The 72,089-nt window shown below is 37.4% G+C and overlaps 3 long non-coding RNA genes across 3 annotated transcripts; 1 reads left to right on the forward strand and 2 right to left on the reverse strand.

The window, feature by feature from the left end:
* The first annotated feature begins 24,699 nt into the window (after positions 1-24,699).
* LOC149499537 (uncharacterized) lies at positions 24,700-26,191 on the forward strand. Its single transcript, XR_016325696.1, has 2 exons — positions 24,700-25,335; positions 25,572-26,191. It is a non-coding gene; the product is annotated as an uncharacterized LOC149499537 (long non-coding RNA).
* A 6,243-nt stretch (positions 26,192-32,434) lies between these two features.
* LOC149499538 (uncharacterized) lies at positions 32,435-32,949 on the reverse strand. Its single transcript, XR_016325687.1, has 2 exons — positions 32,900-32,949; positions 32,435-32,715 (listed from the first exon to the last, which is right to left on the reverse strand). It is a non-coding gene; the product is annotated as an uncharacterized LOC149499538 (long non-coding RNA).
* A 718-nt stretch (positions 32,950-33,667) lies between these two features.
* On the reverse strand, positions 33,668-35,012 carry LOC149499539 (uncharacterized). Its single transcript, XR_016325686.1, has 3 exons — positions 34,502-35,012; positions 34,222-34,431; positions 33,668-33,875 (listed from the first exon to the last, which is right to left on the reverse strand). It is a non-coding gene; the product is annotated as an uncharacterized LOC149499539 (long non-coding RNA).
* Between the last annotated feature and the right edge of the window lie 37,077 nt (positions 35,013-72,089).

Raw genomic sequence — 72,089 nt, forward strand, 5'->3', positions numbered from 1 at the left:
GTAGAGGTTCCAAACGATGGTCGGACCAAATAGTGGAGGAACTGGGGATACCTGTCAGCGACGCACTTCACCAAGCTACAAAACGGGATCGATGGAGACAGCTGGTTGACGGAATTGAACGGAGTCACGATCCTCAGCAGTGAGGGACCGACCGAAGAGAGAGAGAGAGAGAGAGAGAGAGAGAGAGAGAGAGAGAGAGAGAGAGACCTTCTGAGCCTATATACAGACTGTTTTGTACACTGTTTAAAATATTTTTTAATTTAAGTATTTTTGACAAGTTGCCAATTGTACTTACGAAAGAAGGTCGTGTTGCAATGCTAAGGCTCCCAGTTTCGGATCCGCTAAACAAAAATTGAGCGGCGCGTATAACACACTGCTCTGCTTCTAGAAAATTCGGAATTGATACGAATCGAATGCGCCGCATCAATTCTCTATGAGCATGTGTACTTTTCTCATTCAATTACGTTTTGGCTTCGGTTATTTGGCATGGGGCCCAACTATAAAACCTAGATATTACACTGCCTTGTACGATTTCTCTAGACAGATTTTCGGGAGGAATTCAATTTAGTATGATAACTTACTGCAGTACATGCATAACGTATATAAACTGATGTTCTTCTATATCGTTCCCTCACTGCTGCGGATCCCAACCACATGTAACCTTCCTCCAATGTTTAATCATGTGTGGCATGAACCGCATGGTACAGACTACCACCAAGTGCTTCCTTTACTACATCTGACCATCTGACTGATGTTCTGCCTACCGCGCGTTTGCCGTCTATGCGACCAAACTGATAGCTACGTTTAGTAATACAAGCTAAAATAAAAATCAGTAATTATTTAAAACAATTTAAAAATTTAAAACTAAAAATTACATTTTAAATTTTAAAATTTTAATTAAATTTTAAAATCATTATTCAAAATTATTTAAACCACTCACCATCAGGTGAGCCGTATGCTCGTCTGCCTACAAGGGCAACAAAAAAATGTATATGTAATCACTCTACAATTAAGTCATATAACTCAAATATTCTTGAAATGGTTGAGGGCATTTATATTGTGATACTGTGGGTTTCGGTAAGCACTTTACATCAGACGGGCCGAAGCTCGTTCACCCGACAAATGAATAAAAAAGGTGGTTGCTTACCAGGCAACCCTGTTGCAGCTAACACCACAGTAAAAATACTCTTATCTTTTATTATAAACTAGAGGTCCCGCAGTAGTCGAAATTCGACTATAATTAATTGGAATTGTAAGATTGTACACTATTATGATTGTATTTTATACTTCTATAATCACAAATTTCGCCAAGACTACACTATAAAAATATTAACAAAGACAAACAATATTTAATCTATTCTCAATTTGACAACAGACGTCAAGAACAAAAGTTTGACAGTCAAATACATGGTATGTAGTGTGTGTAATGTTTTCTTTATTGATTTAATGTATCTTTTATGCATTACTTTTAAAAAATATTAGCATTGTGCACTTCTTCTCTATATTATCTATAAGTGTGGAAATTTTCATACTTCTCCGTCCGCGCAATTTTCATAAAAAGGGATACAAAGTTTTTGCTTCACGTATTAATATATAGATAAATGCTCCCTGAATTCAGTGACTATTTCCAACACGACACTTCCTTATTGAAAGACTTATAAATGAGTTCTTTGATACGTTTCCGCGTTAGACCTGACGTGTCTTGTCAACGGAAATAAATGTGTATTTCTTGTAGACGTTACAGAACAATGCGAGATAGATGTGGCATCGGCTATTTCCGACACAACCGAATCTGGCGTAGCTGAATGCAAAAATTGGTGTTGGTTTTACACGACAGTAGATAAGAAAAATCTTAATTGTTAGATTTACAGCATAGGAAGATAATTTTAGATAATTTTTTACCTACGTGATGCTAAGCAGTTATTGTAGTTCCTAGATTCAACAGTGTCATTGTATACTTTAAAACTTGAAAATACATTCTCAATTGCATTAGTAAAAACCTATTGGAGCTATTTTAGCTTCGACTTATATTAATATGCATAGTATCAGTAGTTATAAATATTTTATGAACAGATATGAGTAGAAGAGTTATGTTGATAATATCCTGAAAAGCAGCCCACGCTTTTTTTTTCAATAAAATATTTTTTTACACTATTAGTTATTTTTCATTTTTTAGTTGAATTTTAATTTTTTCAATTTTGTTTTAAATATTGAATTGTCATCGGTCCTTAATAAGTATATCAAATTTCGAGTTAATCCGACGTTTTGAGGGGGGTCCAAATCATGTTCAAAGATTCCGTTACATACTAACATACATACGTTTGAAGCTAATAAAAGCGTATTAAAAAAGAGTGATAATCCTTCCGATATTATTTTATTACGTACTTTGAACCCTTTTTTCAGGCCGGTTTTCGATCTGTTAAATATTACAGTAATAATTTAATATTTATATATTGATCCCTTTAATACCCACTGCTGGGCATAGACCTTCCATTTTTGTTCTATAATGTTCGATCGCTCACCATTTTCATCCACGTCCTCCCCGCTGCCACTTTAAAACCATTCCACCTATGGTGCCCTATTGGGTCGTAAAATTGCTGGACCTATGTGTTCCAGCATCAACCCAATCTTGGCCACCATTCCATCACTGCCTTAATACCTAATAGTGATTAAATCAGTCGAACTTTGTCGAATTTTATTATAACAAAGATGTATTCTTACCAGATTAACAGGTTTATTCAGAGACATGCGCAGCTCTTGATTCTTTTCTTATCGCTACGTTAGATAGAAACGAACAAAATGTTTTTAATATCTCGACTTTTAGATACGTGATTCCGTGAAAAACCTTACGTGTCTTTTTTCACGTGTCAGTCACCTTTTACAAGTCAATTATAAGAAGGAACGCGTTGGTGTCTTCCCCTTTACCCCTGAATAAGGGCACTAAACCTAAACCTAACTAAATATGGGAATTCAGTTCTCTCTGTATTTGGTACTATATGTTCCATTGGGAGTGCTCTGAGGAATTGTTGGAGATGATCCCATTATCTGGTTTTTACCATTGCACTGACCGCCACCGAAGTAGAGTTCATTCGTACTACCTGGAGCCAGTGCGTTTCCAGAGGTATTTTTTGCCACGTACCACGTACCTTTTAGAAGTCGTCGTGGCCTAAAGGATAAGACGTCCGGTGCATTTGTATCTAGTGATGCACCGGTGTTCGAATCCCGCAGGCGGGTACCAATTTTTCTAATGAAATACGTACTTAACAAATGTTCTCGATTGACTTCCACGGTGAAGGAATAACATCGTGTAATAATAATCAAACCCGCAAAATTATATTATAATTTGCGTAATTTCTGGTGGTAGGACCTCTTGTAAGTCCGGACGGGTAAGTACCACCACCCTGCTTATTTCAGCCGTGAAGCAGTAATGCGTTTCGGTTTGAATGGTGGGGCAGGCGTTGTAACTATACTTGAGACCTTAGAACTTATATCTCAAGGTGGGTGGCGCACTTACGTTGTAGATGCCTATGGGCTCCAGTAACCACTTAACACCAGGTGGACTGTGAGCTCGTCCACCTATCTAAGCAATAAAAAAAAAAACTTATCTACTACTTACTTGCTCTTAAAATTTTCTCTGTGCCTACGTTTCGTCTTGATCCATTTCTGTGTAGTCATGTCGAATACGCACAACAGATTCACTCCCTGAGGAGCATTGATTGTTATTGATCGTTTTCCCGCGTGCCTCTGCTAACAACCTTCTCATTGTATCCGTACTGTACACGAGTTTCACAATTAATCCACAATGAAAGGAAGTTTTTTTTATTGGCTATCGATTATGTGTGAGCTTTTTTGACGTTCATTTTTCATTAGCACTTAAACTAAATAGTTTAACTTTAGTAGCTTAGCTAGTTTTTTTTTATTGCTTAGGTGCGCGGACGAGCTCACAGCCCACCTGGTGTTAAGTGGTTACTGGAGCCCATGGACATCTACATCGTAAATGCGCCACCCACCTTGAGATATAAGTTCTAAGATCTCAGTATAGTTACAACGGCTGCTCCACCCTTCAAACCGAAACGCATTACTGCTTCACGGCAAAAATAGGCAGGGAGGTGGTACCTACCCGCGGACACACTAGAGGTCCTACGACCGGTTTTAGAGTACTCAACTGTTTTAAGTTTCTGTTTATTACGCGGGTGTACTGAAGGGACAGTAACCCCTAGATAGGTCCAAGCAACACTGGTCTGACGCTATGGGAAGGGCTACCGAGCTATTAGTGTCGAACTGTTAAGCTGTTGCGCAACGCCGTGACAAATGGCCTTAATTTCGAAGTGCAAGATCCACTTTGGTGCCATAGTGTTATTGTATGTACATTTCCTTTATTATGAATATTTGAATAGACAGGAAAAATAATCTAAAAAGGAATAAAAATCCTTTTAAGATTTTTTTTAGGAATACCTTTGGCAGGCAACGGTTTGGCTCTGCCCCTGGCATTGCTGACATCAATGAGTGACGGTAACCGCTTACCATCAGGTGGGCCGTATGCTCGTCTGCCTGCAAAGGCAGTAAAAAAAGAATGTAAGAATATAAATCACGTAATTACTGGATGGCGTATTGTGTGTTGGATCGCGAAATTTGTGTTAGAAGAGTCCTACCATTATAATGTTATATTATAACTAGCGACCCGCCCTCGCTTCGCTTCGGAAACATTAAAACACACATGAAACAAACAAAAAAAAAATAAAAAAAAGTAGCCTATGTTCATCAGGGACAATGTCGGCTTCTAATGGAAAAATAATTTTTCAAATCGGTCCAGTAGTTTCGGAGCCTATTCGAAACAAACAAACAAACAAATCTTTCCTCTTTATAATATTAGTATAGATAAAATTCAAAACTAGAGACCACTCTTCAAAGCTGCAAGAGAAATTCTCGTTGTGAAATCTATGGGCTCCGTTAGTCACTTAACATCAGCTAGACCGTGATTTCATTAGCCTGTCAAAGAAAAAAAGTGCTCTGAAGAGCACATTGGCACGCGTAACCAACATTTCAAAACTGCACGATATTGTCTGTATGCAATAGCTATATATTAATACGTGAAGCAAAAACTTTGTATCCCTTTTTACGAAAATTGCGCGGACGGAGGAGTATGAAATTTTCCACACTTATAGAGAATATAGAGAAGAAGTGCACAATGCTAATATTTTTTTTAAATAATGCATAAAAGATACATTAAATCAAATAAGAAAACATTACATACCATGTATTTGACGCACACACGCATGCATACTATTTGTTGTCAAACTTTTGTTCTTGACGTCTGTTGTCACATTGAGAATAGATTAAATAATGTTTGTTTTTGTTAATATTTTTTATAGTGTAGCCTTGGCGAAATTTGTGATTATCGAAATATAAAATACAATCATAATAGTGTACAAACTTACAATTCCAATTAGTTATAGTCGGATTTTGACTACTGCGGGACCTCTAGTACAAGATTAATGTTAGATCATAATTAGTAAGGGCGCGTTGTATCGTAAAGATTATTAAGTGTAGTCTACCCTCGGTTCATAACGGCACTCGTCAAGAATTATTCAGTTTAATTATAATTCCAGTTAAGGACTTTAATTGGGTACGCTTCCATTTAACGAATTTTTAATACAACGAAATTCGAATTTACATTAAGATCATTCTCTGGTCGTCGAGGGTGGCTGGCTCCTGAATAATGTTCTGATTCGAAACGGTGGTTTTTTAGACAACATTTATTAATTAGATTCAAAGTCAGGCCATTCACAAGATGTTGATTAAAAACGTTGTCTGAGGTATTTTTTTCAGATGGTACTGTTATACCGGTGCGAATAACGCCATCTGTCGTCAAATAGGAAGAAGTGATATCGAAACCACCATCTTAACAACAGAAATATAAACCACTAGTACATCCGAGCTTGACATCCGAAAAAGGCTTTCTTCCATCTGCCAGGAACGTGTTATGAGCTTCTTCGGACACATCATACGGTCTCCCAGACATGAATTAGAGAAGCTCATAATTACGGGTCGCATAGAGGGTAGTAAGCGCGCCGTGAGCAGAAAACCAGCCAGATGGTCAGATCTAGCAAGACAAGCACTCGGTGGTAGTCTGTACCATGCAGTCCATGCCACCCATGATCGGGCACATTGGAAGTACGTCGCATGTGGTCGTGATCCTCAGTAGTGAGGGAACGATATAGAAGAAGAAGAACATTCGAGAATGTTCGAGAAAATTGTATACATGGCATACCGTTAAAACTATGTTGGCGACAAAAAGGCAATTCTATTCTTTTTTTATTTATTTTTTTATTTCTTAGATGGGCGGACGAGCTGTTCGGATTACGGTTCACCTGGCGTTAAGTGGTTACTGGAGCCCATAGACATCTACAAAGTAAATGCCGCCACCCACCTTGAGACTTCAGTTCTAAGGTCTCAGTTTTAACAGTACAACGGTTGCTCCACCCTTCAAACCGAAACGCATTACTGCTTCATGGCAGAAATAGGCAGAGTGGTGGTACCCGTGCGGACTCACAAGAGGTCCTACCATCAGTAATTACGCAAATTATAATTGTGCGGGTTTGCTTTTTATTACACGTTGTTGTTCCTTCACCGTGGAAGTCAATCGTAAAGAAGAAATCGTAAGGAATGGAGGAATATATTCATAAAAAAAGTGCTCCGTAAAGGTCACGACCCTCAGCACTGAGGAACACGACGCACAGAGAGAATAATTTCACTTTTAAGTAGTATTGAAGTGTAGAGTTTTATTTATTCTCGAGTCCTAACACTACAAAAACATAAGCCGCCTTCGTAGAATATCTGATCCCTACTACTTAAATTAGCATCGAGGTTTAAGGAGAGTCTTCAATCGTAAGCAGCAGTGCCATTTTGCAGCCATCAATACGAATATCAAGGTATTATACAATCGTAGTACAACATACATTTCACTGGTGGTAGGACCTCTTGGGAGTCCGCCCGGGTAGGTACCACCACCCCGCCTATTTCCGCCGTGAAGCAGTAATGCGTTTCGGTTCGAAGGGCGGGGTAGCCGTTGTAACTTTACTGAGACCTTAGAACTTATATCTCAAGGTGGGTGGCGCATTTACGTTGTAGATGTCTATGGGCTCCAGTAACCACTTAACACCAGGTGGGCTGTGAGCTCGTCCACCCATCAAAGCAATAAAAAAAAAAAAAAAAAATACATTACAAAAAAAAAACCGGTTCTCAAATTTGCTTCAAAGCAAAAACGGTTTTTTGATCCAAAGATTTTTGCAGCTGTTTTAGTGGTTCTGGAGTAACTAGGTCGACTACGCCATTAGTGGATTTCGCTTCTATTACGGACTCTTTTCCTTTTCTCCTTAACACGGTCCGTAGTTGAGCGCTCTTGAGATAATCAATTGGAGTACATAATGTTTAAGAACTGCTTTTTTCGATTTATCTTTTTGTCAATCAAATTACCGCATTATTTTGATGGTTTCCAGTGATCGCTATTCAATATTAGCAAACGAGGAAGCACGGCTACGATTATCGCTAAATGTCTGAAGTACACCTATTTGTTAAAACTCCTCTCTTCGCATTTATCCGATGTCAAAGGTACTTCGAGTTGGCCAATAACAAGTAACAAAGTTTCATTCATCCGATGTTATAGGAAGTCCGATAATAGTTCCAATAAGAACTATACAAAGTTTCAAGTCAATTGAATTAATCATTCCATTTGTAAAGTTGGATCGTAATAAGTTTTGCGGAGTGATTTTCAATCGAACGCAGTACAGAATTTTAAGAAAAAAAAATCGACTTGGTGAGAAAATAGACAATAAAATAACCACTATTAAAGATATCTCAAAAGCTACCGATCAGGTCTTTAAAAATGGAGCCACGTGAGAAGCACTAGCTTCCAATTAAAAAGATAATCATCAAATTTAGTTCACCTTACAAATTTTTTGAGGTACATACATAAATATACAGTCAAATTAATAAACTCCTCTTTTTCTTGGAATCGGTTAAAATACTAACGGCCTTGTCGGTTAGAATGGCTAAATCAGTGTTCTTTGATAAGTGTTTTACCAAGTTGACATTATAGTAAAGGTCATTGTCGTCATAGAGACGTGAGGTAGTATTCGTAAAACTAACTGAGACGAACAACTTACAAAAAAGACCTTCATATTTCTATAACCAACAAATGACAAGTACGCCGCTTATTAAAATCACGGTAAGTTAACATTGAAAACAAAATATTTATAGTTAAGCTTTTAAAAAAAATTTAGAGAATATAACTTTTTTTAGATATTAATTTGAGTTTGGATAATTATGTGTCAGATATTTTAAATAAAACCAACACATCCGTTACATACGTCTGTAATTGATACGAACGCCAAAATTTTGAAACCACTTTTACGGTTTTATATTTTCGATGCTTTAATTATGTTCGCTACACGCGAAAACCGAACATTGAAATTTGAGTTCACCGCTTATGTGGTATTCTTGCTAAGAATGCGTTGCAAGCGTGTCTCCTAAGACCAGTTTTGATGTGGCCTTCGTATGCTTGGAACCATTTTCCTGTTGTTATTAGTGTACATTTGTTTATATTCTTTAAGCGACAGAGCCCGAAGCGACATGGCGACAGCTGTGGCCGTACACGGTTCGTTTGTTAAACTTTTCTTGTATGTGGATTACGCTGCAGGTGTAGATTATAGCTACGCGGTAACGAAACACGAAGGAAAATGGTGTTTGCGAAGAAAAAGCAAAGTTAAAATCAGCGAAGAGATTAAATTTATGTCTATTTTGTTGCGTATTTATTGAATTACCACAACGCTAGGGGGTGTTACATGCAAATTGACCTATACAATTCAAAGATCAACAAACATTTTTAAAATTCAAATTATCACAATCCAAAAAAACTATTTTTTATATATGGCGTTTTCGGTTCAATGAATTCATGTTAAGTGGTAGAGCACGTGGACATCAGTTCGTAAAAGCCACCACTTACATTGAGGCATGAGTTCTAAGTTTCAATGTATCACTGCTTGAGAATATGAATACACAGGGTACTCGTATAGACTCAAAAGACATCCTAACCGAATTAATTAGTCAGAAATAATCAAAATTAATTAAGAAACCAGTAACAACAAACAAATAACTTGAGTTTATCTGAGACGTCTAATGAAGTCAGATATATGTACATTTCATTCAAAAATTATTAGAGAGAATTGTGAAATATTAATCTTAAAGGCGGGTTTTTTCTCTGCTCGTTTTGAAGAAGCATTAAAATATGAGCAAAGATAAATAGACTAGATCATTTATATCTGAACGCAGATTGTGGTGCTAAAGGATTTTAACCTTAAAGCCACTGTAGTGGAGGGCTCGTCACGACAGGGCTACCTAGAGCTTAAGGTGTCTGTTACAGAATAAACCTGAGGTTTGATAACACTTTTTGCGAGACCAAGCTTATTTAAATTTCGAGATATGTTCTATTTTATAATATGAAGGTATAAGGTATAGTATCACTCACAACTCATTTATTATGACAATGTCTGGTTTTTATTAACATTTAAAACTCAATCCCTCAAGTTTTGCCGATCACAAATGTCCCAGACTCATCTGCGTTATTACGTCATAAAAATCTATCGCAGTACTTGATTAGTTTGCGAAGGAACCTAAGAGTGAAAATTAAAAAAATCGGTGTAGATTTCTTGCACGTGATTTTTGTGTGAAATTAATTAAGTGTGACACACAATTATTGTGCTGGAACCAAAGTTACAAGGCAGGGAGAAAAATAAAATTACCTGATGCTACACGTACTGAAAGGATTTCGTAATACTCCTGACGTCCCACGCTGGGTTTGAACCTCCGTCACTTCCACATCATTTCGAATCACGAATATAATGGCTATATTTTTGGAAAATCTATGCTGGGAAAATCATTTGGAATTACTCGATTATGGTAATAGCGTTATACGCGACGTTGGGACCAAACAAACTCTCGAAGGTTATATGAAGCGGCACGTGCGGCATGTGTTCTCTATTTGCTTCCCTTCATGCATTTTGGTCGGTAATATCTCTTAACATTTCGAATTCTCTTATTGATTTTTCGAATAACCTCATGGATTTTATAGAGTGACATTAATCTACATCAATCTTTATAAGTTTGTCTCTGTGAAAATTATAACTGTGATTTAAGTGTTGCTGAAATTTAAAGGTTAAGTACACGTTATAGTTAAGAGCTCTTCGAATTAAACCAACTTATAAAGTATAATTTATTAGCTGAAGTGCTTGTCGGAGCTCATAGACATCAAAATAGACCATTTTAGGCGGGTACAGATGAGATAGTTGAGATAAGAGAACTAAGTCTCAAGTGTATTGTTTGACGGATGTTCCGTTCTTCAAACAAGAAGGCATGACTGTATCAGACTCCATTATCGAAATCTAATCATAAAAGCAGCCGTCCTTGTTATAAATGTACCCTAACTAGGCGCACATCTAAACAAATTAGTTTCACCAGAAAAAACTGATACATTTCTCATTTAACGGTAGGCAGCGGTTTGGCTTTGCCCCTGGCACTGCTGACGTCCATGGGTGACGGTAACCACTCACCATCAGGTGGGCCGTATGATCGTCTGCCTACAAGGGAAAAAAAAATGAGTTTAAAACTTTAGCGGTGTGAAAATACCGTCTAAAGTCTTAAAACGTGTTTTGTTATCTTTACGAGCTGTTTTACTTGAACACGTGATAGATTGTTTTGTGGCCACTGCGTTATGTGTTGTCACATCGCCCGGTTAAAATCGTGTAAGCTTAACTGCGCTCGCAGTAGCGACGGGGGGGGGGGGGGGGGAGGCTGGCACGAGGGTAGTGTGCGTGTGTGGACAAAGCGCGAAACTCACGAAGACCTCAGAAAAGACGATTTAACGTCCACATAGAAGTGCAAAGACCCCATAATTCACGAAGGCGACAGCTAATACCCCATAAAAAGAAAATAAACCTTCCACAAGAGAACTTATCGCGTGATATCCCCATGCATTTTACATGAATTATATGAGTGAAATATTAGATTCAGTTACAGGGTTCTATGAACTATAAGAAGGTGTTGTTTTTTTAAGGCAAACACATAATTATGACAAAGGATCGATAGTTGCAGGGTAAGAGCCGAAAATTGAAGCTTAGAAAGAACGAATGTTACGTTTCTATTAAGTTATTATGGGGAACGAGGAAAAACAAATCTAATACCCATTTGTAATGTAGGCTAGCTAATAGTTAAAAAAACTAGTGGCTGCAATATTTCATCTTCAGTCCTTCTCATTTAAATTCTTTAATTTTTGTTGGCGTCTTTTATTTTATTACCTTATATTGAAATTTAATTTAGAATATAATTTTAGTATGAATATCTACGAAATGTAGCCCTAATTTATGTTTCAGCTTAGGATATTAAATTTCTGATTTCAACAGTTTATTTTGTAAGTAATTGAAGATCGTTATTTATTGCTTAATCCCGAAAATTCCTTACTTTAGTTTCAAACTTGAACGAACATAACCGTCAGTTAATTTATTAAATTGCTTTTTATGTTGTTAAAATTCATGAAATAATTTTGTATTTTTAATTGCACCGGTTGGGCGATGCACTCACGCTTCACTTAGTCGATATATGAGTTACATCGATACAGTAGCTTCTAATTGGAATGGATGATGGCTTTTTGAATGGATACATATATTTTAAACTGATATCTAGAACAATTATCGGCTTTACTCACGGCCTGAATGATGTTGACCACTAAAATCATCCTGTGAGAAAACAGCTATCGACGTAATAAAATATAGCAGTTGTGTTATATTCGAGGTTAAGATTAACGAGAAATAGCCTCCGACTTTGAGAGTTTGCGACTCATTCGCAACTAAACGGAAGATCTTTAGTATGTTTATGAAGCGATTTTTGCCACACAGACATACAGAAACACGGGCTATTCGTATAGAAATGTGCGATTGTACTGAAATTCAAATTTAGTGTGCAAGTAACATTGTTTCTAAGCGAATACTAACGAACTACTTCCAAGATGATGGAATCATATGGACAAAATTAAAATCCACAAACTCACAAAAAACACAAAAAAATTACAATATCGTCATTGTGGTATTGCGAGTCCAAACGGGTTGATATCACTATTCTATCTATCGCAGAGTAGTCATGCGTTCCGGTTTGAATGGCGGGATGACCCGTGATCCGTTTACCACTAACATAACATGAGCCGTGTTCTTGTGGTCACCAAGTATGAGAAGAGGCACCAAAAATAAAAATAAAAACGAAATAATCTTAACAAATTATCTATATTCTATATCTATATATATATATATATATAGAATATAGAGATATATATAATACTATAAAGAGGAAAGATTTGTTTGTTTGTATGTATTGAATAGACTCCGAAACTACTGAATCGATTTAAAAAATTGTTTCACTGTTTGAAAGCTACACTATTCCCAAGTGACATAGGAAATAATTTTTTTTGAAAAAAAATTAGGGATCCTTACTAGAAATCCAATAATGTAACCCAAGGTGTAAAAAAATTACCTAAAATATTCTTTACATCGCGTGCCCTGCGAAAACTATTGATGATAGATTAAAATAATGTACTACGACTTTGTAGAACAAATTATTCTTTATAATACAATATACGAAGTCGTCGTGGCCTAATGGATAAGACGTCCGGTGCATTCGTGTTGAGCGATGCACCGGTGTTCGAATCCCGCAGGCGGGTACCAATTTTTTTAATGAAATGCGTACTCAACAAATGTTCACGATTGACTTCCACGGTGAAGGAATAACATGGTGTAATAAATTTGCGTAATTACTGGTGGTAGGACCTCTTGTGAGGCCGTGCGGGTAGGTACCACTACCCTGCTTATTTCTGCCGTGAAGCAGTAATGCGTTTCGATTTGAATGGTGGGGCAGCCGTTGTAACTATACTTGAGACCTTAGAACTTATATCTCAAGGTGGGTGGCGCATTTACGTTGTGGATGTCCAGTAACCACTTAACATCAGGTTGGCTGTGAGCTCGTCCACCCATCTAAGCAATAAAAAAAATACAAAAAGTGTTGCGACAGCATATGCATATATAACAATAAGTATTCTTTTATTTTAAAAAATAAAACAACGTCAAATATCGTTGAAATTTTTTCTAAAGACCCAAGCGAAGCCGGAGCTGGCAGCGAGTTTCTTTATAAATATAAACATGAACATTATAAGGCTGAAAAAGTGAACACCTAATAAAATAACCGATCCAGCTTAAAAAATCAACAGCTTAACTTAATTCCGGCAGATGACCGTTTAATCCATCAGGATCAAAACCCGAATAAATTTACCATTCAGTCTATGCAAAATCAAAACCCTTGTTGAAACCTACTAGATTTACTTAATGTACTCAAGATCCCATTATGGTGAGGTTACAGTGGTGAGGAGTAGCGATTAAGATTATATCTTCTGATTTAGGACGAAGGAGATAGGGCAGGTAGTAATGATTGCTCTTCAAGGGAAAGAAATGCGTAAAAGATAATGGATAATGAAGACAGAGTATTGGATATTTTCGGAGGGTATATTTTGGCGGTGATTCGGTATATTATCGGGAACAAAAATTTAAATGTAATACCTATCTGCTGGTAACATAGCAGGCTCCAGGCAGGATAATTACTCGTGTAATATTCTCAGTGATGTTTCATAGCGACTATAGCATATTATATCATGACACCAATTTAAAAAAAAACAAATTATAGAAAGTTAACTATACCTGTCTAGCACGGAAAGCACCGTCTTAATGAAAGGGTCATACACTGCGCCATTAATTCGCCAAATTCTCCAAATCTAATTGCAGAAAAATGTTCCGAGTTTCACATACATTTAATAATTACTTTTTTAGTTTGTATTTATTTTGGGTATTAGAAAGCTGAAATGAAAACTTGGGAAGTTTCAGTCAGCTTGTTCAATCGTTTGTAGAGATTTTAAAAAAAACCATGATTTGAAAACCAATGATGGGGCGATCAAAAATGCTCATCTATACATAATTGAAACAAAAATACCCATATCATTTTCATTTCAAAGAATAATTTTAAAATTCGTTTTACGCTCCGCTAACCGCCTTTCTCCCGACATAATTTCATTCTAATATTCAATACGCACATCCTTATACACTCGGGACGAGGCCGTGTAGGTTAAGCGAAGTAAGGTTTATAAGCTATATTAGGACTTTTAGTTCTGGATTACCGTTGAAAGGCCCAAACAAAGTACTAGACAATAATACCCTCAGAGATTATTCTCGAAGGCTCAGCGGATATTGCTCTAAGTATTTGCGTTAAGATCTTACAATTGAAATATTTTTGGAGTATACTCGAGGAATGGAGGTAATATCTCTTGTAAAGGCACGTTGCTAAGTCCTTTGAGGGATAACTCTACAGCTCTACATAACAATGTAGAGCTTGTTTTATAATTAGAGGTTCTTTGGCGTACAGGATTGTTATTCGAAGTATTTTTTTAGCGACTATTGGGTTACTTCGAATTTGAAATCCAAGTAAGGTATTTAGAAAGAAAATCAGGGATCAAGCGTTATATGATGATACTTTGTAAGCAAAAATAAAACCATTTTACTTAGTTCAACTTCCAATTTTGTATCACAAATAATAATTGTGCTTCAAATTACTTAGGGCGTCTCTCAAATTACGCGTACATAATTCAGGAAATCAACTCTGCACGATACTTTTGAAACAGCCAAAAATTATGGAAGAGAGTAAATGTTGAACTCGAAAAAAAATTGCCGAGTCTAACCAATTACCATTAGGTGGGCTCCCGTCTCGTTTCCTCCGGGGCAATAACAAAAAACGACGCAATATAACACGGCGAACACATGTTGGGCGCATTTTGCATAACTGAAATGAGAGACGTAAACCCTTTCGCAATCTGGAGATGATCTCAGCGATTTCGAACTGTTGAATTTCCTTTTATTCAAATGTCATATCTTTATCTTTTCCTTTTGTAAATAAGAGACAAAAGGGTTTTTATATTCACGGAGATGTTATGGGGACAATGGGGAGTTACGGCGGGCCGTGACGCCGGCTGAATTTGACCCGCGGAATTACATTTGCAGACTATTTTTAACGTTGATCGTCTGTTGATTTTGCGTGAAGGTGGAATTTTGATTTATACTAAAGACCCTTTTGGGTGTTTTCCCTTGGAATCGCACATTATTTAAATTATGAATAGATTTTTGTTTTTTAGACTTTCTTTGTTTTGGTGATATTATTTGTATCTTCAATAGATTTCTTAGTTACGATGATGATAGTTTAAAAACAATGAGATGTACGTTTGAAAAACTGGTATTTAACGGGTTCTAACCAGTGTTTTCACATTTAATCAGTTCCCGATATTTTGCCACTTTTACGAGTGTAACGACCACGGGCAGCTCGCAGCAGAGTCGATATACCGAGAACTCATTAGACGCGAAAACCCTGGTAAGAAACTGTTATACAATAGTGCTTATAACAAGGATACAAAGTTATATACCGAAGCTTAATGAAAGAGGTATATTTTTATTGTTGTTTATCTGCAGTGATTGTCCGATCTGAAGTTAAATAGATACTGGACGAATATATTTAGAACTCAAGCGATTGACTCCGATTATTCAAAGACGGATTCTCGTCTAATACCATTAAGAGACTTTTTACTGGGAGTAGGGTATCTTGTGAGCCCGTACGGGTATTACCACCACGCCTATTCCTGCCTATTTCTGCCGAAAGGTGGAGTACAACTTAGATTTAGAACTCATATCTCAAAGTGGGGGGTGGCATTTACGTTGCTGGTGTCTATGGGCTCCAGCAATCACTAAATCAGGCGGATAGTGAGTTCGCTTATCCGTTTAAAGCAATAAATAAAAAAAAAGGTAAGTAAGTCGAGTTTTAGAAGTCGTCGTGGCCTAAAGAATAAGACGTCCGTGCATTCGTATGCAGCGATGCACCGGTGTTCGAATCCCGCAGGCGGGTACCAATTTTTCGAATGAAATACGTACTTAACAAATGTTCACGATTGACTTCCACGGTGAAGGAATAACATCGTGTAATAAAAATCAAACCCGCAAAATTATAATTTGCGTAATTACTAGTGGTAGGACCTCTTGTGAGTCCGCACGGGTAGGTACCACCGCCCCACCTATTTCTGCCGTGAAGCAGTAATGCGTTTCGGTTGAAGGGTGGGGCAGCCGTTGTAACTATACTGAGACCTTAGAACTTATATCTCAAGGTGGGTGGCGCATTTACGTTGTAGATGTCTATGGGCTCCAGTAACCACATAATATCAGGTGGGCTGTGAGCTCGTCCACCCATCTAAGCAATAAAAAATAAAAAGTGTTGAGTTGATGGCTTTAGTCGTTGTAATGTTACGTTAGCCACTTAGTAGATTGTTTTCATATTGGCTTATTAAAGAACAGTCGCAGTAGACTGGTTTTTATAGTATAACAAATTATATCATGTTGTTTGTTCAATTTTCAAATGTCATTCCTACATGTTATGTTATTATAGGGCCTATTTTAGGTACGTACTAGTATATACCACTGCCCTGTCCATTTCTTCTGTGAAGTAAAGGTTCCGGTTTGTAGGGTGGGGAAGTTGCTTTGTGATGTCTGTAGGCTGCGGTAAGTGGTGGCACATTAGGCGGACCATGAGTTCGTTCACTTGGATATGCAATAAATAAATTGACAGCTAGTTACTAAAATGTTTTTTTATTGCTTAGATGAGTGAACGAGCTCACAGCCCACCAGGTGTTAAGTGGCTACTAGAGCCCATAGACATCTACAATGTAAATGCCGCTACCCACTTTGAGATATGAGTTCTAAGTTCTCAGTATAGTTACAACGGCTGCCCCGCCTTTCAAACCGAAACGCATCACTGTTTTACGGCAGAAATAGTGGCGGTCCTACCACCAGTAATTATGCAAATTATAATTTTGCGGGTTCGATTTACGGGTTGTTAATGCATGCAAATGTTGATGAGTCGTGTTAAATCCACTCTAGATACTTACCGTTAAGCGCTAAATATGTCCCTGAAGGAACTGTTAGGATGTTAAGTGATAAATTCAATTCTTACATTTCCGGAACAAGGAAGAACAGTTCGTCTCATCAGAATCTCATTAATGATAATTGCTTACGAAATTTCAAAGAGAAACGAATTCACAACAAATTAATCATTTTTTTAATTTCAGGAAGAGTATCGCAAATAAGGATCGTATAACAAAACCAACGTTCAATTAATATAATTTCGTTTTTTAATTACGTGTAACATTAATAAGGCTACAGAGTATCTGAGAGTTACACAAATAATTTCCTGTTCCCACATCGAAGGAAAAGTACAAATGTGATATTTGGATTCTTTATATTATATTTATACTACAGCTACTTGCACCTGTAGTGATTTTTTTTTATAAATCTCAGAAAAAATATCCTTTGGAGTTCCACCGAGTGATCGACGTCACTCAAGGATTTAAACCGAGGACAAGGTAAGGACTGCCTTCGACCTTTCATTCATGAAGGACATGTTATTGTTGTTTCTCCGATGCGCTGTTGACTACAATATTGCCTTTTTTTTTTGGTCAGGAGGAAATCGCCGGACTTCCGCCCTCGCAATAATGCTTTGTGAACGATGCAATATTAAGGGTGTCGGAGTGGCAATACCAAGCTCATGGTCATTTGTCGCAGGCTCAATGCGAATATTCTGAGATTTTTTTTCCTTACCTATTCGCTGGTAGCCTAAGATGCTATTACAGCTGCTCGTGAACGGGTGGGTGAGCTCATGGGCTCAGCCTGAGAGAATTTGTTAACATTAGCCCTAGCAAGAGAAGTGCTACGCAGAATTTAACACCGGATCGGAATCGCGACGCGCTGAGAAGATTTTATTTTTATTGCTTCGGTGGGTGGACGAGCTCGCAGCCCACCTGGTGTACGCACGGGTAGGTACCACCGCCTTGCCTATTTCTGTCGTGAAGCAGTAATGGGTTTCGGTTTGAAGGGCGGGACAGCCGTTGTAACTATACTGAGACCTTAGAACTTATATATCAAGGTGGGTGGCGCATTTACGTTGTAGGTGTCTATGGGCTCCAGTAACCACTTAATACCAGGTGGGATGTGAGCTCGTCCATTCATCTATGCAATAAAAAAAATCCTAGCTTCAGTGGTAAAGTTATCGACTTCTGATTGGAGACCTTCGATAAATCACGTGTTTCTTTAACGAATACAGTACACTGTTACAATGTTTCAGAAACTATTTTATGACCTTTTTATGCGGTAGTAAAGGGCACTCCGTAAAAATGAGCCCCCCATATGTTGTGAAGGTTGTATGAAGGTTAATGCTCGCGTCGCTCCTCACGGGTGCCATTAGTTAGGTTTTTTATAGGAGCTCTTGTTGATACATGTGGAATTGTTTATGAACAATATGAATTTGTATAAAATATGTAGTAGGGGTGTTTTGAATATTATCGATTCTTGTTTTTTCTAATTGCCGAGACCTGCATAGTTGCTGACGTCATTATCTTCATTATTATCATTGCCCTCCATAGTGACAGTAATTAAAACTTACTTCTTCAATAAATCCTTTTATTATTGACTTTTGGTGGTAGTGGTAGGACATCTTGTGAGTCCGCGCGGGTGGGTACCACTACCCTGCCTATTTCTGCCGTGAAGAAGTAATGTGTTTCGGTTTGAAGGGTGGGGAAGCCGTTGTTACTATACTTGAGACCTTAGAACTTGTATTTCAAGGTGGGTGGCGCATTTACGCAGTGGATGTCTATGAGCTCCAGTAACCACTTAACACCAGGTGGGCTGTGAGCTCGTCCAACAATCTAAGCAATAAAAAAAAAATTTCAAGGTTATAATAATAACAATAAAAAGCTTCATTCTGTTCGGTTGCTCAAAGCGGAATGAATATTGTGTGTTTGTCTAATATGTCCTTGAAGACTTTCTGACAAAGACAAGATCTGGCCAGAGACTCAGTGGGTTACGTCTATAGGTTAGGTTGCAAGCCGAACCCTTTGTCGCAGACAACGTATTTAGAATAGGATATTTTATGCGGAAATATTATAAAGAAATAAGAAGAAGCAGATGAACTTAGTTAAATAATTAAATGCTTAATGTATCAGTTACAGTAGTTCACATCATTAAGAATCCTCACGATGCATCCAACGGTGCTTTTAGGTACCACAAGCACCGGTCACCGTCCACCAGCGAATTAACCCATAGACACAGCCCACTGAATCTCTCGCCGGATCTTCTCAGTGTGCCGCGTTTCCGATCCGGTGGTAGATTCTGCGAAGCACTGCTCTTGCTAGGGTCATTGTTAGCATCACTCCGGCTTGAGCCCCGTGAGCTCACCTACTGGTTAAGGTTATGCTGAAATAGCCTCTCAAGGCTCTCAGCGTAGGTAGGAAAATAAATAAATACAGTAGTTAGTACTTCGTCTTTTATAATTTTAGTAAATTTATCAGAGTTATCAATTTAGCAACGGTATTTTCTAGAAGTTCCGTTTTATTGGCATGACTAATGTCTGTAATTAAATTTAATTAATGACAGTAATTTTCTTATTCACCGATACTGAGAAGTTTTACTACGTCCAGTTCTGAAAGATTATTTGGTTAGAGCCATTTAAAGTTTAAAATTTGGAAAAAATATCATAAATAAATAAATAAACTTCTTCAGCTATTTGAATGCAGTAAACTTAATTGAAGTTCAATTAAAATCATTGAACTGTTGATGCTAATACCAAATAGCACGCGCCTTTAATTATAAAGATAAATGTCGCTTAAACCAAATAGCCTCTCACCCCTTGATATATACTAGAGATAATTAATTAATTAAATACGCAGTAAAAAAAATTAGAATGTTAACAAACGCGGACACGGCTCGTTTAGTTTACTTTAGTTACTTCCACAGTGTCATGTCCTATGGCATTTTGCTATGGGGCAATGCGGCCGATGTAGAAATGATATTTATTCTGCAGAAAAGAGCTATACGTGCTATTTATAACATGCACTCAAGGGAATCCCTGAGGGAGAAATTTAAAGGAATTAAAGTTCTCACTATGCCATCCCAGTACATTTTTGAAAATTTGATGTATGTTCGTAAACATATTGAGGAGTTTCCTAAACAGTCGGACATACATAATAGAAATACTAGGAACAAACACAAGCTTGTTGTGCCGATGAGTAGGTTATATAAGATACGAAATTCATTCGGGTGTTTGTCTGTGCGCCTGTACAACAAAATCCCACAAGATGTTCAGAACCTACATATACATAGGTTTAAGAAAACTATTAAAGAACATCTGTGCAATAAAGCTTACTATAAAGTCAATGATTATCTAGAAGATTGCACAAAGTGGGAATGAGTTGCTCGCTCCAGGCATTTCAATATTGTAGTAATTGTTACGTTATAATACTCAGTGCAAAAAATTCATATTTAAAAAAATAATAATATTAAAAAATAAATAAATAATAATTTTATATGTAAAAAAAAAAGACATGCCCGCTGAGTTTCTTGCCAATTCTTCTCAGGACGGAGGCTAGTTCTTGTGAATTGGCGGTAGTTCTTTTGACGTTCAACAAGTATGTACTTTCATTTATGTTGAATAAAAATTTTTTGATTTGATTTGATTTGATTTGATATAAGTACTACGGTTCCCCCATTAGTCAAAATTCGACCATAATTAATTTAAATTATATTCTAAGTTTGAACATTATTAAGATTCTATTGTCAACAACTATGTTTCTTTAATCACAGATTTCGCCATGGCTTACACAAATAATATTAAAGACAAACAATAGTAGTCTATTCGCAATTTTACACAGACTTTAACAATAAAGAAAAGAGTTTATATGCGTGTGTGTGTCAAATACATGGTAGTGTGTGTAATGTTGTTTTTTATTGATTTAATGTATTTTTAATGCATAATAAAAAAAATATTAAGATTCTGCACTCCTTCTCTATATTCTCTATAAGTGTGGGAAATTTCATACTCATCGGTCCGCGCAATTTTCACAGAAAGGGGTACAAAGTTTTTGCTTCACGTATTAATATATAGATAATCATAATACGAATTATTTTCAAACGAGCGTAACAGGAGAATTGTACTGGAAACATGTGCTATAAAATACCAAGACGTTCTGTGATTCTACGCTTTTATTCCCTATTCTATATTGAACAATACGCGTCCTATCCCGCATTGTAAGGATTTTCTTTATCGTCCCGACGATTTATTCGTTTCATCAAGATTATTACGGTTTCAGCTATTTGTTCCGAGCTCAATAAAGCTATTGCTGGCTATTTGGTGCCTAATCGCGTTGCAACAGACAGCGGAATCCATCACCGTGTTATTTTCGTAGAAACTTATATCTCACGTGGAATGGTTTACGAAATTGAAAACTGATTGTAGATATATTATTTTATTCGTCTAGATTTTATATTGGATATGTAATAGCTGAGACAGTTTTTTTTTATAGCTTAGATGGGTGGACGAGCTCACAGCCCACCTGGTGTTAAGTGGTTACTGGAGCCCATGGACATCTACAACGTAAATGCGCCACCCGCCTTGAGATATAAGTTCTAAGATCTCAGTATAGTTACAACGGCTGCCCCACCCTTCAAACCGAAACGCATTACTGCTTCACGGCAGAAATAGGCGGGGCGGTGGTATCTGCCCGCGCGGACTCACAAGTGATCCTACCACCAGTAAAAAAGTTGTTTGTCATTTTCTATCATTTTTCGAAATGAAAACGCTTCATCTCAAGCATCCTCCAGATAAGAGTTCGTCCAAAACTATCATTTGTTAGTTTGGATACCGTGAGGCCTGGGATTCAGGTCGGAGTCAGTATCTATGGTTAAGATCTTTGGCATTAGAGATCAATATTCCCTTGTTTAGTATGCTTTCGGCACACGTTTTTACGTATGTCTTAACTTGAGGCCACTGGGTATGCTATCTTCTTCTTATTTTTAAATATGGCAACATTTTACCAGTCCTAGGACTTCTTGTGAGTCCACACGGGTAGGTTCTACCACCCCACCTATTTCTGCCGTGAAGCAGTAATTAATGCGTTTCGGTTTGAAGGGTGAGGCAGCCGTTGTAACTATACTGAGACCTTAGAACCAGTAACCCAGTTACTCCAGTAACCACTTAACACCAGGTGGGCTGTAAGGTCGTCCACCTATCTACGCAATAAAAAATAAAAAAATAAAAAAACTGTGTTAAATCTATCTATATATATAAAAATGAATTGCTGTTCGTTAGTCTCGCTAAAACTCGAGAACGGCTGGACCGATTTGGCTAATTTTGGTCTTGAATTATTTGTGGAAGTCCAGAGAAGGTTTAAAAAGTAGATAAATATGAAAATTCTCGGAACGAAATAAAATAACAATTTTGTTTTCCCTTTGATATGTTCCCCGTCGGAAGGATTCCTTTTATTTATTTTAGGTTTATGTTATACAAAAGTTTAGTTATTTTCTTTATCGATTGACGCACTACGAAGTCTGCCGGGTCAGCTAGTGATTTATAAAAATCATCACTTATTAAGATTCTGTTCAGTCTGAACAGAGGAAGTAATGTAGTGGTTTCTGAATTGATCGTATTTTTGAATTTTAATAGGATCGAGTTTATTGTCGTATAAATTATACAGCGTATTCGGGCCAACGAAATATATGGAGACCTGCACGGTTTTTACTTTACGGGGAGTCGGTGGCTCGTTTGCCCGTAATGGCAACGAACTTTTTTGAAGTTATACTTCTTTAGGCGCGTTATGACAAATTGATGAGAGTGAAATTTTACGATGCGCGCGCACCGTGACACAAAATTAACAGAATGAAGTTGCCCACTAAATCGCTCATTACAATACGACCGACGTAACTTGGCGAGTCTGAATATAGCCGCAGGTGAACTTTCCGAACCGTACCGAGAATTACCGAATTTATACGATGTCAAGAAAAGGGATGTCCAATATGCGTGTTTGAGGATGTTGTTTAATCGATTTTTTTTCAAATTAATTAAAATTTAAATAAAAAATAAAGAAATAAATTTAATAAAAATAAAGTATAACTTCTTACGCACGTACATAAGTACACGCACCCATTTTCTCTCTCAGCTACGGATCACGGTGTTTAACGTGAGCATATATTATGGGCTCTTCACAATTCGAATATGCCTTCTGGTAATAAAGGTTTTTTTTTATTAACACATAAAAGGAATGGGGATTCTGAGACGCAACGATAAAACTCAACGAGATGTTTTATAAGTAAGAACGATCTGTAAATATTTATTTACAGCGAATTGTTAATTCAACGTAATGTCGTATGGGCTTTTCGGGTAATGTGTTCTGTTACAATCATATTTAATTTTAACTTAGAATACGGTTCGAAAACTTTTTTTTTCCTACCTAAGCTGATAGCCTTGAGAGGCTATTTCAGCGTAACCTTAGTTAGTAGGTGAGCTCACGGGGCTCAAACCGGAGTAATGCTAATACTGACCCTAGCAAAGCTGAAATAGCCTCTTAGGCTACCAGTGAATAGGCAGGGGAAAAAAAAAACGCCCATTATCATACAAACTCTATACTCTATTTTGAAGTCGTCGTGGCCTAACGGATAAGACGCCCGGTGCATTCGTGTTGAGCGATGCACCGGTGTTCGATCTCCGCAGGCGGGTACCAATTTTTTTAATGAAATACGTACTCAACAAATGTTCACGATTGATTTCCACGGTGAAGGAACAACATCGTGTAATAAAAATGAAACCCACAAAATTATAATTTGCGTAATTACTGGTGGTAGGACTTCTTGTGAGTCCTCGTGGGTGGGTACGTACCACCACCCTGCCTATTTCTGCCGTGAAGCAGTAATGCGTTTCGGTTTGAAGGATGGGGCAGCCGTTGTAACTATACTTGAGACCTTAGAACTTATATCTCAAGATGGGTGGCGCATTTACGTTGTAGATGTCCATGGGATCCAGTAACCAGTTAACACCAGGTGGGCTGTGAGCTCGTCCACAAATCTAAGCAATAAAAAAAAAGAACTCTTTAGCATTCAAAGGTAGTGTTTTTTACAAACAACAATTCTAGTCTCATTAGTCATTAGCAAACAATTGTAGTCCAGTCTTTCAGTTTACTCAATTCTATTTCATGAATATTGTAAACAAATCGACGTCTAATAACTATTAGTTTTTTTCAAGTCATAAATCAAAATTTTGTGTGTAGCATTTTTTTAATAAAATACAGGCGATTTGAAGTAACACCTAAACGTGGCCCGGTGACCTATTTGTTAAGGGAAATAAAATGAAACCTACATTATGCATTCATGACTTTGAGAATTTTCCCCGGGTGTCGAATAAAAAATACTATGTAGGTTTTCACGAATATCGTGGTGTTTGGACATATTTAAAAAAAATATGGTAATACCACTTTTCTCCTAGTTAGTTAATTGAATCTAAAAAAAAAAAATATAGCCCTTTTAGGCAGACCAGCATACGGCCCACCTGATGGTGAGTGGTTACCGTCGCCCATGGGCTTCAGCAATGCCAGGGGCAGAGCCAAACAGCTGCCTACCGCTTAATACTTATATACATATTAGGCTGAGAACCGATAATCGTTGGGGTAAGCGTGTTCTTGAGTGGAGACCGCGAATTGGCAAACGTAGTACAGCCGTGCGATTCTGTAAGCGTTGTTTAACAAACTCGCACGTGAATTTGGTGTGAGTTTTCAAATTGGCATTCTGTAAATTTCATTGTAGTGCCGAATCTACACTAGCGCCCCTCGCGGGTGAATTGAACTAGCAAGCGTGAGTTTTTTTTACTAAAATGTATGAGTTGACGTTTGAAACGGCATTCTGTAGTGTAAATCACGTCGAATTTCGGCAAGAACTTCGCATCGCAAAATCATTTTATTTGTCAAATCAAAAGTTAGTGTTGTGTTTGTTGTGAGTGAGAATATACGAAAAGGTGATAAACCGCTGTTAATTATTAAAAAAATACTATTAATTAACAAAATTGCACTTTAAAATAACTTTATTCTTCATCGATATTTTATGGAGCGTATGTTTTTATTGAAAACATTGTTGAAAGAGGCTGACGCTACGGATCAGCGTGAAATGCGTCGACAAGCCTACGAAATTCACAATTTATCACTTTTAACTTGAGATGACGACTATGTAAAAGTATAAAGAAAGTGTATAGATTGTCGAAGGATCATATGAACCAGTTAGGGTGTGAATACACCCTTTGACGAAGACCACTAAAAGCCATTGAAAAGGACTTTCAACTCTTCTAAAGGTAGGTATTCCATGTGGTAAGATTGTGTCTTTATGTACAAAATAGGTACTTTAAAACATATTATTAAAGTTTGCCCATTTGTTTATATCCAACTCTCCCATTATTGTAAAACAATACCACTAAACTAATCTACCAAAAATATCTTGAAAGAATACATTTAGATTCTCTACATATTAGATTCTCTACATATTAGATTCTCTAATAACTATGTGTATTAAATAATGATTATTTCTTAGTTTCAGTTATTGTGCACCTTGTTTATTTGGGCAAACGAAGTTACCAAAAAAATCATAAAAGAAAATATAAGAACATATTTGTCCCAGATATCCCAGTGTATATCTGAGGTTGTGGAGGCTCTGAACAACCCAGCAACTATATATAAATATTTAAGATTCCCGCAGAATGCTCAAGAATGGCAAAAGTTGAAGGAAAACTGAAGAAAAAAGAAGAAGGTGGTTTAAACTAAATAAATATTTTTTTTCTTCATAAAAAAGTACCAATATTAATCTAATGCTAAATATTGCAGTTTTTGTAAAAAAATTAAAATCACTTTGGTTGTTGGGTGTATTGATAGGACGTTGGTGGCCTTAAAAAGACCTGCTACCAATAAAAAATGGTTTTACTGTCACAAAGGCTATCATGCCAGAAAATGTACAATTTGTAAAGCCATTAATATTTTTCGAAATTCTGATGATATGTAATCCATAAACGAAATGTGTATTATCAACTATGTATTCAGATTGTATTCATTTCAGTTAAATTGAATTGTATAAGTGTATATTGCTTTAAAGTTATTGTGAAATTTAGTATTTATATTAAATAAACTTTATTCAGTTATAAAAAAAACAAAATAAAATCTACTAAATTTGCGACAAAATCATTGGCGACAAAAATGGCGCGAACGTAAACAAGTGAGCCGCGTATTTTAAATCATTAAAAATAGTTTTAATGAATAATAAGACACAATTTATAGTAAAATAGAATATATTTGTGCTAATTCTCGTGGATAAGTGTTATCTCTTCAAAACAATAAGTGTTAGACTTTAAAACCTATCAAAACCGAGTGCAAAACAGTGACTATAAAATATCAATTAACTATAAGATTTAAGTGATAAATACCAATATAATACCTGCTGAAAACAATCACAAACTAATAAGACGATAATTAGCAGTGTTAAATTCTTATAGTGACTTTCATATTAAACATTTAATTTTAGAAACAAAATTGTAAACAGTGCGCGCGCAAGTCATTCAAATTCAAAAATTTGAAATACCTAAGCGTCCTAACGAACATTTGAGAGTTTTGCGTAATAGAACCATTTCGCTACTATTTTTGTAGTGAATGTAGCTTGTAGTGAAGGGTGTCACGGGTTTGTAACCGAGTTTCGTGCATGCTAGTTTGTGACTTTTATGAATTCTTATGAACATTTTTTATACAAATAAATACCTCATAAAGTGCCGTTTATATTGCATGGCGCTTGTGACATTTCATTTCCGCTAAGCTTCTAAGCGCTTTATTGAATTTTTGCTTTTCTTTTTTATTCATCGTTTTATTTATAAATTAACAATAACAATGCCTCTTCAAAGAACACCAACTACATCTGCAAACGAATATGTAACTCTTCGTCGTCACAGGACCCTTACAAATGATTCACTTGATCTTTCCTTTGGATCGACAACTTCGGAAATAGAAAGGCATAGCCCACTAGACCTGGATCTGCAACTGGACTTGTCTACTCGTTATCGATGTGACATAGAAGAGCTCAAGAAAGAAATATTGCAACTAAAAAACGAATTAGTAAATGCCTATGAAGAAATAAACAAATTGAAAGAAAATATGTTGCAAACAAATAACAACGACTCAAAAATATTACATTCAGAAACAAACCAACAAGAAAAACAAGTTATTCGAAAGAAACCGAAGAAGAAAAAGTCCCGACATAATAATATTAGAACGTCATCACCTCTCTCGGCAATAGGTAACTCCAGTTGTTTTGAGGCATCGACCACAGATGACGACACTGTTATTGAATCTAATAAATCAGCGATTGAAATCGCGAACGAGCGAAATCCACCTGATACGCAAAATAAATTAAAAACCACGCCATCTATGGAAACGATGTGCAACCAACAACTTTTGAACCTAATTAATAAAAAACATAAACATACTTTACAGCACCTCTGTAGCTCAGTTACAGGTGGGACCGCTATTTCAACTCAATGTAATCTTAATAATAGAATAACCTCTAACAAAATTTGTATTATAAGTGATAATAATGTAAACAACATATTGAAAACAGCTGAGTATACCTTCACAAACTCTAAAATAATACATTATTGTTTAACAAATGCAGGAATAACTGAACTTTTTGTAAATTTAGAATTAAAACTTGTCAACTATACTTTACAAGATTACTGTATTATTTTCTTAGGTACAAAAGACTTTGAAATGTCTTTCAACTATGAAAAATTAGTAGAATACATAAAAAATAAATTAGAAAAAATAACTCATACTAATGTTATAATATGTTCCCCAAATTTCAAACTTGGTGCCAATGTATATTTATTCAATAAGAAAATCGAGGCCTTTAATTACCATCTATACCTTAGTAACAAAACTTATGAATATGCCTACACCTTTGATACCAACAGATATTTAAAATATACTTATGCTATGTTTTCTAAGTATACGAAAAAAATTAACAATAAAGGCATACATACTGTTTTCAGTAAATTAAAAAACTACATAATAAGCCTAAATAAGTGTTATGAACAATCTACCTTACAGCTAAATGAATCTGATTCATATGATAATGCTGATATTTCCGATACACAGATTAGTTCTAGCAACCAAAAAGAGTTTTTTCGTTTACAATAAGATACGAGTAATGCATCAAAATATTAATGGATTGCTTAGTAAGTCTGACCTATTATGTGTAAATATCCAAGAACTTGATAAATGTGCAAAAAATGTAGATGTAATTTGTTTAACAGAGCACAACATGAACAAATTAGACTATGTGCATGTAACTTTACCAAACTTTAATTTAGGTGCACACTTTGCCAGAGAAAATAGAAATGGTGGATCCTGTATACTCATAAAGAAGTTTCACAAATATAAAGTATTGCAAGAGATATCTAATCTCAGCGTTTGTAATGATGTGGAGTGTTCAGCTATAGAGTTAATTGAACACAACTTGGTTATAATCTGTATATATAGATCACCAAAATATACACAAGAAAAACTAAATATATTTTTTAACGTTTACAATTCTATAATGTGTTTAGTACATAAACGGAAATTCAAAAAAGTAATTGTATGTGGTGATTTTAATATTGACCTATTGAAGAGAAACTCTATTTCTCTACGATTTGAGCATTTAACTTATAGCTTTAACATGAAAATAGGTACACGTGAAGTAACTCGCCCAAGTAGTAATACATGTATTGATAATATATTCAATAATGTACAAGGTAGCAAATGTGAAGTAATTGATCTTGGTATGTCAGACCACACTGCTCAGATGTTAACGTGCCCCGTCAAAAAAACGTGTACTCTTAGTCATTGGTACACAATACGAAGTGATTTTAGTAATGAAAACATAAAAAAATTTCAAGAATGTTTACAAAGTCTAACTTTTTATGATGTATTTAATTCAAATGATCCCGAATATGCCTTTGACTCATTTTTTGAAGATTTTAAACTATTTTATGACCTTTGTTTTCCCAAGATAAAAATAAGAAATACCTGTGTTAAAAAACAAGGTGGCTATCTAAAGGGATTGGTAAATGCTGTAAACAAAAGAGAAAATTACCTTGGAATTATCGAACCAGCCCTTCAGAAAGTCAAAAGCAGATTCTAAAAAATTATAGTGCGCGACTTAAAAGAATTATAAAGCTAACTCAAAGGTGTCAAAACAATTATTATATATCAAATGCAGACAATAAATCGAAAGCTACATGGAGAATAATTAATGAAAGTAAGGCAAATTTTCCAAAAGAATATATAACACGAATAAAAGTAAATGACCGTATAATAACAGACCCCATTAACATTGCCAACGAATTTAATACCTTTCTTATTAATGCTACTAATACTGATAATGATATTGATAAAATAAACTCTCCGGTAAATTTAAATGAAACACCAGAAATTTTGAAAATAGATACAAGTAATAGTCACAGTACACCTCACTCTTTATTCATGAATCCTGTTATTCCGTACGACATCTTTTTGTTAATGAAATCCCTTAATAACACTCATAGTTCTGGTTATGATAATATTATTACATCGGCAATTAAATCGGTAGCACTTATTATAAGCCCAGTAATTAGCCATATCATAAACTTATGTATAGAACATGGCGTTTTTCCAAGCAAACTAAAAAGATCTGTCATTAAGCCACTCTTTAAGAAAGACGATAAAGAAAACATTGCTTGTTATAGACCGGTATCTTTACTTCCCATTTTTTCCAAAATTATAGAGAAAGTTATTTACGAAGCTATTAACTCCTACTTTGAAAAACATAATTTATTTACACAAGAGCAAAAAGGTTTTAGAAGAAATAAATCAATTAATATGGCTATACATGACCTATTAAAACCTATATATTACAACTTAGATAATCGAACTCCTACTGCTACACTGTACATGGACATGACTAAAGCGTTTGATTATGTGGATCATAAAACCCTTCTAGATAAATTAAATGCTTACGGAATTAGAGGCAATGTCCATAAATTATTAAAATCATATTTAACTGACAGATATCAAAGGGTTGAAATAGACAACATATGTCCACTGAGTAGGACAGTACAAAGCTATCACTCAAATTGGATGAAAATGAAATTCGGTGTACCTCAAGGCAGCGTACTAGGGCCGCTCCTTTTTCTAATTTATATTAATGACTTCCCTAAAGCCATAGAACATCCGATGATTCTCTTTGCCGATGATAGCACCGTCATCTTTACAGAAAAAGAATTAAATTCCTTAGAGTCCGCTATTAACACTACTCTTAAGCTAGTTATAGAATGGTTATTAAGAAATAATTTATTAATTAACCTAAATAAAACAAAAATTGTCACATACCCACAAGAAATACAACACTCTTTGAAAATAGAATATGATGGGACACATATTGAAGAAGTGAATAGTACTAAATTTCTGGGTATTTGGATTGATAATGATATGAAATGGCAAACACACATTGATACAATATGTAAAAAATTAAACCAATATACGTATGCCTTGTATAAGTTAGCGAAAGTAGTAGACCAATCAGCTGTACTGACAGCTTACCATGCATATGTGGCGTCAACCCTTAGATATGCTTTAATATTTTGGGGAAATGCCACTAATACAGAGTACGTATTTAAAGCACAAAAGAAATGTGTGCGTGCTATAGCAAACATTCATGTACCAGACTCATGTAAGCCTTTCTTTCAAAAGTTTAAAATCATGACTTTTACATCGTTATATATTTATGAGGTAGCGATTTTTGTCAAAACGAACAAACATCTGTTTGCAAAACCGCAATCTGTTAGGAATACTTTAAAGATCTCTTCGCTACCTCATAGAACTGCCCTTTATGACAAGAGTTTTTTTAGTATGTCATCAAGAATATTTAATAAACTACCAATAAAAATTTTGAAGACAGTAGATTTACAAGATTTTAAGCAAAAATTGCAAGTATTTTTGATAGATAAGGCTTACTATAGTATGTCAGAATATTTAGACGATAACTTTAGATAATTAAGATGATAAAGTAGAATAATTTAAGTTTTATTTTTTATTTTTATGTAGACTTACACCTAATATTTGTACGCTTTACTAGCAGGACATAGTCATACATTTATTAATATTAGCTTATTAATCTTTGTTAAACTATGACCACAAATAATAATAAAATAAATAAATAAATAAATAAAGATTAGTCAATGACAGCAAGTAATGACCATTATAATTATCTAAAATCTTTTCGGTATTTCTGTATATGCTCAACGTTCCAACCTTATGACACCTTTTGCTAATTTTTTTTTCATTTCACCATCTAAATGGTTAGACGACTCACAGCCCACCTGGTGTTAAGTGGTTACTGGAGCCCATAGACATCTACAACGTAAATGCGCCACCAACCTAGAGATATAAATTCGAAGGTCTCAGTATAGTTACAACGGCTGCGCCACCCTTCAAACCGAAACGCATTACTGCTTCAGAAATAGGCGATAATGCTATGCTAGCTAATACCTGCTAATAATGGCTAGCTAATGCTAATACGGAGAGAGATACTCCTGAAGCTTTGTAGCACCACCTTCATTCCACTGCCTGTAACTCAGTGAAAAGAACAATAGGTCTGTTAAAGAGTAGATTCAGGTGTTTGCTGATCCATAGGGTGCCAATTTATCACCCTGATAAGGTAGCAAAAATAGCTGTTGCGTGTTGTGTTTTGCACAACATTTGCAATTGTGCAGAGCGGCCAGTTCCCATAATCTCAGTTTTTTTTTTTTTTTTTTTTTTATTGCTTAGCTGTGTGGACGAGTTCACAGCCCACCTGATGTTAAGTGGTTACTGGAGCCCATAGACATCTACAACGTAAATGCGCCACACACCTTGAGATATAGTTCTAAGGTCTCAGTATAGTCACAACGGCTGCCCCACCCTTCAAACCGAAACGCATTACTGCTTCACGGCAGAAATAGGCGGGGCGGTGGTACCTACCCGTGCGGACTCACAAGAGGTCCTACCACCAGTAATTACGCAAATTATAATTTTGCGGGTTTCATTTTTATTACACGATGTTATTCCTTCACCGTGGAAGTCAATCGTGAACATTTGTTGAGTACGTATTTCATTAGAAAAATTGGTACCCGCCTGCGGGATTCGAACACCGGTGCATCGCTTCAACACGAATGCACCGGACGTCTTATCCGTTAGGCCACGACGACCACATATTGATTTGATTGATTTGATTGATTGATTATGAGATTCCACATTTGATTGATTATGAGATTACATTTACATTATGGTGGTCATGTTGAATTACTTTGTTAAATTCTACTAATTAGCTTACTTATAGTGTGAAGTAACTTCAAATATAAATTAATGATTTATAAAAATAGTTTTATTATAGTTTTATTCAATAGTTATATACAATAATTTTGAAATTTGTTTGCATCAGTAATATGTGGAAATACAGGTTTAAAATTCCTAGCTGCATATACTAATTCCACCAACAGTTCATCCTTCTTGCAGACTGTCGACTATTTATTCCCCCATGGTTGTTTAAGTTATATATCCTGATACTGTGTAATTTGTTGTAATTTGAGTACACTTTGCTTTTCATTGAAAAGTGGTGAAATAGCAGGTCAGGTGTTGAGGTGCTAAAAAAAAAAAAATTATTTAAAAACAAGGTTAGTTAAAATACAATGTTTAGAATACATACAAGAAAAGGTTTTTATTAACAAGTAACAACATTATGCACAAATCCATGTCCCTAATCTGGTTGTTCAATGAATAGGTACTTTGACCTGAATAAATATACCTGATATACCTGAATAACCTAACCTAACAACCCAATCTCTTGACTAACATGAGACCTACTGTGACTGGAGCTATAGTCGGATTTTTTATTAGACGAAGTAAACTGACGTTTACTGTGTTGTCAGTTTTTGATGAAATAAAAATAGTGTTGTGACAAAGTGAACGATTGAAAAAACTCCTGAATTAATGAAATTGCCTCGATTGTCTAGTGAATAGTTAGTGTGCCGAACTGCCGATATCGGGCACGGGGTTCGAATTTTAGCCGTGTTTTGTACATACCAACGAGTTTTCGACGAAACATTATGTTCCTATGGTATCTACCTGTACTAAATACCGAGTGTTTTAAACATTAAGAAAAACATTGCGAGGAAGTTTGTAAGACTGTCCTATTTCCAATGCATCATATAGTTGAAACTATAGATGTATAAAATATAACAATTATAGGTACATAGGTAATGAAAATAAAAAAAAACTGATTGTAGTTACATACTACTAGTAACATATTATTATATTGGATCACTTTAATACAATTTTATTGTAAAATATAAATAATATTCTTTTATAGTTTGAAATTAATGATTAACTCTTCACACTCATTGTTCATTTATGTGATTGAACGAGAACTGAACGCATCACTATTACTTTAAATATAGCAACATTATTTCACAAAGTGACATTAGCTACTGTCAGCTGGCTTCGTCTAATTAAAAATCCGACTATACTAGTAGTAGCATCACAATAAGTAGAAGTCACTTGCATTTAGTTAGGGGAGGATGACTGCAAAATAGGTGATTCTTGATGCAATGCTAAAAAGCCAATAAATATTAATTTTTAAAATGCAAGTTTTGTTTAGGTATTTATTTAAGATAATTAGGTATAACATACATACCTGTAGGATGTTTGGGATTGTTCCAATACTGATACATTTTCAGAGTTGGCAATGAATTCTCCTTACAATATTCTGATAATGTGGATTAGTATTTTCAATCTGTTGTAGGTCCTTAAATATAATAAAGTAGGTTATGCCTAAATTTTGTTCATTGATTTTAAACGGAGTATGCAGTCTTTAGCCTACATAATGTCAATTTAGTCAATACTCTGGCACTGCCTGCCTACCCTGTACCGGTGTGCACACCCTTTACCATAGATACAGTCACCTTTGCATCAATAATAACATTCCAACAACATCAATCCAACAGGTATTGCAAATACCTAAATTGTTAATGATTTGATTTATTTAATTCAATATATTTTTTTTTTGTTGGTGAATTTGAGATAGATAAATTACCGATATTCCCTGTTAAAATAGAATATCAATAAAAACGTAGTAGATAGATTTATCATACATAAATAGATGTTAACATGTCCTAAATATCTCTCCGGGAATGGATCATATCTGACAATAGAATTTAGTTCCTATATTTTTTTATATCCTTGTTATCTTATTGAACATGTTGAGATACGATTAAGCCTTTTGTTTCGCTAGCTTTTAATCCAAAACGTCTATCAATGCCTCTATTTGCACCAATGTCGGATGAGAAGAACGCTCGTTAAGTCTGTTGGTAATATATTGAAATTTTAGATTAAAAAACAAATGGATGAACCTCAAAACTAACTTTTACTTACCTCATAATTTTTATTTAACGTTAAATTCACTCACAAAGTAACAAAAAATCTAGAAAAAGCAAAATAAAAACTTCCGACTGCTTGAGATTGTTTTGAAAACAATTAAAATTTTGTTTTTTAATTCTGGTATTCGCCAGTGCACGCAAAGGAACTTAGCGTACATCCAGAAATTACAATTAATTTCATAAATATATGACTTTTAATTTTCTTTTTAGATATATTAGATGTGGCTTAGACACCAAAGCTTAAATTCATAGTATTTTCTTACAGAATGCTTATAAATACAACGAAAAACTGAAACCGGTAAGCTTCGATTTACATTTGCGCGTATACGGCTATCCCTAGTATATTATAAACAAACTTCGTTGTCACTTCACTTCGCTCGAGGCAGGGTAATTAAGATTAGTGTTTACAGAATGCCAAATCAAGGTCATTCCATTGCGAATGCGAAGTGATGGAGAATTTCGTAGTGAGATGCGAGTTCTTGTTTGAATTTTAGAGAATCGCAAGGCAGGACGCCCTCACGCTCGGTGGAGTGATGAACTACGCAGGGTGGCTGGCAAGAGCTGGGTGAGAGAAGCCAGGGATCGTGCACAGTGGCGGTCAATTAAGAAGGCCTATGTCCAGAAGTGCTATAGGCTGATGGTGGTGGAAGCATGAGATTAAGTACTTTACAGTAGTTACAGTTCCGCTTCAGACGGTAGTGGTCACCAGCTGGTATGGGCGTAGCTGGGATGTTTCTCCCACTAATGGATCTTGATAGGCAGGCGTGGAGGGTCTACATTGGTTCATAGAGCCTGTAGACATTAAAACGTGAATGCCACCACTCCCCTTGAGACATGAGAGCGAAGTCTCAATTGTATTGAATTATTGTATTGTATAAAGACTGCCCCACACTTCTAATCGGAACACGTTACTGCTTCGTTGCCGAAATGGGCAGTGGATACCGATGTATATTAAGACTCAACACTTGAAGTACCCAATTTAACTGGAACTATTGGAACAATTGGTAATTCGACTGTGTATTCCACTGGCGTTAGAATACAAATGAGATCTTAAAATATTAGTATGTTAGCTATTAGAAGCATTTTCTTTATCTACTTGAGTCTTAGTGCTCCCTTCTAGTTGTGAGCAAATAGATTAATGTCATGTGCCATCATCTGAACGTTATAGAGGCATTGTTATTTCTTTGAACACCTAATTTCTGTATTAATGTAAAGGGTGGGCCAATTTTCAATCTTACCTCTTACGCTACACAATCTGATTTCCCTTGAAGACTCTTTGTATATTCGTTTTCGAATTTATTAAATATACAGCTTCGACAAATTTATTCGTCGAGAATGTAATCTTATTTCCAGAGTTTTAAGCGCCTTCTCGAAGGATTGGGCAACTGTTGAATTTTTTATGAAAATAAGTGGAACAAATTTTTTGCAAAGATTATAAAGCTCGAATGTGGGATTATAATAATAATTATTCTTTCACGTGTGATGTAAGCGAACGTGCAATTTGTTTTTTTTGTTTCGTAACCTTACTGGCTTTATGTGTGTACTTACTAATATTTCCTTAAGCTATTGTAGATCTATAGACAGCTCAAGCCGTATTCGCTATCTGACGCTTATAAAGAAACTACATCGATGAGAAATCAACCTAAAAATTGCTATAATTAAAATGTATCGTAATGATATAGAAACTTTCATTTAAGAAATATTCGTTTAAAATATTAGAGATTGCTAATGAGAATATTGTATGATGAAATTACCAAATAAAATATGCAGATTCCCTGTGAATACGAATCAGGAACGAGGAGATTCACAGGAGAACCACGGCAATCGACGTAACCCGAAGGATTATGAGGTTGAAGGGGCAGTGCGGAGTCAGATTGCTCGTAAAACAGATCCAGCCGAGAACCTACGCTGGTGGTAGGACCTTTTGTTACTGATGGTAGGACCTCTTATGAGTCTGAATGGGTAGGTACTACCACCCCGCCTATTTCCGCCGTGAAGCAGTAATGCGTTTCGGTTCGAGGGGTGGGGTAGCTGTTGTAACTATACTGAGACCTTAGAACTTATATCTCAAGGTGGGTGGCGCATTTACGTTGTAGATGTCTATGGGCTCCAGTAACCACTTAACAACCAGGTGGGCTATGAGCACGTCCACCAATCTAAGCAAAAAAAAATTGACCTCGTAGTACGATGGCCAGGCTCATTGATCACATAGCCAATAAGACTTTAATAACCATCATTACATAGTATATCTCGTTTGGCCTAAAATTTTTAATGGTAGCACAAAATACCCACTTGCCTTAAAAGTCGTTTTCAAAAAAGAAAAGCTTCCAGTTGCTACCCCATTAGTCCTCAATAGTGTTAATCTGAATATATTTTATTGGCTTTGAGTGACGGTCAGTGGTTATCGTGGGTGACCTTGTGGTGAGTGGCATCATTATTGCCAGGGGCACACCTCACAGGCTGCCTATTGAATTCAAATATATTTATCGATTCGAATCTACCTTACTCTATTTGCTTACAAATACACAATCTTTGAACTGTAAAACTTTAGTGAGATATGTAAAATTTAGAGTTCGTTCTTTGCAACTATCAGAACGAAGCGCGATGTCGGAATTGAGTGCTATTTTTTGTTTGTTGTACGCTTCTGCAGTGTAGTGATGTTGAATTTTATAACACACTCCTCGGTCGCTCTGATCTTGTAAATAACAATTTCTTGAGAACATTATTTGTTCCCCCTTTTTTTATTGCTTAGATGGGTGGACGAGCTCACAGCCCACGTGGTGTTAAGTGGTTACTGGAGCCCATAGACGGCTACGACGTAAATGCGCCACCCACCTTCAGATATAAGTTCTAAGGTCTCAAGTATAGTTACAACGGCTGCCCCACCCTACAAACCGAAACGCATTACTGCTTCACGGCGGAAATAGGCGGGGTGGTGGTACCCACCCGCGGGGGCTCACATGAGCTCCTACCACCAGTCCCCTGTTTGGCGTTACATGAAATAGTTTCAATTTGTTTGTTATTTGACGCTACGTTTTCTGTGAATGAATACAGTTGGCAAGCGATACAAAACCCTATAGTGAAATAATTATATTTTAATCACTACATAGTATAAAACAAAGTCGCTTTCTCTGTCCTTATATCTGTCTGTTCCTATGTATGCTTAAATCTTTAAAACTACACAACGGATTTTGATGCATTTTTTTTTAATAGATAGAGTGATTGAAGAGGCAGGTTTATATGTATAATAACATCCATTAAATAGTGGAGAAATACTGTTAATTTTGAGGTTTCTTATGTGATGTCGTAAATAATCAATAATAAAATTTCATGTTTCCGAAGCGAAGCGAGGGCGGGTCGCTAGTTATTAATAAAATGTTTAGATCTGGCCTACGACATTACCGCCGTTTCGCATGTTGATTCAATCAGCATTGTTTTGACCGATACCTTAAGAAACTTTCGTTACCCAGTTGGGTTAGAGGCTTGATACAGGAACCAGCTTTCCTTGCTACGGCGCTTATTGTGGGGAGGATTCCCACTCTAGAGCCCTAACCACCGATGGCTTGTGTCGTAGACACCACCATCAGCGACAATCTTTTTTATACAGTGTTTTTTTTAATATATATTTTATTAAATATTTTATTATTAATAAAATTATAATAAATATTTATTTTAGACTCTGAACTCACCTGCCCAACTGAAGTTCTTACAAAAAAGTCGTAAAATTTTCAACTGTGCTTATTTTTAATTATTAATTGCTGCAGCTATTCATATAACTATATATAAGTTATATATAGTATTACATTATTTCATAAGTACTTATATTATTTTGAAGAAAATAATATTTACATTCAATAGTTATACAATTGCTTTAGATAGATGATTTAAAAACATATTTAAATTAATTTGCGAGTGATATTTTAGTGAAATAAATTTCGATGCGTTGAAATTAGATGAAAATTAATTTTAGAGATAGAATAATTTTAAACATAACATTATTCGAATCGAATTCAAAATGAATAAGGAAACGTAAATAGCTGATGGCTTACGATTTTTAATCATGAGCAATGTTGGTTCAGGTTTCAGTAAGTGACCGCGAAATAATCGGGAGATCTCGGATAGCGTTACGTTTTAGCGCAACGACGTTTTCCTTGTTACGCACTGAGCCTGAAAAACGCGGCGTTTTAGACGCTTCATGTTAATAATTGAATTTGTAGTCTACACGATGAGACGCTCCTTCTACTTTGTCGACCTAAGTGACAAATGTTTTAAGGAAATAAGTAGTTAGCGCACTATATTCTCTACATATTCGCTGGTGAGCTCACGGGCTCAACCTGAGAGAATTTGCTAACACTACGTCTAGAAAGATCAGTGCTTTGCAGAATCTAAGATCGGATCGGAATCGCGACGCAGTGATAAGATCCGGGGAGAAACTTAAGTACATTGTAGTACCTTCGTGTCAATCACTTTAATAATCTGAGTTATATATTATTCTGTCTTTAAGTAAAGTTATATCTATTTGAAAAAAAAATAACTCAAATTTAAGTAGCTCCTTTTTCTTCTCTACCTATGCTAATAGCCTAAATAGGGAGTGTTGCTAACACTGGCCATAGCAAGAGCAGTGCTTAGCAGAATCTACCACCGGATCGGAAACGCGACCCACTGAGAAGATCCGGCGAGAAACTCAGTGGGCTGTGTCTGTGGGTTAATTCGCTCGTCGAGCCCTTCGTTGCAAGCGACGGGTTCGGCGAGGACGGTGACCGGTGCTTGTGATACCTAAAAGCACCGTTAATGGATCAGGAAGGAGGATCCATAATGACTTGGGAATAGCTCCAGTGCGTAGCGTCGCTTCTTTTAATCTCCCGTTTCACGAAAAATGAAAATCTCGACCCGTCTCGTTCTCATTCGTCCATAATTTGTACATTTCACGCCGACCCCGTATTAAAGCTTAGGTTTTTTCGAAACATTCTGTTTTTTGAAACACTTTCTTCTTTGTATATGTATATTATGTTTTTTTTTGTGTACGTGGCGTTGGGTCGTGATTCGCTTGACCGAGGGATTTCATTCGCCCAAGCTGTTATTCTCCGTCGATGAAAGGATTTCTTGTTAGACCAAACGTTTCCTATTCAGTTCTGTGTATTTTTATGAATCCTGCTTTGAATATCTCTTTTAACGCGACCTTTTGAAAGGATTCATGCGTTGTTCGCGCTAAAGAGGTATTATTGCATACCGCCATGTATTTCATACCGATGTCTATAGTATTCAAAGCATCTACGCAAAAACTAAAATATACCGCGGCGGACATCACAGCCTTCCTGAGTTTAGAGAGATATTCATTACGGTCGGTTTGATGGTCAAACTTGATTTCAATGATGGGGTAGCTGACTACAGTATAATTGAAAATATTCGACTTCACGTCTCAAGGCGGGTGGCCGCATTCATGCCGTAATATCTTGGGGTACCAAAACCACTCAAGATGAAGTGGTTTCTAAGATAGTCAATTCTACTAGAATATGTAATATATTGTATGCATTGGAAAGTTACATAAAAAAATGCGTCATGTTTCTTTTGTTAAAATGAGATCTAATTAAAAGCAAAAGTTGTACATATAAGTATAGACCGAGAAAGCTCTAACAAAACTCTTGTGAACGGTTTAAATTGAAACTTTAAAGCAATTTCATATTGTAGTCGCTCAAAGTTCAAGTTTCAAAGTTAGCAGAATTAAGCTTTTGTGCATTTTTGTCAGGAAAAATTGAACTTAAATGCTTTACTTTTTCTTGCGAGGATCCGTTTTCTTTGTAGGATGTGGTGTATTAAATCATACTTCTGGAATGCTTTATGTTTTGACATTAACTCTGATAACACCTGCTTGTCAAACAAGCAAGCAAAAGACGTCAAAAAGACATCCAAAGATTGAAGTGTCGGTCAATTCGCTGTTATACCCCTGTTATGCCCCTCCCTCGGGTCCAATCACCTGATTTTGACGACGCCCAGTTAAACTTCAACGGCTAGAATACAGACAGACCTACGACCAACAACTTGACGACCATATTGTCGCTCGCGAACCTACTGTAAACACAACGGTCCTTAAAAGACAATAAAACAAGCACTCGATACCTAATCTAGTTGCTTCACCGAGATTCTTGTTTCGTTGTAGCTTGTAAAAAGCTTAATAAAAACAAACTAGCTATCCAAGACAAGTTCCCAGAAGTTACCTTGGCGAAGTTAATCTGTGGAACGAAATTAAGATGAACGCGCCAGCGGCTCCGGTGAGACGTAAACCTTACGGGTCAAGAGGATAGTAAGAGGCTCACATAGAATTTTGTTCGGTAGACGTGCTATTTGGGACTTTGAAATTCTTTCTTCTTCTTTGTATTCCAAGCGGTTTCCCGGTCTAGTAACAGAGTCCATTTTTTTTTTTTGTAATAAATGAAAAGGGCAGCTTAATGTCCTCTATTTTTTTATTGCTTAGATGGGTGGACGAGCTCACAGCCCACCTCTTGTTAAGTGGTTACTGGAGCCCATAGACATCTGCAACGTAACCTTGAGATATAAGTTCTAAAGTCTCAAGTATAGTTACAAGTATAGTTTCTACTTAAACTCCTTCACTTTACCCGGTCTTCCTTTTGGGATGACGAATAAAGAATATTTTTTTAAGATTTAATTAACTTCGCGTTTTTTTATGGTCGTTTTTAATGTTTCCGAAGTTGTGAATATATCGCCGTTTTCCTGATCATGTACGAAATTCGAAATTATTTATTTTGAATTAAACTGCTTGCAGTGCACGCGTGGGTATTCAATGTCTGCTTATTTCTGTCGCGAAGCATTAATGTCTTTAGTTTTAATGAGTTTGATGGCTATTCTAGAATTGAGATGGAGCTATATTAAGGATGTCATACTGAAGGGCTCTTCAAACCATTGTACACTTCCATCCAAAATAAGGATTTTGTTTGAAAATTGCATCAATGAAATTTGTTTTATTGCATTGTTCCTTCACAAGGAACTTCTCTACTTATAACCTTATTCTGTATTGGTGACTAAGTTTAGTTGGTCTATAATAACGAAAAATCACGTCTTAGAGATCCCACCGTGATCACTGTAACTCAACATTTAGGTTGATTATTAAATTGAGTTTATGTACATTTTATCTATTTGTTTTTCTACGTGTTTCCTCTAAAAATGTTTTTGTTAAAGCCAAGTTTGTAAAATGTAAACCCTTAAAGAAAATCAAGAACATAAAATGAGTAATTTAATGAAAATAAAATTCAAAACTATGTATAAAGGCAGAGTTAAAGATTACCATAGTCATGTATGTTACGAAGTTTGTTACTCAATAATACAAAAGCTTATAACTAGGAATAGCAGATAGAATTTTTTTATCCGTGGATCACGTTAAGTAGCATATATTTTGGATTTATTTAATTAAAATTTTGGTATTTTTGTTGATTATCGGAACAAGGCACTAATTATTATGTTAATGTTTGGATTTTTCAATACACATTTTTTAAGGTAGTTTTTTTTTTGGAATAAAAAAAAACTTCATTAGGAACGGAACTCCGAGAATTAGTAAAAATGGTTTTGTTAATCAAAAATGAATTCTACCTTCGTATTAACATAATAGAATTTTGTACGGAAATATTTGAGATTATCTAAGCATTAAAAGCGTTTTCTTTCAGACGCCGGCCCATCACGAAACTAATTAGCCTATTGTTTAACAGCGGTTGTTTGTTTCGAGAACATTCCACGGAAAATCGTTAACGGATTTTTGTGGGACGTTTGTGGTGTTAGCCGTTGTTAACAATTTAAATTACAAACAGGAGACCTCGGAACGAAGTTCTTACCCCTTGGCCACAGCCGAGAGCGGTGCGAATTGCGGTGCGTCGTGAGGCGCGGCAAGCGGGAGCGGCGAAAACAAATGGTAGACAACCTATGAAGTATGCCACAGCTACTGGCGGTGCGTTTTGCGGTGCGTTGCGAGGCGCGGTGAGAGGCGCGTGACATCTGGCGGCGACGAGCTGCACGATGTGCGAGTGAAACAAATGTACTAGACAATATCGAGGCGGCCACAGTTCAGAGCGGCGCGCGCGGCGGTGTCGGTGGACGCATTGAGGCATCGCGCGACCGAAACAAACCGCGTTTTTACCGCGCGTTGAGCTAATAAAATATAATGGATGTAAAAAATATATTAGTAAAATACTGAGTAGACCAGAAATATGGATGTCAAAACATCCACATCATAAATATAGGCATGTTATAAAAAAAATGTGGGACGAAATAAAACAACAATTTTCTGGTACTAATCGTTTCCTAGATACTCTTGGATAGGATTATTGAAATAAAATTTGAAATTTGAATTGATTTCGTATTCTAGATGCTTGAACCGTTGCTCGATTATTCCGTCTTGATCTGCGTACGCTATTGTGAATATTGGAGTCTCCAAACTGGGAAACAAACTGCTGAAAATCTGCATCTCTGTCTCCATCTCTTTCTCTTAAGGCACGAAACCTTTATAAACAATGTCGCGTGCTTTTTGTTTGTCTTTACACTTTTCGTAAAAATACGAAATTTATTAGTTAGAATACCAAACGCGTACTGAATTGTGACACTTGCCCGGGATAATGTTTGGTCGAAAATTATTTGTTCCGCATTTAAACCACCCGGTGGATATGGGCGCATCAAATATTTTTTAAGAGGATAGGCTTTATCAGCAATTAACACGTATGGTAAATTTAGATTTCAACCTGGTAATATCTGTGAAGATTGAATCTATTAATAATCTATTTATCGGGATAGTTCTTATATTCCTAATATAATACCTAATAAATAGGGTGAAATTCGCCAAGTTCTCTCTTTTTCTAACTGGGTGCGCTCCTATTCTTGATTGAATAATATCTTCAACTAAGAACACACTTATTTCAAGGTAATATCGTGCCACTTTTGATAGGGAAATTTGATAGGGCTTTCTAAATACGTGCACCTCTGACGCCGCCGCCGTCGCAACTAGTCTAGCTGTGGCATACCCCGCAAATCACGCCGCCCGCCGCGCCTCGCAACGCACCGCTAAACGCACCGCCAGTAGCTGTGGCCAGGCCCTTATGGGACGATGCGGAGGTGTACCCTTTTTTTTTTAACGCTGGGGAAAGCGGAGGTGTACCCTAACCGGGAAAAAACGTCCGTAACGTAAGATTTTTATTAGTAATGCACACAGTGTACGACTTAACTTTGTAATAACGTACAAAAAATAACATTTTTTTATCATTCATTGACCACGATCTCAGAGCGTTCGTTTGCGCAATACACTAACTCTTATGCAAACAGCCGTGAATGAAATGTACCACAATAAGTTCGCACGTTACTGAATACTGAATGACCGTGGGTTGTTGCGAAACCTTCAGTTTTATTTTCTTTATACCTCGAATAGAACTTAAAATTAATATTTTTATAATAAGGAACTTCGTTCCTATCCGGTGTCCCACGATACCACACATCTTTTTTTGTTTTTTTGCCGGTTTTGGCGTTTCCAATTGCAGCACTAGCATTACATTTCTGTAAGGTTCCGTCGTTGGTTGTGGCTGAGGTGTTTTTTTTTATCGGAACCATCAAGGTTGTATTTTGACCTTAATCCTGAATTTATCATTTCGTTTTTTCAGCTTAAGGTCATCTAACACTTTTGTCGCAGTTCGATAGTTTCATCTTGAAGTTGAAAATCGCAAATCCTCTTTGGTGGTGCGTCTAAAGTGGTATTATTATCGAAGCTTTGTATAAAAACAATAGAAGTCTACAAATAATTTAAAAATAGCTGGTAAAAACATTAAACGACGAGTTTTTATTTTAATTGGTTCAAAACATATGGAGTATATGACACTATATCTAGAGGTCTTAAAACTGACATCAAAACTCTGACTGTTATAGAAAAAAAGATATATTTGCGTAATTACTGGTGGTAGGACCTCTTATGAGTCCGCACGGGTAGGTTATTCACTGGGTCCACCCCGCCTATTTCTGCCGTGAAGCAGTAATGCGTTTCGGCTTGAAGAGTGGAGCAGCCGTTGTAACTATACTGAGATCTTAGAAGTTACTATCTCAAGTTGGGTGGCGCATTTACTTTCTAGATGTCTATGGGCTCCAGTAACCACTTAACACCAGGTGGGCTGTGAGCTCGTCCACCCATCTAAGCAATAAAAAAAAAAGATAAAAGCTGATTCCGAAAATGTAATTTGACATTAGTCAAGGTCATTAATACATAAGTCGACTTCAAATAGTTAATTGGATTCTGAGTGCAATTACTACCGAAAAAATTATTCACATATAACAACCAGATTCTGGCTAACACGACAAAAGAAAAAAACTGCTACACATTACAGATGTCCCAATACCCAACACTTACAACATAGAACACAACTCATATAGAGAAGACCAGGAAATACAAATACCTTTTTATTGCACTAAAAACTCAATAGAAAGTCGAAATATTTAAAAGAGTTCGTATTATTTGATCGTCGACCGGGGTAATTCCGTACATCCAAACATAATAAATACCCAAATAAATGAACGTACTTTAAAAAACAGTGGTTATGTTAAATATACATTTGTCGAACAGTATCTAAGCCTTCATTGTTAAATCAACGGTAGATCTCTTCTAACGTTACTTGTTTGGTCAAAAGCCTATTGTATAATGCATATAGCCTAGAATATTCTAAATACATACAACAGTAATAATAGTTCTGTTCGATCGTATTAGAAAACTCAATCAATTTGCCGTGGCACCGGTCGCGTTCATAAGGACGTTTTAGTTACGACGCGCTATTTCACTTTGTGGTGGTAACAAGCAATTTAAATTTCATGAGCGAGCTTTGAGGCGTGTGCCATTGTTAACATACTGTGGCGTTGCATTACGAGAACGTATTCCGCGCTGGGGACACAGTTCAGTTGTGTTTTAGAATTTCAAATTTGACAGACAATATTTTAATAAGTTAGCGATAGCCTGGTATGGACATGTGATGCGTAGAGAGGAGATGCATGTGACTAGGAGATGTATGGAAATGATAGTCCAAGGTAAAGGGGGAAGATAAGATAAAACAAAACGAAGAAGACATGGATGGAGTGTGTGAATGATGCTATGAGAGAGAGAGAGGAGTTAGTGTTGAGATGACGGCTAATAGAAGAAAATGGGATAGAAAAATTCACTGTCCCGACCCCACCTAGTGGGATAAGGTGTTGATAAAGAACAAGAAGAATAGTTTAGTAAGTTAATCTTTAAGTTTTATATAAGTAATACATATTACAGCTAAATCCGGGTGTTATCTCGAATCTTATTGATCTTGGGTTATTTTGTTTTTAAATCTCTTAAAGTAAATATGTAATGTCTTTTATATAAAAGAGTCCGCTTTGAAGTCCGCTTTGAAGTGATTTGCGGCGGAAATGGGAATAATCAGATAATCTATCAGTGCCGGCTCACAATAAACAGATAGATAGCTCTGTGCTGGTATAATACTCAACGTTTATCAATTCGTCGGTCTAAAGGATAAGGCACCTGGTGTATCAGTATCGAGCGATGCGATTGCATTAGCTATCATATCCCGTAGGCAGATGGCATATTTTCTAAAGAAATAGCCACCTAACAAATGTTCACGAATTCCACAGTGTAAGAATAACATTCTGTAGTCAAAACCTAACCCGCAAATCACCAGCTGTTTCTGCCGTGAAGCAATTAGTTTCGGTTTAAAGGGTGGGGCAGCCGTTGTAGTGTAAAACTAAGACTTAGAGCTCATGTCTCAAGGTGGGTGATGGAACTTACGTTGTAGATGTACGTAGGCTTCGGTAAAAACTGAACACCAGGTGGGCAGTGAGAAAGTCTATTGTCCATCATCTAGGCATTAAAAGAAACCTACTCATGCTCCGGGGCTATTCTTGAATCTCTGCCGTAGGAGCAAATAGGCTTATGTTTTTCTAGGCCGACACCTAGAAGGTATTGACAATTTTTTTCATGTTTTGATGTTCATTAATGCTTCTCAAAAACATTTTAGCTCAGAGTATGCGAGATATTGTAAGAGTTAGTGAAGATGTGTCCCATCGGCAATCCACTGGGTTCCAGATCGATGGTTTGAGGCCTTTTTCAGTTAATGTTCACGAATGAGTTCCATGATAAAGTAAAATGTTATCCCACAACAATAATATATCGTGTAACAAAAAACCATATCCACACTGCCCACAATATAAATTCTCCAATTCGTTTTTCGGTTTATTTTAAAGTCAGCTTATTAGCTCAGTAATATGAAATGTGTTCAAGTGTGCCCACGCCCCAATTGGCAATCAGTTGATAAAGGCGACTTTTTGCCATACATATTAGTATAGTGTTGCATAGTTGAGTAAAGTTCACGGTCCGCTTAGTGTTAAGTGGTTACTGGAGCGTAAGTTCGTGAACATTGTGAGGTTTACTTAGATGACATGATGTTAGTCTCACTGCCTAGAAAGATACGGGAGTCTCAATTCCGTTGTACATATAACACTGTTTAAGCCTTGAAACGTATGACTAATAAATAAAATATAATTATTATAATTCATAAATATTTCTCTTTTTACTTAATTTACACCTAAGTCAATCAATATCAACAAATAAACATGTATCGGGAAAACAGGGGGCACCAAGGATCGCCTTATAAATTTTTTCAGGATCATATTGAGATTGAGTATAGATTAGAGAATGAATTTAAATGAAATAAAACAAGATGAGATGAAATGAAATTGATAACATTTATTACGGTCGTAGTAAAATAGCCCGATTTGAGTGAGGTTTCAATGGAATTTTTTAAGTCAGTCACACATGATCCATTAATTACTCACGATGAGTAAATTGGACCACATCTAATAAAATTAAAACTCCGTAGTCTCTCATATTTACTAACCATTTTTAAAATATGACGTTTTTTAAAATTTTACAGTATCTGATTTTTTTGACTGTATATTAAAGATATATAGTTAGGTATATAATACGAATTTATATTATATAGAGTAGGTGGATAATAGGTTTATAACCAAATGAAATACAGGTCAAAATCAGTTGATCAGAAACAAAATCACCGCGATAAAAGTCCATGTCAACTGTACAAAACATTGTTTTACATATTCGCGGTGTGCTGATGATAATGCAAATTCAGCTGCTGAATTTTTTCGTGTCGAGCCCCGCCATTATCATTTAACGAGAGAAAAATGAAAATGATCGTTGTTTTGTGACGAACGAAAGTCTAAAATATATTTACGAATGTGCTGTTCTTCAATGAATAAGACATCTGTTTCGGGCTAGTCACGTCGATGAGAAAGCTACGTGAGATAATGAACAAAAATTTCATTAACAAGAAAAAGAATAAATAAAAAAAGCTAACATACTTTAAAAGTACACAATAGAGCATTTATAAAATTGATGACGTATGGCATCCAGACCTTTTGGCGGAAATATGAAAAACTACACACTAATATAACAAAATAGGACAATTTATATTAATTAACAGTAATTTAACAGTTTACTGTTTAACAGTGGTTTCTTGGATTCTTCCAACAGTCGATTGAACTCGCATTGTTAGTAAATTGGCTTCATATCACACAGAGGCTGTTTCATCTCATCTCATTGAATTTCATTTTATTTAATTCGATTCCATAACATAATCACAAACCATCATCATTCTGAACGAAACAATGATAAATATTAATAGAATTCATTTTATTAAACTCCATTTCACTTTTCGTGGATCGTACATCAAGTGAGGTTTTGGCTAAAACTTAAACCATACCATAAGATTTCCAATTTCCAAGATTAGATTTCCAAAAATAAAATTCTTTATTTTCTATGTAAATGAATGAACAAGTTCACAAATGAACAGGTGGAGGGGAGCTCATTCCAAAGCCGGATGGTACGTGGCAAAAAGACCTCTGGAAACGCACTGTGGATGAACGCAGTGGCTCCAGGTAGTATGGATGAACTCTACTCCGGTGGCGGGCGGCGCGATCGTAAAAACGAGATGTTGGTATCATCTTTATTTTTTATTTTTTTTTATTGCTTAGATGGGTGGACGAGCTCACAGCCCACCTGGTGTTAAGTGGTTACTGGAGCCCATAGACATCCACAACGCAATGTGCCACCCTTCTTGAGATATAAGTTCTAAGGTCTCAAGTAAGTTACAACGGCTGCCCCACCCTTCAAACCGAAACGCATTACTGCTTCACGGCAGAAATAGGCAGGGCGGTGGTACCCACCCGCGCGAACTCACAATGGAATCTCGAACAATTCCTCAGAGCACTCCCCATGGAACATACAGTACAGAATACAGAAGGAACCGAAGTCCCTCCGCAGACCCAGAGGTTCCAAACGATCCGTAAGAATGGGGTTATCGACAATCCGAACGGCTCTTTTCTGTATTGAGTCAAAAGGAAGTAGCTGGTATTTGGGAGCCCCAGCCCAGAGATGGGAGCAGTACTCCATGCGAGGCCGGACCCGTGCTTTGTAAAGCAAAAGTCTTCGTCCAGGCGTGAAGTACCGCTTCGCTCTGTTGAGGACTCCCAGCATTCGTGTTTTATATTATTACCGAAGCCCATGTACATCAAAGCACGAATCGGTCTTATCGACATGAAGTCTAAGTTGAAATAGTATTACAATATATTCGAAACGTTCGCTGTATTTTACTTACATACATAAATAGGATAGATTACATCGAGTTATTCCGAAATAAACACTGAATTCGGTATTTTGAGGCGTACTAGAATAACCGAGGATTTCGTTGTACGACATCTGTCGATGCGATCCATTAGGGTTGTTCGACACGTCAGTCACGGCCTTAGTAGATTAGGCCGTGTAATCTAGAGGGATTAGGGCATTGTGCCTATGTGAACGCGACGTAATCCTTATTACCTTTATAATGTTGCGCGTTACGAATAATCACATACAGGGATTAACATGACAGCATTGTATTCAGTATCCAATCAAAGCTATTGTTAGGGGGTGAAATCTGTATCCTTTTGATAGCTTCATCATTGGTAGAATTCATTTGACAGTTCCCTAATACTACAAGCACATTTAAGATACCGGTTCCATTGCCGTGATAAAAGTCAAACAACTATGTACAATTTTTTCTTATTTGTTCATTGAATTTGTTTTTCATATCCAAGGCGTTTTTAATCACTCAGCCAAACATTATATATTTTTTGTATTTTAAGTAATTTTTTTTTTTATTGCGTAGATGGGTGGACGAGCTCACAGCCCACCTGGTGCTAAGTGGTTGCTGGAGCCCATAGACATTTAAAACGCAAATGCACAACCCACCTTGAGATATAAGTTCTAAGGTCTCAGTATAGTTACAACGGCTGCTCCACCTTTCAATCCGAAACGCATTACTGATTCACGGCAGAAATAGGCAGGGTGGTGGTACCTACCCGTGTGGACTCACATGAGCTCCTACCACCAGTAATGACGCAAATTATAATTTTGCGGGTTTTATTTTTATTACACGATGTTATTCTTTCACCGTGGAAGCCGATCGTGAACATTTGTCAAGTACGTATTTCATTAGAAAAATTGGTACCCGCCTCCGGGATTCGAACACCGGTGCATCGCTAGATACGAATGCACCGGACGTCTTATCCTTTAGGCCACAACGACTTCATAATATTGTAGCGCTAGCTATCATAAAATAGATGATATTTAATGGGAATATGAATCGCGCTAATGACATTTTTAAAATAAGCTTGCACATACCGTATCTTACCGTTAGTCTCTCGGTGGAAGATCTTCTGTTTGTCTATACTTACTATGATGAGCCCGCCGAAATCCGCCGAAAGCAATCGTGTCCGGTGAACGCTCGAGTCAGCTAGAATGTGAAGTGACCTAGTATTGCCTGTATACATGACTGACGACGTGACCAGATGGGCCATAGACCCGTTTGTCGTGGAGCTAAAAATTATATTTGTATGTCGTCGCAGCGGCAGGGATGGCTAAGCGGTAGTTTCCGTCATCACTCGTATTTGGTTGAACTCAGTTTATAAAAAGTCAATAAACCTTTTGAATAATAATTATTGAAACTCAACACACACAACTTTCACAATGACAGGGTAAACCGACAGTTTCGTTCCACATACCGACAGACCGACTGACTGACTGCCAGAGACTCACTGACTGAGACGGACTGAATGACTGTCTGACACGGAATGCCACGACTCTGTCCATGTACCGCCATTTTATACTGTGGCGTTACGGAGTCTACCCTACATTTTGTGATATTTATCAAAACAATATTTCATCATTTAAAATAATAGTCAAAACAACGTCTTAATATTACTAAAAGTCGTTAACCACGACATGTATATTAATGTATAAACTTAAAAAGCAATCTGAAAATGCAAAACAAATTAACAATTAACTCATTGTTCCTGTTGATGCTGGCCAGGATATGAAAGCGAAATCATAAATTTATTAAATTGATACGGTCGAAAGTCTTGAAGTTGGTGGAAATAGCTTTGAAAGATTTCGTTACACACAAACAAACTTACATACCAAGCTAATTATTATAAGCGTGTTAAAAACGATTTTTTATATATCTTTATTTAAGGAGATTATTCACCTAGTGAATATGTCACTCCATTGTGCAACAAAAGATAGTAACAAAAAATTATATAAAAAAAATAAAGGAGACTGTTATCGTCTCTGAAGGCCCACCAACACTATTTTATAAAGTGACTTAGCTAGGCTAAAGGCTAATACGCAATTAACACCTCCAAACGATGATAATTAATACTGTGTTATAATAATTATTTCAATCCTTGTTCCACTTAGCAAATTTCTTATGCACATTTTATCTGTTGACATTACAGACTAGAGAGAAAAGTACCTATCTATCACGCTTAGTAAGAGAAAAGCTTAATCCATTCACGAAAGACATGAATCAGCGTAGCGTATTCCAACCGAGATATTTTCGGCCTGAACCCACACGGAAACCATTCAGTAATGTTCTTTTTGATACAACATTATGGTTTTGGTACGACTTCCAAGGTAATGTGTAGGCGACCCTACAAAAGATTTACTATCAACGCACAGAGGCAGCGAGGGCCTAAATTAACGCTACATGTGATACGAAGGGTTGAAGCTAAGAATGTCTGTCAGTTTTGACGGGTACTTTGATATTATGAAGGGTTAGTTCTCGATTGAGATGAGAAAAGATTGAACGTTGAGTGTGTTTATCTTATAAGATCTTCAAACGAATGTCTGTTTTGACAAATGAATGAAATGCAAATTGTTCTCTAACTACCTGATACCGTATTCTTAATTAAATACTAGTTGCAGTTATTTTGAGTCCGTCGATATTTTGTCTATTAAGAAATAATTATAATATGCTACTAAAATCATAGTGTCATCACTCAACTTTTGTCTGAACAAGAGCTATTTTGAAAGCACTTTTTAGATTTTGAAATAATTTTCGGTGAAGCGAATTTATATTTCACTGATTGTAATTGTGTATGAATGTTGATAGATATGTTTTGTTCTTCTGAAAACAAATAGTCACCACATAAGATGCTGCTACTATCTTAAATTTTAAGAGGTTCTCAAAAAGGTCGTTCTGACAGACTTCTACGCGATAGTCTCGTGGGTTAGACCGCTTGACCCCTGGTATACTCGTATCGAGCGATGCGAATGTCGTAGAATCCAAGTCCCGCAGGCAGAATATATTTTTTCTAACCAAATACATATTCAACTCATGAATTACTTCTTAGGTGAAAGGATAACATCATTTAATAAAAGTCGAACCAGCAAAAAAAATTTGATGTTGTTATACAATTGTAATATAAATGTCTCCAGGTGGGTGGCAGTATTAATGTAAATAGTACACGAACAAAAAGTACAAATATGTCTCTGAAAACTTTGAAATGATATCACATAATTGAAAGAGGTATAATTATTTTAATGATAGCCCCCACAAGCCATGTAATTTGTAATGAAACAACAAAAGAAGAACTTAATTTCGTTGATGACCTAATATATTTCCATGATTATCTTTGTCCATTAAACCAGAGTACGTCGTACAGAAATCGTTTAAAATTATTCTTGGTTTTATCTTTTCAGTCGACAGAAGATCACATTCCTTTGAATATAAAATACGTTGACCACGAACCTGATGTTTTGCTCATTCCGAATCCAGATAATGTACGTACGTGCTTGTACAAACAAGAAAGTTGGGGCTAACGTGCAGACAGTGAAGGTCAGGGTTCAAATATTGTGGATTCAGTAGTAAAAAGATGTGACAGCAAAATGTACATTTGCTTTACGATTAAAAGGACAGATAACGCCCGAGGCTTTGCGTTAAATTTATTTGTAATAAAAAATTGCGATGCAGATTCGTTTACTTTACTTAAAAATATATTAGACTAGCGACCCGCCCTCGCTTCGCTTCGGAAACATTAAAACACACATGAAACCAAAAAAATAAAATAAAAAAAAATAAAAAAAAGTAGCCTATGTTCATCAGGGACAATGTCGGCTTCTAATGGAAAAAGAATTTTTCAAATCGGTCCAGTAGTTTCGGAGCCTATTCGAAACAAACAAACAAACAAATCTTTTCTCTTTATAATATTAGTATAGATAAAAAATAAAAATAAACATTTGTTATCTTATTATAATCTTATAATTAACGAAGCTCTGTAAGAATGAAAAGTAGTCTTTAATCAAAAAATATAAAATTTAGACTTAGGAATGCTCTGAATAATTATTCGAGATGATCCCTCATCTCCTTTTTACCATCACACCTCCTACTACCGGAGCATAGTTCATAATCCATAATATCCATAATATATGGAACCGCTGCGTTCATCGACAGTGCGTTTCCAAAGATCTTTTCTTTCTGCCACGCGCCATCCGACTTTGGAATGAACTCCCACAATGTTTCCCGAGCGCTATGACATGTCCTTCTTCAAACGAGGCTTGTAAGAGTACTCAATGGCAGGTAGCGGCTTGGCTCTGCCCCTGGCATTGCTGACGTCTATGAGCGACGGTAACCGTTTACCATCAGGTGGGCCGTATGCTCGACTGCCTGCATAGCCAATAAAATAATGTAGAAAAAAAATTAAACGTATCGAATTGATAAATTATATTTTGAAGTTATACAACCGATTCCGCTCAAAACTTATCTGGTCCATTCGTCACATGACTATAAAAGGAAAGGACGGAAAGTATAATAGCATGGCGTAATACTTTTTCGTTATGTGATAATTTCTACCAGTCCACTTCTAAGCTAAGCCGTTTCGCATCAAAATTATTGATATCAAATCTCGAGCGTTCAGAACGCAAAGAATCCGTTTTCTCTTGATTACATGAGCGAGTTCCGAAATAAGTAGAGTTTTTCTAAGAGTCCTTTTGAAGGGTCCCCTAATAAACGGAGCTTTAACGTTAGAAGCTTAAGTTACAAGAGATTTTCCAAATCGTTCTTCACATTTGTGAGTTTAATTATTTTTTTGGAAGTGATTTATTTTAAAACTAGCCCTGTTTTTTTTACTACAATCCACTCTATTGCTGATGCTTAATGTTACTTTGTTCTGTATGAATGCAATATTGTCTCTGTTACGATACCTAAAGTTGAAGAGAGCACGAAATTGACATTAGTCCACAGACCAAATTGACAAATTCGTCATCTGTATTTTTTATCTCCTTGTTTCGAGAAGTCTTACTTAGCCTATCGATCAAATAGTTAACGTACGAACATATATAAAATAAATAATATTAGCGGGTGAAGGCTATTTGGCTTAAGCAAAATTTTTGCAACTTCACAGGGGAGCCATTTAAAGTTAAAAATTTTGAAAAAAATATCATAACAAAAAAGCTTCTTCAGCTATTTGAACGGGGTAAACATATTTGAAATTCCATTAAAAACATCGAATTGTTGATACTAATGACAAATAAAACGAATCTTTACAAAGATACTATACTGAGGCATTAGAACTTATATCTCAAGGTGGGTGGCGCATTTACGTTGTAGATGTCTATGGGCTACAGTAACCACTCAACACCAGGTGGGCTGTTTCTCGTCTACCCATATAAGCAATAAAAAAAAATCAATGTCCCATATTAAGCGAAATGTCGCTTAAACCAAAAAGCCTTTCCTCTCGATACCAAATTTTACCGAAGTCAATTCGCTCAAGACTTGCGCTCCTCCTGATTCCCTTTGAAGTTGAAATTTTCCAACGTTTTTTTTTTAGTAGAATTATCGTTTATTCCGGATTGAATTAGAGAGCGGACGAATGACTGAATGAAATAATGGAACGAATAAATAGACGTTCAAAGTTATAATTGGTTTGTTTCTGTGGTTTTTTATTATTTACTAGCCGTACTCGCCCGCTCTGTTGGGCATTTAAAATTAACACCATTATTTATTGTCATTATTATTAAGAAGTCCAACACTCGTATAAATATTAGTCTATCCATTAAGTACATGTATTTTCTAGATGGATACCAAGTTTCAAGTCAATCGGATGCATGGTTCAGTAGTTATAACGGAACATCCATAAAACCACTGTAGCTTTACCTATATATTTTATTATTTATTATTACGATCACTTCTTTCATAAGCAGTAGATATAAGTTTTACATAATGCAGTATTTTTAATCACCTGGTGCAAAGTAGCTACCGGAGCCGATAAATATCATTATGTGAACAGCCCATCTGATGGTGAGTGGTTACCATTGCTCATAAACAATGCCAGAGGAATAGTCAGGACAGTCGAATCGAAATCGCGCGGGCTATATTTTCTCTTAAGATTTGGTCCGCGTGGGCCATTTTAGCGAACGGAAACATATATTTTTTTATCAAAATATTTACAAAATTTATACATACAGGCTTTCATCTCGATCCTTCTATTAGTGAAAACTTATGAAAAATGTTTGCATCGCTCACATACTTGTATCCACTGCTCACTAGCAGTGGATAAGACCTGCTTTAAACTTGGTCTTTCTCGAAATATACGCAAGGCTAATGAGAATTGTACGCAGCGACTTGCCTGTATCACTGGCATTGCTGGCTTCCATGAGCGACAGTAACTACTTACCGTCAGGTGAGTCATATGGTCGTCTTTCTACAAAGACAATAAAAATCATCATCATAGTCGGTTGCTCTTGGCAGAGCAGTCGTGGTCATGTGGAATTCTTAAACAATAACAATAAAAATACAGTGGATAAATAAGACATACACTGAAGTGTGTTGTCTTCGGAGTTCATAGGTAGGAAAAAAATGCGACACACAAAACTAATTGACAATAATAGTGGCTGGTAATAAAATTAATTGATGATAATACTAGCTGTTAATAAAACCTCAGGTGAGATGACGTACTAAGCGTCATTTGATGCATAGATTATACACTTAATATATATTTGATGTGTAGCTGCGTTTAGTCGTGTCCAAGTACTTGAATATTTGTACAAGTACAAGTTCACTACACTTCCTTCTATTTTCGGGTTATAACTTTCAACCAAGTAGTTTACTTCGCGACGGAAATATACAGAATAAGGATATCTATCCGAACGGGGCTATTCTTATTCGAAGAGTTAAAGCTATAGTTTTTTTTTTAACATTAAAATCCGTGTTTCTTTGGAACATATACCTTAACATACAACCACAATGAACGCTAGGCAGCGGCTTGGCTCTGCCCCTGGCATTGCTGAAGTCCATGGGCGACGGTAGCCACTCACCATCAGCTGTACTGTATGATCGACTGCCTGCAGGGGTAATAAAAAAAAAAAAAGTTATACCTATTTGTATACTACCCTGCACATTAAGGATAGTTTGCTTGAACTTTCTACACCAGTATGCATCGTTGGCTGCGGATGGTTATCCACTTTGAGACTGACTTTTCGTATTTCTTGACACACTGATGATTAAGTGTGAAGGTTGCAATTGATTACGTCGGCGTCACCAATGTGAGGTTTTTTGTTGTGGTGAGGTTGTTATGCGTTGTGTGTATTGTCCTCCGGAAACCTCATCGGAGCGGTCTATAAAGCACTAAGTATAATTACATGTTTATTCGCGTCAGGGATCACGGTAGATCGCTGCACGTTAACCGCTAACATATAAGACTTGTTAATATTGTTACGCCGGTAATAGTAACGTCATCTATCGCTGAATAGTCAAACGAATATCGAAGGATCTAGTAGCACCTAGAACGCTCGAGAGGTACAACGTGTCATTCTGGCGGGCGACCTAAATTGTAAACACATCAGGTGGAACTCACACACCACAACCCCGAATGGCAGGCGGATTGACGCGTTAGTCGATGATCTCGCCTTCGATATCGTCGCTCCGCTAACCCCGACTCACTACAAGCTAAATATCGCGCATCACCCGGATATACTCGACATAGCGTTATTAAAAAACGTAACTCTGGACTTACACTCGATCGAAGTAGTTTCAGAGTTAGATTCAGACCACCGTCCCGTCGTTATGAAGCTCGGTCGCGCTCCCGATTCCGTTCCCGTCACGAGGACTGTGGTTGATTGGCACACGCTGGGCATCAGCCTGGCTGAATCTGATCCACCATCGCTCCCGTTTAACCCGGACCCTACCCCGTCTCCTCAGGATACCGCTGAAGCCATAGACATCTTAACGTCACACATCACCTCGACATTAGATAGATCATTGAAACAAGTTGTAGCGGAGGACTTCCTTCACCGCTTTAAATTGTCCGACGATATTAGGGAACTCCTTAGAGCTAAGAACGCTTCGATACGCGCCTACGACAGGTATCCTACCGCGGAAAATTGTATTCGAATACGTGCCTTACAACGCGACGTAAAGTCTCGCATCGCCGAAGTCCGAGATGCCAGATGGTCTGATTTCTTAGAAGGACTCGCGCCCTCCCAAAGGTCTTACTACCGCTTAGCTCGTACTCTCAAATCGGATACGGTAGTAACTATGCCCCCCCTCGTAGGCCCCTCAGGCCGACTCACGGCGTTCGATGATGACGAAAAAGCAGAGCTGCTGGTCGATACATTGCAAACCCAGTGTACGCCCAGCACTCAATTCGTGGACCCTGTTCATGTAGAATTAGTAGACGTGAGGTAGAACGCAGAGCCTCCTTGCCACCCTCGGATGCGTTACCACCCGTCACCCCGATGGAAGTTAAAGACTTGATCAAAGACCTACGTCCTCGCAAGGCTCCCGGTTCCGACGGTATATCCAACCGCGTTATTAAACTTCTACCCGTCCAACTCATCGTGATGTTGGCATCTATTTTCAATGCCGCTATGGCGAACTGTATCTTTCCCGCGGTGTGGAAAGAAGCGGACGTTATCGGCATACATAAACCCGGTAAACCAAAAAATCATCCGACGAGCTACCGCCCGATCAGCCTCCTCATGTCTCTAGGCAAACTGTATGAGCGTCTGCTCTACAAACGCCTCAGAGACTTCGTCTCATCCAAGGGCATTCTCATCGATGAACAATTCGAATTCCGTACAAATCACTCATGCGTTCAACAGGTGCACCGCCTCACGGAGCACATTCTTGTGGGGCTTAATCGACCAAAACCGTTATACACGGGAGCTCTCTTCTTCGACGTCGCAAAAGCGTTCGGCAAAGTCTGGCACAACGGTTTGATTTTCAAACTATTCAACATGGGTGTGCCGGATAGTCTCGTGCTCATCATACGGGACTTCTTGTCGAACCGCTCTTTTCGATATCGAGTCGAGGGAACCCGCTCCTCCCCACGACTTCTCACAGCTGGAGTCCCGCAAGGCTCTGTCCTCTCACCCCTCCTATTTAGCTTATTCGTTAACGATATTCCCCGGTCGCCGCCGACCCATTTAGCTTTATTCGCCGACGACACGACTGTTTACTATTCCAGTAGAAACAAGTCCCTAATCGCGAAGAAGCTTCAGAGCGCAGCCCTAGCCCTAGGACAGTGGTTCCGAAAATGGCGCATAGACATCAACCCAGCGAAAAGTACTGCGGTGCTATTTCAGAGGGGAAGCTCCACACGGATTTCCTCCCGTATTAGGAGGAGGAATCTCACACCTCCGATTACTCTCTTTAGTCAATCCATACCCTGGGCCAGGAAGGTCAAGTACCTGGGCGGTACCCTGGATGCATCGATGACATTCCGCCCGCATATAAAATCAGTCCGTGACCGTGCCGCGTTTATTCTCGGTAGACTCTACCCCATGATCTGTAAGCGGAGTAAAATGTCCCTTCGGAACAAGGTGACACTTTACAAAACTTGCATAAGGCCCGTCATGACTTACGCGAGTGTGGTGTTCGCTCACGCGGCCCGCACACACATAGACACCCTTCAATCTCTACAATCCCGCTTTTGCAGGTTAGCCGTCGGAGCTCCGTGGTTCGTGAGGAACGTTGACCTACACGACGACCTGGGCCTCGAATCTATACAAAAATACATGAAGTCAGCGTCGGAACGGTACTTCGATAAGGCTATGCGTCATGATAATCGCCTTATCGTAGCCGCCGCTGAATACTCCCCGAATCCTGATCATGCAGGAGCCAGTCACCGTTGACGCCCTAGACACGTCCTTACGGATCCATCAGATCCAATAACCTTTGCACTAGACGCCTTCAGCTCTAGGAGCAGGCTTAGGGACCTCGGTAACCGTACTCGTCGAACTCGACAAAGAGTTCGCCGTGCAACCTAACCCATGAATCAGCTCGCTGAGTTTCTCGCCGGATCTTCTCAGCGGGTCGCGATTCCGATCCGGTAGTAGATTCATTCGCGAAGCAGCTACTCTTGAGTTGTTAGGTCTCCTTCGGAGGCGCTCGGGTAGCTGTTAGCAAATCCCACCCCTCCTGGCTGAGCCTTTGCTCGCCCACCTGTCCTGGTGAAACTGAAAAGGCCTCCGGGCCACCAGTAATCCTTCAATCATAAAAAAAAGGTACAACGTCATCTATTTTTAGATAGCGGAAACACAATACTAAAGATGTGTCGAATATTCTCGATAATTCTAAGGATGTGGGCTATAAAAGAGTTGCAGAGATGGCACGCAGTCAGTCAGTAATTGGAACTACTCGAAGCGAAACAGCGAACGGATCACCCGAAGCGAAGCGGAAGAAGCGAATTGAGAATTTTAAAAGTGTATAGAAGTGTTCAAGTGTTGAATACAGTCTTTAATTCATATTTCGGTAGAATTTTTATTTATCCCGAACCCCAGAGCGTAACAATATAACTGCATAGTAAGCTAAGCGGGGCGGGGCATCATTCCCCTATAGTTATTTATGTGTGAAACTAACAAGGTTGTACCGTAAAATATAACACACAAACCGTTTAAATGTTTGATGTTAAAAATATGTATTCCGATAGAGTTATTTTAAGTGAAGACTTAACATTGTTTCAATATTAAATGAATCGTGTTTGATTTGAATATTAAATAGAGACGTTTGTGTATAAATAAGTATGAGTATAGCGTTTATGTAGCATAGATAGAAATATTATTTATAGAAAAAGAAATTGGGGGTATATTGGGGGTATCCGGCTATGGAATGAGCTCCCCTCCACGGTGTTTCCCGAGCGCTATGACATGTCCTTCTTCAAACGAGGCTTGTGGAGAGTATTAAGCGGTAGGCAGCGGCTTGGCTCTGCCCCTGGCATTGCTTAAGTCCATGGGCGACGGTAACCACTCATCATCAGGTTGGCCGTATGCTCGTCTGCCTAAATGGGCAATAAAAATAAATAAAAATAAAATATACCTAGTCAGGTCATAAATTCTGTCACATGTTTAATGTAAAATAATTGAAACAAGTTTATTCATTATGTAACAATTCATATACCAAAATGAACTTAACAAAACATAGATTCTTATGACACTAAAGTTTATTCAAAATGACCTCCGTGATTTTGAATACAGGCCTTCAATCTGCGCGGCCAGTCGTCTATCGCAGCACGAACGAGGTCCATGTCAATATCGGCGGCTGCCTTAATCAAGGATGTCTTGAGTGACTCCAAATTGGGATGAGGCTTTGAGCACGCCTTTTCCTCCAAGTGTTGCTATATCTTGTAATCTAACGGATTCAAATCTGGACTGGAGGAGGGCCAGTCTTCGTGCCGGATGAAGTCGATTTCACGCGCCGCCAGCCAGTCCTGTGTGCTCTTCGCTCTATGAGCTGGCGCCGAATCTTGTTGGAATACCCAGTGCCTGTTATTGAACACGGTATGAGAAACAGGTTCCACAAGGTTCGTCAGGACTGTATTTTGATACACAACTGCATTCGTTTTTACACCTTTCTCACAAAAATGTACGTCTGTTAAGCCTCAATAAGAAACTCCCAACCATACCATGAGCGAGGATGGAAAATGACCTCGTTGGACACGCGGAATACAGTTGCTCGCTTCTTCACTACTGTGTGCGTACACCTTATCATTTTGTTTGTTGTAGCTCTCTTCTACGGTAAAAATTTTTTCATCCGAAAAAATAATTTCCCGATTTTTTTTCCCGCGTACTGCTTCAACAAAGCGCGGCATCTCTTCAATCTCAGGTCCATTAGACGAGGATTCAAACGATGTCCTGTTTTTCTTCGATATGCCCGAAGCCCTAAGTCTTCATTTAACACCCTTTTCACCCTGGTTCTGCTTAACCCCATCTGAAGGGCCAACAGTTTCTGCTTACGTTTGGGATTTCTTGGCATTCGCGCCTTCACAGCTTTTATCACTGCTGGAGTCCTAACAGACCGAGGGCGACCACTTCTTGACCTGTCATCTACACTAGAGTCTTCATTGTATCGTTTGATGGTACGATAAACGAATCTTTTGCTTATATTCAAATTTTTCAGTATGTTAAAAATTTGAATTGGCGCGTAACCGCAACGATGCAACGCAATAACTGCAACACGGTCTTCTTTAAGCGTCCACTCCATATTTAAAAATGAGTAAAATTCTAAAAGTATACATTTTTTATTTTCATGAACAATTCGAAATTCGAATTCAATAAACTTTTTTGTGGCCAGCATTCTAAAAGAAAAGTTTTTACTGTGTGACAATACTTATGACCTGACTAGTTATATATCACCAAGACAATTTTCCGTACGATTATATCTCAGTGCTACAGAATCTTTCCGAAAATCAATAATAATATAATCTGGTGAACGAACTAACAAAGTATGCTCTTTTTATCTCTTAAATGCCATAATCGTCTAAGGAACTTACTAATGTTAGTGTCGAGTCTAAGTTGTAATTTACTGGATCGATACATGTATAAAATCTTTCTATATCTCCCAGTTCTGAAACTTATTAGAAGGTCTCGGGTACCGGAGGACTGTTGAGAGAGTGGACTACTCAGCGTTTTTTTTTTTCCATTATCTACGCTGATAGCTTTGAGAGGCTATTTCAGCTTCTCCTTGACGTGTAGGTGAGCTTACGGGGTTCTAACCGGGAATGTTGCTAGCACTGGCCCTAGCAAGAGCAGTGCTTCGCAGAATCTACCACCGGATCGAAAAGGCGACCCACTAAGAAGATCCGGCGAGAAACTCAGTGGGCTGTGCCTATGAGTTAATTGACTCGTCGAGCCCTGACCGGAGTTGGTGTAAGTACACTATATTGAGTTCACACAGGTTTGTAGAACAGATGGCGCTTGGGCCAAAAACTTCTCGTGTGACGACCGCATATCGGAAGACGCAGTCTGCCTACAAGATGATCGGCGACTTGCCTGAAGGTTACAGGAATTCGTTAATTGGGGGAAACACAGTAGTGGCGGTTATGGCCAAACTTAGATAAGATCTCTAGAATTGGACGGCTCTTGCTAGGGTTCGTGTTAGCAACAACGTCAGGTTTGAGACCTGCGAGCTCACCTACTACTTCGTTGTATCTAGAATAACCCCTCGAGGTTACTAGAATAGGAAGGAAAAAAAAAACACCAACATGACCTAGCATCACATAGACAGTCTGCTCATGTGATCGATTAAAAAGTGTGATTGCATTATTTCATTGAATATCATGTTAATTCAAAATGTAATGTGATTTGACTCACGAGATATTACGTTATTAAAATAAATTTCACTTTCTTAAAGTAAACTCGAATTCCGCGCAGAGTAAGCCTTGAGAGAGAATACAATTATTTTTAATGAGTGCTCATGTAAAACTACCAAAAAGCAGACAGACAGAACGCATATGTTTCTGGAATTGCGGGATTTGATGTCGAATTAGACACGCTGCGGCTTGGGATAAATAATAAATTTCACCGAAATATAAATGAAAACCCAATTCAATTGTTACCACACTTAAGGCAGACTTCAATGTCATAATTCGCTTTCGCTTCGCTTCCCCTCAGATGACCCGTTCGCTATTTCACTTCGAGTAGAACTGATTACTAACTACCTTCATGTCGTCTCTGCACCGCTTTTATTGTCGACACGACGTGTCTACAATTTTCGAGAACATCTCCGATAGTACTAGTCGTTCCAATATTCATTTTCGATATTTGACAATAGATGGCGTTACATTTCTCGGTTTTCCCGATAGTATCAGTTATTTTAATTTCCGTTTGTATGTACTATTTGGTGACAGATGGCGTTACTCGTACAAGCCGAACAGAATGATAATTTCGTACATCGTCTACTCCGTTTTAAATTTTGTCATGGCTACTCCTCTATCAGAATCCTAGCTTATATTAAAATAGAATTTACATTGTCTGATTGTGAAATGATACTTCACAATTACTATTTGGCGAACATATTTGTAACAAGTGATTTTCTATGTATTATTAAAATGATGGCCTAGTAATCAAAAGTTTTACGTCAACTGACTAAATAAAGTCGACATCCGAAAGGAGTACAAAAAAAATACATTCACTCGTAAACATTTACAGACCCATTCGTTCTCATTCAGTCGACTCATTCGGCTATTCCCTTCATTATTTTCCAATTTGAAACGTCGTAAAACCATCGGAGCAATCATTTTCAACGTTTATCGTAAAAGATACAGGCCGATCGGCTGAGAAACCGGTTTCGGGTCATTTCGTTCATTCGTTCCCGGTCTATTGAACGATACGTTTATTGGGCGGGCGTTGACATCCTTATTATGATAAAAGTTTTGTTACGAAACATTTTTGGACTAATTAGTGAACAGAATTTTCGGGGTGCTTTTTAGGCGGAAACTTTGAGAAGATTCCGTTCGTAATAATAACATTGTTGAGAACATATTTAGGTTTGCTTAGAAGCGATTTAAAATATTATAAATCACATGTCATATGGTGATATAAACCTAAGTCTTACTTATAAACTTAACTCTTTTTTTTTTATTGAATCTCAGATATATTAGGTTAATGGGTATAAAAAATAAGTTTAGATTTTAAAACCTTAGTTTTTGAATTTAATTTTTAAATCATTTTTAAGCGCATTGTTTGTATGAACGTTTGTAGATGATGTACAATGTTTGAACGTTTTGGAAGAAAAAACGAACTTTGAATTTGAATTTTGAACGGTTTGAACGTCTTTTATCATTAACACAAGTAGTTCAGATAATGCTTCACACGTCCCGATGGGTCCAACAGATCCAATAACCCCAGCACTAGACGCCTTCAGCTCTAGCACTAGCAGGCTTAGGGACCTAATTAGGGCTTAGCTAACCTAACCATACATCAGTCCGCTAAGTTTATCGTCAGATCTTCTTAGCGGGTCACGATTCCGATCAGGTAGTAGAATCATTCGCAAAGCAGATGCTCTTACGTTGTTAGCTCCCCGGAGATGCCCGGGCAGCTGTTAAAAAATCCCTTCCTTTCTAGCTGAGACTTTTTTATTGCTTAGATAGGTGGACGAGCTCACAGTCCACCTGTGTGGTTACTGGAGCCCATAGACATATACAACGTGAATGCGCCATCCACCTTCAGATATAAGTTCTAAGGTCTCAGTATAGTTACAACGGCTGCCCCACCCTTCAAACCGAAACGCATTACTGCTTCACGGCAGAAATAGGCAGGGCGGTGGTACCTACCCGTGCGGACTCACAAGAGGTCCTACCACTACTAATTACGTAACTTATAATTTTGCGGGTTTCATTTTTATTACACCATATTATTCCTTCACCGTGGAAATCAATCGTGAACATTTGTTTAGTACGTATCTCATTAGAAAAATTGGTACCCGCGTGCGGGATTCGAAACCCGTTGCATCGCTATATACGAATGCACCGGACGTCTTATCTTTTAAGCCACGACGACGACAGCTGCTCGCCGAGCTGTCCTGGTGAAACTGAAAAGGCCTCCGGGCCAATAGTAATCCTTCCTCGCAAAAAAAATAATGCTTCAGCTATACACACATCAAATTCATATATCACATCAAATTGCGGCAGATGGCACACGAATACCTTTAGCCATTGTTATTTCACAAACATTTTGCGCTTAGAATTTGAGCCACAGAGATAAACAGATACACGAATATAATATTAGTTCTTTGTAGTCATTGTCAGAACTTATATTAAGTATTCGTTCGAATTTTATACATTCAAGTGACACAACGAACTCTCAAGACGCTTCATGTCCTAACGTTTTTTATCATAAAAACTGAACAATAGTTTCAGCTTTGTAGTCTTTGTAGTTTTCGAACTGAAGCCTTAAGACATTTTATTTAACGAAAAATTGAAAAGTTATGTCGTTTGGCTTTTTAGGCGTTCTAAAAGCAATTGAATATTAAAATAATGAATTGTGGCCGTTTTTCTGAGTCGCTACCAAAGACCATGGTCCACATGGAATATAACGTGAATGCCACATACCTTAGATCAATGTTGTAGAAGTCGATAAAATATCCATTAGGTAAACCCAAAACTACTCATCAGATCTTGGTAAAATTTAAATAGTTTCTCATGAGAAACAGAAATTTTTAAACATAAGAATTCAATTCAGTGTAATACAAAATCTTTTCGTTTCATCTGGGAAAAAGCTCTGATGTATAACACACACGTAAAATAAAAGAACAGAATCGAGAACGCCATCTGTGGGCTTATAGATCCGGCACAGTCGCTTCGCTCCATACGAGTACCCCGGTTTTTTTTTTAGTTTAGGTGACGACGATTTGAAGTCTAAACGTATTTATATTATAGTGAGGTCATATACATATTATATTTCGAAGTCGTTGTGGCCTAAAGGATAAGACGTCCGGTGGATTCGGATCTAGCGATGCACCGATGTTCGAATCCCGCAGGCGGGTATCAATTTTTCTAATGAAATACGTACTCAACAATTGTTCACGATTGACTTCCACGGTGAAGGATAACATCGTGCAATAAAAATCAAACCTGCAAAATTATAATTTGCGTAATTACTGGTGGTAGGACCTCTTGTGAGTCCGCACGGGTAGGTACCACCGCCCCGCTTATTTCTGCCGTGAAGCAGCAATGCGTTTCGGTTTGAAGGGTGGGGCAGCCGTTGTAACTATACTGAGACCTTAGAACTTATAATTCTCAAGGTAGGTGGCGCATTTGCGTTGTAGATGTCTATGGGCTCCAGTAACCACTTAACATCAGGTGGGCTGTAAGCTCGTCCACCCATCTAAGCAATAAAAAAAAATTATGGATGTAGGTGAGCTGACGGTCTACCGGCTTTCATTTGAAATGGAGACATTACTGGTCTCGGGTTCTGTCCAGTTTCACGTGGACGGGTGGGCAAAATGAAGGGCTCAGACTACTTTTCAACTTCTTCTATTTATATGCTTTGGCTGGTGATAGTTTTAAAATCAGTAACCTTCAATAGCATTTAGAGTGGATGAACAGGACGTGCAGTCTATCGTCTATCTGGTATTAAATATTGGTGTTCTAAGCACAAACGCCTGAAATTGCTTTGGAATTTTTCTCAAAGAGCCACATCCCATGTTTATTATTAAGTAAGCACGCATAGCACTCGTAATCCTGTTGATAACGCTTTTAACCCATAGACACAGCCCACTAAGTTTCTCGCCGGATCTTCTCAGTGGGTCGCGATTCCGATCCGGTGGTAGATTCTGTGAAGCACTGCTCTTGTTAGGGCCAGTGCTAGCAACACTTGCGATTTGAGCCCTGTGAGCTCACCTACTCATCCAGTTACGCTGACATAACCTCTCAAGGCTATCATATCAATGGCATCAGTTTAGGAAGAAAAAAAAATGACGCTGGCCGACCCGTAGCTCACAGATACTGTTAATACCGTCCCCCACATTGGAATTTGCGGAAGGTGTAATTCTCAATCTAAAAAGACTTTTCCACCATTTCCACCATTCAAACCGTTTCATTGTGTCATATTTCGTGAGTCAACCAGAATGTATCAAGCAAAGGTACCTCCGATACACTACCCCCACTCTAACGCGCGCGTGCGTCCGTTATTTTTAATTATACTGTGGGCTGTGCCTAACTTTGGTTTATCGTCAAGAGTCACTAGTCTTAATATACAGAAATAGTAGATGTACATAAAGAAAATGTTTTGTTTAAAGGAGCTTTTTTAAAAGATTTTTTGGTTAGCGTCAGTTTAAATCAAATTTGTATCTCACTTTGGGTTTTCCCAAAGCTCTCCCGCCTTTGTTTATTATTAATCACTGTCGAAACATTAAGCGCGTTTCCTAATGGAGGAGGGAGGTTTACAATTTTTCAAACTAATTTCTAGTATCCAGTTTTTTTGCACGCCAGTGTAATAATTTTGTGACATTTTAATGAAACGAATTACTTGTTTTTTATGTTTGACGTTTTCAGGACTGATTTTAATGTATGTTAATTATGTATTTTTTTTGCGTTGCAGGTTTTTGTTGTGGATTTCAACTTGGTGAGTTCTTAATAATTTGCATACCTACCTAATGGATAGACAACAGAGTTTAAGGTTATAACAAACCCAGTATCAACGCTATTACGTATTTGACATTTTATCGTCTCAACCATTGCGGTGTTCATGATTAATCTCAGCAGCCGCTTAATATAAGTGAGGCCATAATCTCATCTGCTAACTAAGAATTCCGTGACTCGCGGTGCAAAAGTCATTTTTATCAACGGAATATTACATATTTCATTTAAATAAACACATTCCAAAAATCTTATTACATCTATTATATAATACCAATCGAATTTTAATTACGTAAATAATTATTGATAACATCATGAACATTAATTAGGAAATACATAAATTTTAGTCTGGCAACAAATTTCATGCTCTGAATGATGCAGAGTGAAGCCAACGGTATAATGTATTCTGTATTTCAATTCTTAATTTCGTGGTGTGGGAATTTTCTGTTTTCAACGTTTATTTATTTATTTGTTGATACTTTATTTATCATTCAAAGATTGGCATGTTTGTAAAAACTTTGTTTTGATTAGTATGTCTTGGCACAGATTTACTAAACAGATAAACTATCTTACTAAACAGTCTGTCGCTATTTTATTTTCTTTCGAACGTCTTAGAACTTTGTGGTACTAAGATTATGCTGAAGTACCGGTGGTAGGACCTCTTCTGAATCAATCCGCGCCGGTAGGTACCACCGCCGTGCCTATTTCGGCCGTGAAGCAGTAATGCGTTTCGGTTTGTAAGGGTGGGGCAGCCGTTGTAACTATACTGAGATCTTAAAACTTATATCTCAAGGTGGGTGGCGCATTTACGTTGTAGATGACCATGGGCCCGGTAACCACTTAACACCAGGCTGTGAGCTCGTTCACTCATCTAAGCAATAAAAAAATAATAGAAGTGCAGTAAATTGCAGTAAGTGAGATGAGACGGAGGATTCAGTAGCAGCCACAGTAACAGTCTCAATTTTGATTGTTTGTATTGTAGTGCCAAGGAGAACACGTAAAAAAAATTGAATCATCTGATTCAATCATTATTCAATCATCTGATCAGATAATTGAATCATCATCATGTTGCTCCATAAAAAAATCAATGTCTCTTGGTTTTCTTGCTTAGACCAAACTCAGCAAGAGATTTATTGATGATCGAATATGCAAAAAATATCATCTATTTCGCCTACGTCAAAATTAAAAGAGATAATATTAAAAGCATACTGTGTTTTTAACTAATCATGCTAGTATACTAGCCTCATCATGGTAGAGTAAGTCACGAATGGGAGGCCAAAGGTCGATTCGCGAATCGCAAATAAATTTGAGTCATTAAGTAAATAGACGTGTATTTCACTCAATACGACCCTGTGTTTAATTAGCCGCCCGAAAAATGGAGTACTAATTAAGATCGACACTTATTGTAGGTGAGGCCCCGTTATGGGGTAGTTATTGGGGTAATTGTGAAGTTCATCAAATAGTTGTTTGGGTAGTTTGAAGATAAATTGTAATAGGTTGAATGTGATATCCATTTTTCTAAGCGTTGTACTTTAAGATACAAAGCCTGCTATATGCTTACCAACGACTTTCTCACTGAAATAGATTTATATACATAGGCAATAACAAATAATATTACCCATATTTTGTTTAGTAACGATGGATAAGCTCGTAATGATAATAAAATAAAAATAATTTATTGGAAAATAGCTCTTTTCTGTTAGTAAAAAATATTTTAATATTAATCACGTAAAATAAAACAGATAGAAACAAATCCTGAACAGATCACTACATTGGGACATAAAGAGGTAGGCTGATATTTACCCGTGCGCCCCATATTTTTGAAAGGAGTGGATCCACTGATAATAATTGGAATATATTAGGCTACAGTAAAAAAAAAGTCCTATTTATTTTTGTTAGTCCTAGAAGTTATTAATCAAGTGTTAGCAACGTATTTTTTTTTACGAAAAAAGGTATTTTTCTGTTGAAGCAAAGTCCAGGCAAAGATAATATCGATACCCACAAAATTCACCCAATGTTACGTACAAACAGTAACTCCGCCAATACCTTGCGATAAGCAACATCACGGTTTTACGAACTGAACTCATAGAGCTGACAGCCGATATAAAATGTCATAAAACTACACAAAATAACTGCGTAAATTTGCAAGGCTATAAAAATTGAATTCACTTCGGAGGTTTTTTGCGTTTTTTTTCTTCTTTTTTTTGCTTACCTTTTGAGCCTCGAGGCTCTCTCTGGCTTCACCGAACGTGCTGTTTTGATTGATTATTTATGTAGTGAAAATAGGAGTCTATAGCAACAGAATAAAGCGGTGGTAATCTTCGAAGTCGTCGTGGCCTAAAGGATAAGAGTCCGGTGCATTCGTGTGTAGCGATGAGTCGATGTTCGAATCCCGCAGGCGGGTACCAATTTTTCTAAAGAAATAGTTACTTAACTAACGTTCACGATTGACTTCCACGGTGAAGGAATAACGCCGTGTAATAAAAATTAAATCTGCAAAATTATAATTTACGTAATTACTGATGGTAGGACAACTTGTGAGTTCGCGCGGGTAGGTACCACCACCCCGTCTATTTCTGCCGTGAAGTAGTAATGCGTTTCGGTTTGAAGGGTGGGGTAGCCGCTGTAACTATACTGAAACTTTAGAACTTATACCTCAAAGTGGGTGGCGCATTTACGTTGTAGATGTCTATGGGCTCCAGTACCCACTTAACACCAGGTGGGCTGTGAGCTCGTCCACCAATCTAAGCAATAAATAAATAAAAACACCAATATAGTTCTGTAATACGTACAGAACTCAGATAGCCTGCTGGAAATCACTGATACCATTCGGAAATCCGTTGAATTTCCTACCGTTATCTGTCCTGGTGAGAAATAGGTGAGGCAGTGGTAGTCGTTCGGTTATTATCGCCATTATACTTGTTACTATATTAAACCATTCAATGGATATTTTTCTCTAACTGTCATGTCGAAATCCATACACGTTAAAACACCATATCATTATCATAAAGTCGATAATAGCTCTATTGTAGGAGGCATGTCGAGGACAGTGTGGTTAGAGCTACAAAAAGCATCGATAAGTTAGGGAATGTTTAAAAAAATCATGTGGATTTTCTTTGTTGTTGTGCACTTATGGATTAATAAATGTGAATCGAAGTAAGTTGGAGCTATATCAGTCGTTTAGGGTTGTTTAAATGAGCCGGTTTTTGATTGCGTCAAATGGGATCACCTGTGGAAAATACTAGCAGAATTGGGAGTACCGCAACATCTGGTCCTACTGTTACATAACCTGTACATTAATAACCAGGGAATCATTAGAGTGGAGGAAACAATCTCTGCCCCCTTTAAATTTAGGAAGGGCGTAAGGCAAGGCTGCATATTATCTCCAGTCCTTTTCAATATCTATGGAGAGTATATCATGAGACGGACTTGTGAAGGCTGGGATGGTGGAGTTACCATTGGTGGAGTAAAATTGACCAACCTCCGATACGCCGACGACACCACTCTTCTCGCGGCTAATGAAAGCGAGATGGCTGCTCTCATGAGCAAGCTTGAAAAAATTAGCCTCGAACTTGGTCTTGCCATTAGCCGATCCAAAACAAAAGTGATGGTAATAGACCGCATGAACAAACTGGAGCACACGGGGTCACTGCATCTTGAAAAAACAGAAAGATTCATATACCTGGGCTCCATGATTGCGAATACTGGATCGTGCGAGCCTGAGATTCGAAGATGTATCGGGATAGCAAAAACTGCCATGTGTCAGCTTGATAGCATCTGGTCCGATAGAAACATCTCCATAAAAACCAAGCGAAAACTTGTAACAAGTCTTGTGTTTTCTATTTTCTTATATGGGGCGGAGACATGGACTCTGAAGAAGGCTGATCGAAGTCGGATCGACGCGTTTGAGATGTGGTGCTGGAGGAAAATGCTGCGGATTCCCTGGACGGCGCATCGGACAAACGCAGCAATCCTGGAAGAACTAGGCGTCTCCTTAAGACTCTCCACCATTTGCCTACGTAGGATCTTAGAGTTTTTCGGTCACGTTGCGAGAAAAAAGGGTGACAATCTCGAAAGACTTCTCATCACCGGCAAAGTGGAAGGAAAGAGGCCTAGGGGGCGTAGTCCCAAGCGCTGGTCCGATCAGATTAAGACGACTTTGGAATCCAGCATCAATGTCGCTATCCACTGCGCGGAGGACAGAAGTGAATGGAAGAACAAAGTCCTGACAAAAGTGCTCAGTAAAGGTCACGACCCTCAGAACTGAGGAATACGACGCACGGAGGAAATGAGCCGGGACTGCTAAGGACTCTAAAATTTATAATTAATCAGTGAAATATCTTGGAAAAGTTTGACATTTAACAAATGCAATTTATATTATCCCCTGCTTTATGGTTACTGGAAACGTACGTACAAGACAAGAATAAGACTGCGAATATCAAAGTTTCGAACTAAGATATTGATTCTGATCAGTCATCAAATCTAAACCTCATTGACCTAATTTCTCTGCAATAGGCTCCACAATAGATACCTAATCACTGATATTACGATTTACCGCTATAGTAACGAACTATCATTCATCATGACAAAGATACAGACTAAAGTGTCATATCTTTGCCAATTAAATTAAAATATACAGTAAGAAAAAATGTATTAAAAATATAGCAAAATTTAATGGCTAGCTCTGGCCACACAACCAAGCCCCATTTAGCTCGGTATCAGGCACGGTGATGACACTATACAACGCACGCTACCAATGTATTGAAATTTATTGATTTCTACACTTGTGTCAATGCAAGTTTTTTTTTCTAAATATATTTTTAATGTCA

The sequence above is a fragment of the Bombyx mandarina genome, chromosome A1, assembly GCF_030267445.1.
Source record: "Bombyx mandarina strain Sakado chromosome A1, ASM3026744v2".
Lineage (NCBI taxonomy): Eukaryota > Metazoa > Arthropoda > Insecta > Lepidoptera > Bombycidae > Bombyx > Bombyx mandarina.